Source organism: Somniosus microcephalus, chromosome 6 (assembly GCF_052327205.1).
Source record: "Somniosus microcephalus isolate GS21.2 chromosome 6, FLI_Smic_1.0, whole genome shotgun sequence".
NCBI lineage: Eukaryota > Metazoa > Chordata > Chondrichthyes > Squaliformes > Somniosidae > Somniosus > Somniosus microcephalus.
Window position 1 is genome coordinate 18,781,342 of NC_140992.1, and position 72,089 is coordinate 18,853,430.

Below are 72,089 nucleotides of genomic sequence, written 5' to 3' on the forward strand. Positions count from 1 at the left end.
TCCTGGAGTGGGCCTATGAACCCACAAACCTTCTGACTCAGAGGCGAATGGCCAGTTCATTTGATTTTGGCGGTGTTGATTGAGGGAGGAATGTTAGCCAGAACATCGGGAGAACTCCCTTGCTCTTCTTCATGTGCTGTGTGATCTTTGCTGTCCACCCGAGCTATCAGAACAAGAAAACGGGACCTCAGTTTAACGTCTCAGCTGACAGCTGGCGTCTCCAACAGTGCATAGAAACATAGGAATTACTCAACGAAAAAGACAGAGGTCCGTCTAGTTCATCTTCTACCATCCTGGTAGTCACATGATACAATGATAATGGAGTTGTTGACTAATCACAGCAATCAATCTCTATCAATGAGTCTTTAACAGACCCAGACATGAGGTGAGGAAAACCCCCAGTGGTGGAGAGCTTTGGAAACCATAGGTCCAAAGTCACCTCTTGCTCCCAATCACGCTGCACTCACCACATGTCATGTCTCAAATTATACATATGCTGTATCCCAAATTGTTATTTTCTGAATGAAATCTATCTGATTGGATGGATCAATACTGACCACTTCCACTGTCTCCCTAGGGAATGTGTTCCAGAGATTGACCACTCGCTCACCGAAATACTGTTTCCACAGATTAATTTTGAATTTACTCCCCTTCAAGTCCTCTGGTTCTACTGTTCTCGACAAGGTGAACCAGCTTGTCGTGGTCTACATTATCTAGTCCCTTTAGAATCCTAAAAACAGCAATCGCATCACTTCTCAACCTTCTCTTTTCCATTGAGAAAATATGAATTTGCATAATTGCTCCTCATAATCCACTCCATCCCCTTAATTATTCTGGTTGCTCCCTCAGTACTGCTCTGGAGTGTCTGTCTAGACAATGAGCTAAAACCTACAACCCACTGACCCAGGACACGTATGCCACCAACTGAGCAAAGCTGACACATTTCGAGACATCTTAGGAACTAACAGGTTTGGATACACGGCATACTTATCGCCGGCTTTGGTTTTATAAGAGGACTTTTATTCAAGGTTAATAGCCCCAGGCCAACAGAAACCTCATCAGCCCAACATTTTTAGAATTGGGACATGTCCAGTTGCGTACCAGGAAATTTCAATTGTTCTAAACCTGACTATGGGTTCACTGAGGGGTGCCTTATAACAGAAACTTTTGCTGCCATATTATCTCTTTCATTATAGCTTCCTATTTCCCTCTTTACTTGCTTCTGGCTTCTCTCTTTCTACTTAGCTGCAGCCTTGTCTACCTGACTCCAAGTTTATGATTCTTCCTCCCATCTTCTCTCCCTTTCTCATCTTTCTCTCGTTCACAGCTTGTGGTTCCTACTCTCAAATTTCTCTCTCGTTCCAAACTTTATGCATTTGTCTCAGGCTGTTTCACTGGTCACTGGTGTATCTATGTAATGCCCAGTATAGCTGTCTGTTCATCTCCTGAACGTTGTTTCTCCTTCTCCTCTTTGGTTTGGCCCGTGCACCATTCCCCCATCAATAATGCAGACGGCTAGTCTACTTCCAGGCCTCTGCAACACCAACTCTTGAACTCGGTGCAAGGAAGTGTGCAACAGCGTGGGAGGTTTAATCTGCCCACCTTCCCCCAGAAACCCGACCAGGACTTGTTTCAACAAGTGTTGGCAAGTGCGATGTTGGAATTCAATGCTTGGATTGGAACTGTGCTTGGATCAGGTACTGGGTTTAGCACTAATAGCTAACACAGATGTTTTGAATTGATTCTAGTAAAGGTTATTTGGTGATGTGTATGCAGATTGACAAGTTTTGACTAAGATACTTGCGCAACAATTAATTGTACAAAGAATGGAACATTTTTGTGGGATGGTAGGCCTTAGTTATAAAATAACCTGATTAAATTGTGGTGCTTGTAAAGGAGAAAGATTTCTTTCCTTCTTTATTTCCTTCTCTCTACTTTTTTTATTTGCTAATCTCCATTTTTTTTCTTTTCTCGTTACTTAATTTTTGTTTGTCTTCATTTTTTCTTTATCTCTTTCATTTCTTATTTCTCTCTTCCATTTCACAATATTGTTCTTTGTATATTGCTTTTCATTGCTGTTTGTTTCTTTCCTTTTTTCCTTTCTGTTTCATTGTCTCCATGGCCTCGCAGATTTGTCCATTGCCACTTTCGAGCTCTACCTTCACATCCTTTTGCTTCTGGCTTTCCCAGCTCCCATCCTGGTAACCTCCTTTTCTGACCCTTTTTGTCTCCCAGTTCTACCTAAATGAACTCCTAGTTGTGTCTTTCACTGCTGACGGCATCATTGCCACGGTCTCCTCTTTATGTGACCTCCCTATCATTCAGTTCTACTCCAAGGATCCCCTGGCTGTGTCCTCTATTTCCCATCTTTGTTATTTGCTATTTTCTAGTTTGCTCTCTGTGCCCAATAGATCTTGGCTTGGCTTCTTGAAGAGACAGACACACAGTGATGTTGCTATTGAGTCTCACAGTTTTAAAATAATGTGTTTATGGGATGTGGGCGTCGCTGGCAAGGCCAGCATTTATTGCCCATCCCTAATTGCCCTTGAGAAGGTGGTGGTGAACCGCCTTCTTGAACCGCTGCAGTCCGTGTGGTGAAGGTACTCGCACAGTGCTGTTAGGGAGGGAGTTCCAGGATTTTGACCCAGCGACGATGAAGGATCGGCGATATACTTCTAAGTCAGGATGGTGTGAGACTTGATGGGGAACTTGGAGATGGTGGTGTTCCCATGCGCCTGCTGCCCTTGTCCTTCTAGGTGGTAGTGGTCGCGGGTTTGGGAGATGCTGCCGAAGAAGCCTTGGCGAGTTGCTGCAGTGCATCTTGTAGATGGTACACACTGCAGCCACGGTGCGCCAGTGGTGGAGGGAGTGAATGTTTAAGGTGGTGGATGGGGTTTAGAATAACATTGTAAGATCTATAATTATAGATATAATCATAATGTAATTCATAGTATCATTATAGTATCACTGGCTGTTCGTGTCACATGATATGCTATATGTAAGGACTTTTGATATGGCACAATGATATCCCATCATGGTACAAAACACAACTATCACTAATTTTAGAAGAGCGTTACCTAATGATATTTATTGTTGTTAATGTAATTCAAAAAGGCGCAGGATGTATTGGGCAAACCAGATAATCGGTGCAAACTGGTTCTCTAGCTAGGAGGAGGAGCTGACAGGGCTGCAGTATCCTAAAGAGGGAAGAAGTTTGCAGTGAATTGATGCATTGCAATTTTAGTATCTCGCACTCAGGTCATGCATTGCATTACTCCACATTGCGTATCTGATACTAACACAGTCTGATCGACAGGCTATTTACAGAAGAAAAGAATCATAGAAACATAGAAACTTACGGCACAGAAGGAGGCCATTCGGCCCATCATGTCCATGCCGGCTGATAAAGAGCTATCCGGCCTAATCCCACTTTCCAGCTCTTGGTCCGTAGCCCTGTAGGTTACGGCACTACAAGTGCATATCCAAGTACAGGTAGACTACCCTTTATCCGGACTTCCGAAAACCGAAACCCTCTAAAAACCGAAGGTTTTTTCGTTCAGCGTAAGTCGTGCGTACGACGTACGCTGAACGAAAAAACCTTCGGTTTTTAGAGGGCTCCGGTTGCGGAAGTTCGGATAAAGGGTAAGTCGTGCGCACGACCCCCCGCCGACCCCCCCGCCGACCCTGCCAGCCCCGACAACCGCCGACCCCGCCAGCCCCGACAACCGCCGACCCCGCCAGCCCCGACAACCGCCGACCCCCCCGCGGACCCTGCCAGCCCCGACAACCGCCGACCCCGCCAGCCCCGACAACCGCGGACCCCCCCGCGGACCCCACCAGCCCCGACAACCGCCGACCCCCCCCCGCGTACCCCGCCGGCCCCGACCGACTTACGCTGAGCGTCAGCGTAAGTCGTGCGCACGACCCCCCGCCGACCCCCCCGCGGACCCCCGCCGACCCACCTTCCGAAATCCGAAATTCTCCTTTATCCGAAACTCGGCTGGTCCCGAGGTTTTCGGATAAAGGATAGTCTACCTGTACTTTCTAAATGCGATGAGGTTTCTGCCTCTACCACCCTTTCAGGCAGTGAGTTCCAGACCCCCACCACCCTCTGGGTGAAAATGTTTTTCCTGAATTCCCCTCTAATCCTTCTACCAATTACTTTAAATCTATGCCCCTTGGTAAATGACCTCTCTGCTAAGGGAAATAGGTCCTTCCTATCCACTCTATCTAGACCCCTCATAATTGTAGACACCTCAATACATATATAAAAGGGAAGGCTTATCTAAATGAAGAAATCTGTAGAAACCTATTCGCACCGGCTGTGCTGTGAGGGCTCTTTGAATACATCTGAGCAGTTCTGAACTACATGGATATATTTTCAACTTCCCACCCGGGCGTGAAATAGACATTTACGGGCAATAGCCATCCGTTAGAGACAAAGCAGCCAATATGCAACGCTAGTTTTATGGACGCACAGCGAGTTGAAACTCTACTCCCATGCGTCCCAGGCTCTTATTTTCAATGATACTGAACCAAGTCTACTTGGTCAACGTCCTAATCAAGCCGTCCTGTATTATGTAATGTTTCTAGTCATTAAACACACATCATAGGGGGGCATTGCTGTGCAGTAGCAGACTCAACAACCACAAAGTTTACAAGACTGCAACCACTCATAAATGACTAAAATTACCTAATAACAGCCTCATCAAAAGGCTCTAAAGCTTTGTACATAAAATAATGGATACCAGGAGTATTCTATCGGCGATAATCTGAGTAAAGAGTTCAGACGGTTTCACAGAAAATAATGGATACTCGGGAGTGATTTTTACAAGACTCATCAGAAAACCGCCAGTCTTCAAAAATGACCAATCAGCAATAAGCAGTTAGCAAAAGCTACCAATAAAAAGAACAACCAATGAGACTGCTCCAAATATTTTTTCCAAATTCCTTTTGGCTGCTCATTAAGCGGAGAAATTTAGTCCTGTTAATAAGGTTTGTAACTTGACAAAAATATTACAAGCCAGTGACTAAACTTACCTGGAGTGTCAGCTGTGGCTCAGTGGGTAGCGCCCTCGCCTCTGAGTCAGAAGGTTGTGGGTTCAAGTCCCACTCCAGGGACTTGAACACATAAAGCTAGGCTGACACTCCAGTGCAGTGCTGAGGGAGTGCTGCATTGCCGGAGGTGCCGTCTTTCGGATGAGATGTTAAACCGAGGCCCCGTCTGCTCTCTCAGGTGGGTGTAAAAGATCCCATGGCACTATTTCGAAGAAGAGCAGGGGAGTTATCCCCAGTATCCTGGCCAATATCTATCCCTCAATCAACATAACAAAAACAGATTATCTGGTCATTATCACATTGCTGTTTGTGGGAGCTTGCTGTGCACAAATTGGCTGCCGTGTTTCCTACATTACAACAATGACTACACTGCAAAAGTACTTAATTAGCTGTAAAGTGCTTTGAGACGTCCGGTGGTTGTGAAAGGCGCTATATAAATGCAAGTCTTTCCTTCTTTATATAATAGTCTTCTGTGTGTATGAAATTTGTCCAACAAGGTTTACCTTTGGAGAGCTCTGCGCCTTTCTGAGAAGCCTGGGGATTGAGTTCGCGAGAATTCTGATTTCTGAGGAGACACATCAAGGCAGCAGAATGGAATTGTGCCTAGAACTTCCAGATTGCGTTATGGCTACAGTATCTACAAAACTGGGCATTCACAGAATGTGCCAGGCCTTGTTGTTTAGAAACCCATCTCCATGCCCAATGATGGAAAAGTATTGGAAATACAAAGCCAGGTTTCGAAGATAAAAATGAATTTATTTCTTGTACCAACACATCAAAGCAACATAAAGCAGGAACTTCTGAGCATTTCCTGAGGTAATATTTGACAGGAAAAATTATGTAAGTAATGCCACAGGAGATCCATTGGTTCTAAACAGATTCCTTTTACTTTTTATCAAAGTTATCAATAAACTTATTTTTAAGGGAGTGTGCTGTGAAGTCAAGGGCACGAGTTGGGTGTGAGGCAGCGATAACGGAAGAGCTGGGGTTGAGGCAAGGAAAGCACCTGGAGGAAGAGAAGCAGGAGAGTCTTGTTACTACTGTACAGGGCGTCGGTGAGACCACACCTGGAGTACTGCGTACAGTTTTGGTCTCCTTATTTAAGGAGGCAGTTCAGAGAAGGTTCACTAGGTTGATTCCTGAGAAGAGGGGGTTGTCTTATGAGGAAAGGTTGAGCAGGTTGGGTCTATACTCATTGGAGTTTAGAAGAATTAGAGGTGATCTTATTGAAAAATATAAGATTCTGAGGGGGCTTGATGGGGTGGATGCAGAGAGGATGTTTCCCCTCGTGGGGAAATCTAGAACTAGGAGGCATAGTTTCAGAATAAGGAGTCACCCATTTAAGGCGGAGATTTTTTATTTTTTATTAGTTTATGGGATGTGGGCGTCGCTGGCAAGACCAGCATTTATTGCCCATCCTTAGTTGCCCTTGAGAAGGTGGTGGTGAGCCGCCTTCTTGAACCGCTGCAGTCTGTGCGGTGAAGATACTCCCACAGTGCTGTTAGGGAGGGAGTTCCAGGATTTTGACCCAGCGACGATAAAGGAACGGCGATATACAGTACTTCTAAATCAGGATGGTGTGTGACTTGGAGGGGAACTTGGAGGTGGTGGTGTTCCCACGCGCCTGCTGTCCTTGTCCTTCTAGGTGGAAGAGGTCACGGGTTTGGGAGGTGCTGTCAAAGAAGCCTTGGCGAGTTGCTGCAGTGCATCTTGTAGATGGTACACACTGCAGCCACGGTGTGCCGGTGGTGGAGGGAGTGAATGTTTAAGGTGATGGATGGGGTGCCAATCAAGCGGGCTGCTTTGCCCTGGATGGTGTCGAGCTTCTTGAGTGTTGTTGGAGCTGCACTCATCCAGGCAAGTGGAGAGTATTCCATCACACTCCTTACTTGTGCCTTGTAGATGGTGGAAAGGCTTTGGGGAGTCAGGAGGTGAGACACTCACTGCAGAATACCTAGCCTCTGACCTGCTCGTGTTGCCACAGTATTTATGCGCTGGTCCAGTTAAGTTGCTGGTTAATGGTGACCACCAGGATGTTGATAGTGGGGGATTCAGCGATGGTAATGCCATTGAATATCAAGGGGAGGTGGTTAGACTCTCGTTTGTTGGAGATAGTCATTGCCTGGCACTTCTGTGGCACGAATGTTAACTGCCACTAATCAGCCCAAGCCTGAACGTCATCCAGGCCTTGTTGCATGCGGGCATGGACTGCTTCATTATCTGAGGAGTTGTGAATGGTGCTGAACACTGTGCAGTCATCAGCGAACATCCCCATTTCTGACCTTATGTTGGAGGGAAGGTCATTGATGAAGCAGCTGAAGATGGTTGGGCCCAGGACACTGCCCTGAGGAACTCCTGGAGCGTGAATCTTTGGAATTCTCTATCACAGAGGGCTGTGGAGGCTGGGTCATTGAATCTATTCAAGGTGGAGATAGACAGATTTTTGAAATATAGGGGAGTCAAGAGTTATGGGGAGCGGGCAGGAAAGTGGCGTGGAGGCCAAGATCAGATCCGCCATGATCTTATTGAATGGCGGAGCGGGCTCGAGGGGCCGAATGGCCTACTCCTGCTCCTATTTCTTATGTTCTTATGAGAGAGGTTAAGAATGACAGCAGATTGAACAGGTCCCGTGAAACACATCAGTTACAGTTACGCCCCTGCTGATGTCAAGCTGAAGCAGTATCAGATTAAGTCCTTGAGGTGGTCTGACATGATGTTCAGATATAATTCACGCAACGTTACACCAAAGTAGAACTACACAGATCATGTCGATGGCTGCATTTATATCACAACTGTCGCACTCAGACTGGTATCTGTAAACAGCAACATACAAGTGATAGATCTGAGTTATGCTGCCGACTGCATTTCACACTGAGCTTAATAATAATGTGCTTGCATGAATGTATAGAGCTCTGCTCCCCAAGCAGCTAATTTCAATGCTAGGTGAGAGAGGTCAGGTGGGAACATCCACTTTCGCCTAATATTAAAAACATTTAACAACAAGTTCGTAAAATTTCCAGGAGGTCTAGCGGGCTGGGCATTTTTAAGTGCAAGTTTGTACCAAATTGGAGTTATACTGCACTCAGTCTGAAGTCTAAGGGAGTATTTACATTACCCACAACACACTGAGAGCGAATCGCTCACACGTTTGTGTAAAGTCTGTGGGTTGTTTAGTTAATTAATACACAGACTCCAAGAGTAACTTAAAACAGGACTTTACTATTCGAAGGTCAGGGCGAATCTGCCCAATAACTCCTGGCACAACACTTATATACTGGTGTGGTCACCGTCGGTATTACCGTATACAGAAGCCAAACAAAGTAGTGCCACACCTAAAATAGTTCTCTTAAAGGTGAACGGTTACATACAATAGTTCTCTTAAAGGTAGACGGGTACATACACTACAATCCTCCCTTTTTAGTTTACAACATACTTATTCCCCATTAAACATAACATATAATCAACTTCATGTAAAACAATTCACAGATATAGTCTCTGCGGGAAACAGTTCACAGATTCAGTCTCTGCGGGAACAGTTCACAGATTCAGTCTCTGGTCTTGACTCGGTCCAAACAACATCTCTGTGGGGTAGCCGGTTCACATTTCTAGCGTGACTCATCCAATAGTCTTTCCCTTGGCTTAACAGCTTGAACTTCCATCCTGCTGAACCAGCAGTGCTGACTTTTACAAACAGCTGGACTGCCTTGGTAATTTTTCCTACTTTCCAACTGATTTGGCCCCCTTCGTGGGCCCACGTGCATGATCTGATAGAAGTGATAATGATTTAGATGGTTATCGTCTTCTGCTTCATCTTTTTCTTTTCTGCTTCTTGGAGACTCTCGGGGCTCCCTTATCCGCTGCCAGCTGTAGCGCCACCATCTCCCTATGTTCCTTAGACTTTAAGTGCTTCATCCTGATTTCTCATCTATGGATGGAACTTCTACCGATGAGTCTGTCTTGGCCTTGAGCTCATCAAGAATTTCCTGCAGCCTTTGGACTTCTTGCTCATGTTCAACCTTCAGTTGCTCATATGCTTCCACTGAAACTAGCTTTTCGGAGGTTGCCGAGTTAACCCCTTCCAGAATTGTAGCCTGGGCCTGTTCATACTGTTCTTTCAACTTCTCACACTCTGCTTGTAAGGAGTCGTAGAGAAGAACTGGAATAAAATCCTGGCTTCCTGAAGATTCCTCTTCATTTGCTTCTTCCTGCAAATATTCTAACTCCTGAACAGCATAAGGGAGATGTGATCGGTAATTGGTCACGATGGCTCTATGGTCGCTCTCTGCTTGAGCTAGCTGCTTCTGTTGTCTTTCCAGATTCTCCCATTCGGTGTCATAGAACTTTTTCATTGTTTTCATCTCTTGTACGAGACGGTAACTCAATTGTTCTAATTGTTGTCGTAATTTGAAATAAGTTTGAGTCTGAGCTCGGTGTTCTTCCGTCGTGGATATGTCCGTAACTTGAACAGGCTCAGAATTTTCTGTCAAACTAGGTTGTCGTTGTCCGGTGGAGTTCTGCTCTGAAACTTTGTTCTTCTCTGGAGCATAAGCCTTTATGCATGCCTTCGTTTTCCCAACCTTCGTCGGCAAGTCCATTTCAGCCTTGTCTTTCATATTTGGGTTGGTCTTATCGTCATCCGTTTCAGAATCTGAGCTGATTGTCTGCACCGAGTCCTCACTCGTTATGGCTTTTAGATAGTGCCATTCCATGTCTATTTTCTTGATCCACTCCCGTCCTAGAAGTGGTGGTCCTCCCTCATGTAGTACGTATAAGTTCATTCTTGGGTGTTCTTTACCCCTATCTCTCACTTTGACTCTTATCTTTCCCATGGGGTATACTTTATGCCCCGTGTATGTCTGCAATACGAACTTGGTATCTCTTAAGGGTATATGTGAGAATAACCGGTGGTAATCCCTTCGATTTATGACTGATAGAGCTGATCCAGTGTCCAACTCCATTTTCACTTGGATTCCAGCTATTTTTAGCATGACCCAGATAGTTTGTAGGTCAGCTTCCTTACTCACATTGTGAATTCTCAGACTACCCAGCTCCTGGCCGTTTGGGTCTGAGTCTGAATTCTGTTCGTCTGAACTCTTCTCAGCCACCTTGTGTACCTTGTTGTACTTTTCCTGTGATGGCTTCCTTTGGTTGTTGGTCCTTTGGTTGTTGGTCTTCTTCCCTGACCGGCATACCTTAGCTATGTGACCCAGTTTGCCACATTTCCTACATTCCTGGTTCTTAAACCAGCATTGGTTCTGGTCGTGTGTTGTCTTCCCACAACGATAGCATTTTGTTGTTGTCGAGGTAATTTGATCCACACTTAGTGCTGCTGTCTTTAGCTGCATTTCCGCAGTTCCCTTCGCTGCGGCTTCGTGCGATGCTGCAATAAGGACAGCCCTGTCAAGTGTAAGGTCGTTCTCTTCGAGTAGTCGCTTTTGCGTTCCTTCCTTTGCCAACCCGCACACGAACTTGTCTCGCAATGCCTCTGTCAGATTCCCTCCAAACTGGCAGTATTTCGCTAGTCTACGCAGTTCGACCAAGTATTCTGCGTTGCTTTCGTCTTTCCGTTGCGTTCTCGCATAGAATTTGAATCGTTCCGCCAACATCAACGGTGTGGGGTTCAAGTGATCCTTCAGAACAGCCACAATATCATCGAAAGTCTGATCCGCCGGTTTAGCTGGTGATAGTAGATGCTTCAAGAGCCCGTATGTCTTCGCGCCCATCGAGTTTAGCAAGGTTATAGCTTTGTCATCTTCTTCTATTTTATTGGCCTCACAATAGATCTCGATGCATTCCACGTACGTGGCCCAGTCTTCTACCTCGGCATTAAAATCGTTGATGTTACCATGCTTAGGCATCTTCCTCTCTTTCTGATAACACCCCGAATTATTTCTTTAACTTATTTTTTTTTCTCTCTAAGATGGCGGTTTTCCCACGAAAATGGCGGTTTCCCGCGCTTATCTTCTCTCCCCGCCCACTTCAATGGCGGTTTCCCGCTTCTGTCTTCTTCCCCGCCTAATGGCGGCTTCCCGCGTTTCTTCCCTAGTGGGAGGGGTACACTTTCCCCCACAGGCGACGGCCGCTGGCTTTCAGATTCACAGCCTGCGCGTCGGCTTCAGTTCCCCTTGCTCGGGCTCGGTCTCTCTCCCGCTCTCTCGGCTCTACCGGCGCTGGGTACACCCCGTTGACGGAGAACAGTTTCAGCCGCTGGACTGGCTCTCGCGCAGTCTCCCTTGGTCGGCTCTGCCTCTCCCGCTCGCTCGGCTCTACCGGCGCTGGGTACACCCCGTTGACGGAGAACAGTTTCAGCCGCTGGACTGGCTCTCGCGCAGTCTCCCTTGGTCGGCTCTGCCTCTCCCGCTCGCTCGGCTCCCAAACGCCTCTCCCAGCCGTCTCGCAGTCCGGTGCTTCCCTCCCTGGCTGCGGCTAAGTTTTTATATCTTCCCGCGCCTACGCTCCCGGTCGCAGCGCTTCGTGGCTTCGGTCGCTGCCCGGCCTTTTTCGCCGGTCGCGGTCTAGCTGTCTCACGACGCCGTTGCGTCCCCAGCCTGTCTGTACCGTGGCTTCCTTGCTCCACGCTGCCCCAGTCTCAGCGCCTCTGGGCCCGACTTCTGTCCGGCTCCTTTCCCCCTCGACCGTGGTCGAGTGCACCGCCCTTATCCTCCGGTTATTCTTTTTACTTTTCCCTTACTCACAGTCACCGTGGCCGCCTTGCTTCTCGTGCTGATCGGCTCACTCCTCACCGTGGCAGAAGGGACAGTCAGTGCCTGTTGCTGATGGAAGTCTTTGTCTCTGAATTCTTCCTCCTTTCCAGCTCTGCAGACTCGAGTTTTCTCCCAGCAGAATGACGAGGGCGGTTGCCTCTTCTCGACGCTCGTTAACTGCTTCGGAATTATTGTTGCCGCAGGGTACGATCGGACTCGTCGCCACTGTAAAGTCTGTGGGTTGTTTAGTTAATTAATACACAGACTCCAAGAGTAACTTAAAACAGGACTTTACTATTCGAAGGTCAGGGCGAATCGGCCCAATAACTCCTGGCACAACACTTATATACTGGTGTGGTCACCGTCGGTATTACCGTATACAGAAGCCAAACAAAGTAGTGCCACACCTAAAATAGTTCTCTTAAAGGTGAACGGTTACATACAATAGTTCTCTTAAAGGTAGACGGGTACATACACTACAGTTTGCGGCTGCAGGGAGTTTCACTTTCCAGATCACAGTGGGATGGGGTGTCACATCACCGATCTGACTGAGTGTTTACCCACAGACCTCAACACCTCAGTATCTCAGCAAGATGGAAACTGCTTTGCAGTAAGCTACAGTTGATGTGTAAATAAACAGCAAGCAGAGAGAGACTATCTCCTCAAGGTGCTCTCATATCCCTTGCAAACAGCAACTCACTCCAGTTATGCCATAGCTTTTATGTCAATGCACATCGCTTCACAGCAATGCGAAGGTGGCAGTATAAATACAGCCACTGAAAACCCGGAAACTGTCTCTCATTAATGCAAACCATATACTACAACAGGTCTGCTGCTGTCTCAGATAGCCTGCATGGCCCCTGTAGACACACAACCCCAGAGACCCTGCGGCAGATGCCTCCAATCGGAAAAAAATCTACGAACTTACCCGAGGGCTCCTGAGGTGCACACACTTCCACTCCCGTGCCTCTCCAAACTCGAAACGCACAGGGCCCACGTATCCCAGGGGTGCATGCAGTTCGCAAGCATCCCTGGGATCATGTGGGCCAGGCCAGCCAATAGCAGAAGGAAATCTCCCTTCATACTTTTGACAGATAGACCTGTCAAATATATGAATGGAGATCACCCCAAAAACACAGTAAAACATTAAATACATTTTTTTTTAAAAACATCACGTTTTTAAAATGAGTTAAAATTACAATAAATTAAATATTTAAAACAAAAATTTAATTTTTTGAAAAAAATAATTAAAGTTTTTTACTGGGCTAAAAATAAACTTACCTTTTGTAAAAGTATTTTTAAATTATAAATGATTGAAAAAAAAATTTATTTTACTTTTTTCAACTCTTATGCTGGTAAAAGCATGTCTTACACCTGCTTTCACCAGGCGTAAGATTTCTAAGGGTTTTCTGCGGGCGGAGGTTCTCCAGAAAGCGGAACTCTCCCCCCGCAGAGGCTCTTCTCCAGGGTAGGCAGAGGATCTGTCAAGAGCATTCTTGACAGATCAGGAATACCGGTTTTCAGCGCATGTGCTGTGCATGCCTGAAACTGGCATTTCCGATGTCCCTACGGGTGTGTACACAGCCCGTACACACCCGTAAGCATCAGAATATACAGCACAGAAGGAGGCCATTTGGCCCATCATACCTCTGTCGGCTCTTTGAAAGAGCTATCCAATTAGTCCCACTCCCCCACTCTTTCCCCACAACCCTGCATTTCTTTTTCCTTTGAGTATGCCCAATTGTCTTTACTGTGTCAGTAGGTAGCACTCTCACCTCTGAGTCAGGAGGTTGTGGGTTCAAGCTCCACTCCTGAGACTTGAGCACAAAATCTAGGCTGACACTGCAATGCAATACTGAGGAAGTGCTGCACGGTCAGAGGTGCCATCTTTTAGAGGAGATGTTAAACTGAGGCCCTGTCTGTCCTCTCAGCTGGATGTAAAAGATCCCATGGCACTATTTCGTAGAAGAGTAGAGGAGTCCTGGCCAATATTTATCCCTCAATCAACATCACAAAAAAAAAAGATTATCTGGCTGTTATCTCATTGCTGTTTGTGGGAGTTTGCTGTGCACAAATGGCTGCTGTGTTTCCCACATTACAACAGTGAGTACACTTCCAAAAGTAAGCCATTGGCTGTAAAGCACTTTGGGACATCCTGAGGTCATGAAAGGCGCTATATAAATGCAAGTCTTTCTTTTGAATGTTTTCTATTGAATCTGCTTCCACTACCTTTTCAGGCATGAAAATACTGGCCAATATGATGATGCAAATGTCATTACTTTTGCCCTCAAACTCTAGCCTAATACACTGGTTTTATTCGTAGCTTAAAAAAAGCCCAGAACAACCACACATGTTTTGTATTTGTTAAGTGCTTTAAATGTCCATTGTGGTTCTTTGCAAGTCTCCTTGTTATTTAAAGGATTACTCAAACCTATGCAGTGTTTACAATATAAAACTGTACTCCAGTGCTCTTCCTAGCAGACACTCGCGTCACCACAGTGACATTAAAGAACCATTGAGCCTCGGTATTAGCTTTGCCTCTTGAAGCGATCATTTCCAGATGTGTTATACGACCTCTGCAGTGCAGCTCTTGGCAGTGATGCTATAAGGAGCGAAGCACATAATAAATTCAGTGTCACATCTTTACACGTTGCACTCTTTGAGAATTCCTCTCTATAATAACGATACTGTAGTACAGCCATGATCATGTTAGTGGCATCGTTAACTGATTAGTGGCATCTTATAATTGTTTTGTGGACAGAATCCTGGAATGCAGCAACAGCAACTCGTATTTATATAGCGCCTTTAACGTAGTAAAATCCCCAAGGCGCTTCACAGGAGCGTTATCAAACAAAACCTGACACCGAGTCACATAAGGAGATATTAGGGCAGATGACAGAAGTTTGGTCAAAGAGGTAGTTTTTAAGGAGCGTCTTAAAGGAGGGAAGAGAGGTAGAGAGGCGGAGAGGTTTAGGCAGGGAATTCCAGAGCTTAGGGCCCAGGCAGCTGAAGGCACGGCCGCCAATGGTGGAGCGATTATAATTGGGGATGCTCAAGAGGCCTGAATTAGAGGAGCGCAGATACCTCGGATGGTTGTGGGGCTGGAGGAGATTAAAGAAAGACTTGCATTTCTATAGCGCCTTTCACGACCACCAGACATCCCAAAGTGCTTTACAGCCAATGAAGTACTTTTTGAATTGTAGTCACTGTTGTAATGTGGGAAACGCGGCAGTCAATTTGCACACAGCAAGGTCCCACAAACAGCAATGTGATAATGACCAGATAATCTGTTTTTGTTATGTTGATTGAGGGATAAATATTGGCCAGGGATATCTTCCCTGCTCTTCTTCGAAATAGTGCCATGGGATCTTTTACGTCCACCTGAGAGAGCAGACAGGGCCTCGGTTTAACGTCTTATCCGAAAGACGGCATCTCCGACAGTGCAGCACTCCCTCAGCACTGCACTGGAGTGTCAGCCTAGCTTTATGTGCTCAAGTCCCTGGAGTGGGACTGTGAACCCACAACCTTCTGATTCAGAGGCGAGTGCGCTGCCCACTGAGCCACAGCTGACACTGAGATAGAGAGGGATGAGGCCATGGAGGAATTTGAAAACAAGGATGAGAATTTTAAAATACATTTAAAATAAATTTTAAATGCAGGTAAAAACATTGGTTAAAGTCCCGTTTAATAAAAAGAGAATTTGATCAGTTCAGTCACTATAAACCATAGCCCTGATTGTGAAAAGAGCGAATCACAGATTGCATCTCCAAAAACACCAGTCAAAATCTGGAATGTGGTGTAATCAAAGACGGAATATGACAGATTCGGTCACTATAACCTGATAGCCTGAATTACAAGCGGATGGAATCAGGAATATGATCTCCAAAACACCAGTTAATATAAATCCCGTATAATTAATATGGGATTTTACTTATTCGGTCTCAGTAAATCAGTAGCTCCACATTTAATGCTCAGCAAAGGCGAGTACAGACAGAATATTATCACCTGGGAATTGCGTTTGGGATAAAGAACTGAAAAAAGAGCAATGGAAAGAACTGTCATTAAAATCAATGACATGGCAGTGAAAGTGTGTGTGAGAGAGAGTGTGTGAGAGTGTGTGTGTGAGAGTGACAGTGAGTGAGCCTGTGTGAGAGTGTGTGAGAGTGAGAGTGTGTGAGAGCCTGTGTGAGAGTGTGTGTGTGAGAGTGAGAGTGTGTGAGAGTGAGAGTGTGAGAGTGTGTGAGAGTGAGTGTGTGAGAGTGAGAGTGTGTGAGAGTGAGAGTGTGTGAGAGTGTGTGTGTGAGAGTGAGAGTGTGTGAGAGTGAGAGTGTGTGAGAGCCTGTGTGAGAGTGTGCGTGTGAGAGTGAGAGTGTGTGAGAGTGTGTGAGAGTGAGAGTGTGTGAGAGTGAGAGTGTGTGAGAGTGAGAGTGTGTGAGAGTGAGAGTTTGTGAGAGCCTGTGTGAGAGTGTGTGAGAGTGACTGTGTGTGAGAGAGTGTGTGAGAGTGAGAGTGTGAGAGACTGAGAGTGTGTGAGAGTGAGTGTGTGTGAGAGAGAGAGTGTGAGAGAGTGAGAGTGTGAGAGAGTGAGAGTGTGAGAGAGTGAGAGTGTGAGAGAGAGAGTGTGTGAGAGTGAGAGTGTGTGAGAGTGAGTGAGAGTGAGTGTGTGTGCGAGAGAGAGTGTGTGAGAGTGAGAGTGTGAGAGAGTGAGAGTGTGTGAGAGTGTGAGAGTGAGTGTGTGTGCGAGAGAGAGTGTGTGAGAGTGAGAGTGTGAGAGAGTGAGAGTGTGTGAGAGTGTGTGTGTGAGAGTGAGAGTGTGTGAGAGTGAGAGTGTGTGAGAGCCTGTGTGAGAGTGAGAGTGTGTGAGAGCCTGTGTGAGAGTGTGTGAGAGCCTGTGTGAGAGTGAGAGTGTGTGAGAGCCTGTGTGAGAGTGTGTGTGTGAGAGTGAGAGTGTGTGAGAGTGAGAGTGTGTGAGAGCCTGTGTGAGAGTGAGAGTGTGTGAGAGTGAGAGTGTGTGAGAGCCTGTGTGAGAGTGTGTGTGTGAGAGTGAGTGTGTGTGCGAGAGAGAGTGTGTGAGAGTGAGAGTGTGAGAGAGTGAGAGTGTGTGAGAGTGTGTGTGTGAGAGTGAGAGTGTGTGAGAGTGAGAGTGTGTGAGAGCCTGTGTGAGAGTGTGTGAGAGTGAGAGTGTGTGAGAGCCTGTGTGAGAGTGTGTGAGAGTGAGTGTGTGAGAGTGAGAGTGTGTGAGAGTGTGTGAGAGTGAGAGTGTGTGAGAGTGAGAGTGTGTGAGAGCCTGTGTGAGAGTGAGAGTGTGTGAGAGCCTGTGTGAGAGTGTGTGTGTGAGAGTGAGAGTGTGTGAGAGTGAGAGTGTGTGAGAGCCTGTGTGAGAGTGAGAGTGTGTGAGAGTGAGAGTGTGTGAGAGCCTGTGTGAGAGTGTGTGTGTGAGAGTGAGAGTGTGTGAGAGTGAGAGTGTGTGAGGGCCTGTGTGAGAGTGTGTGAGAGTGAGAGTGTGTGAGAGTGTGTGTGTGAGAGTGAGAGTGTGTGAGAGTGAGAGTGTGTGAGAGCCTGTGTGAGAGTGTGTGAGAGTGAGAGTGTGTGAGAGCCTGTGTGAGAGTGTGTGAGAGTGAGTGTGTGAGAGTGAGAGTGTGTGAGAGTGAGAGTGTGTGAGAGTGAGAGTGTGTGAGAGCCTGTGTGAGAGTGAGAGTGTGTGAGAGCCTGTGTGAGAGTGTGTGTGTGAGAGTGAGAGTGTGTGAGAGTGAGAGTGTGTGAGAGCCTGTGTGAGAGTGAGAGTGTGTGAGAGTGAGAGTGTGTGAGAGCCTGTGTGAGAGTGTGTGTGTGAGAGTGAGAGTGTGTGAGAGTGAGAGTGTGTGAGGGCCTGTGTGAGAGTGTGTGAGAGTGAGAGTGTGTGAGAGTGAGAGTGTGTGAGAGCCTGTGTGAGAGTGTGTGAGAGTGAGAGTGTGTGAGAGCCTGTGTGAGAGTGTGTGTGTGAGAGTGAGAGTGTGTGAGAGTGAGAGTGTGAGAGCCTGTGTGAGAGTGAGAGTGTGTGAGAGTGAGAGTGTGTGAGAGCCTGTGTGAGAGTGAGAGTGTGTGAGAGTGAGAGTGTGTGAGAGCCTGTGTGAGAGTGTGTGTGAGAGTGAGAGTGTGTGAGAGTGAGTGAGAGCCTGTGTGAGAGTGAGTGTGTGAGAGTGAGAGTGTGTGAGAGCCTGTGTGAGAGTGTGTGTGTGTGAGTGAGAGAGACAGTGTGTGTATGTATGTGTGTGTGAGAGACAGTGTGTGTGAGACTGTGTGAGTGTGTGAGTGTGAGAGTGTGTGAGAAAGTGTGTGAGTGAGTGTGTGTGTGTGTGTGAGACAGTGTGTGTGTGAGAGGGGTGTGTCTGAGTGTGTTTGTGTTTGACAGAGAGGGGGGTGCAGCGTATACTTTAACAGCTGTCTGCCAAAGAAACATTAGCAACAAACACTGTTCAAGTAGCTAAAGTAGAGGAAGTCCCAATAAGCAGGAGAGGGTATAGGTTAGAAGCTCACATGAGAAACGAGGGGAGTGTAAACGGCGCGCTATGTGAGGGCGTCCAGATCATTTCGGATAATTAAATCCTAATGAACTTCAGCAATCCCCGAGCAGTCACAGGATCACTGGGAAACTTCAGGAAGATTTTCAGGGAAAGTGGGGGGGGGGGCGGGAGACTGGTGCAATTAACCGGACCAGTTCAGGGGTAGAGATGGGAAGAGAGGTTTGGTACCTTATTGGTGTGAGTCGGAGTTTGCCGTGAGCTGCTATGAAACAAGGAATACCCTCCCCTCTCTCTATCTCACACAGTGCGGATTCAGTACTGCAATGGGGGGGAGGGACCAGCTGTCTGCAACTCTGCGCAGCACCAGACCTCTCCAAACAGACTAAAGCCTGAAACAGACCCTGACTGACTCCTTCCTTTTGAAATAAGAAGGGGTTTGGGGCCAACAGGTGGATCTGGGCGATGCGGGTTTGCATTGATTGAGAACTGTGAAATCCTGGAGCCTCCCGTGCACCGGATCGCAGGAAGCTGGAAGTGCAGGTAACCTTAGCTGTTGCTCTCGTTCCTAGTTTGCAGTTTATCGTGTGCTTATTTTACAATTTGCTGCAATGTGTTACGCTCAAATAGATCTGCTCCGAGAAATAGAAAGTACTGAAACCACTGTAAACTCAACAGGAAGTCCTTGTCAGAAAAAAAGTCAGTCAACAGGGAATGAACACTGAGTTAACATTCGGGGCTGGCGGTATGTGTGTGTCTGAGTTCTGGGGGCTAGATTCCAGATATATCGACTGGATCACGGGAGAGGGCTTTGAAGGGCTGGTGGTAAGGGCTTGTCTGTCATTGAATTCATTGCACCTATCGTCTTCTCATTGAGTGGGGAAGTCAAAATCCAGCTATCACTCAGCACTGTAAGCACAGAGCCGCCTCCCCTGGAGCTCCAGAGGGCTCCAGCTGGGATCTGCATGGAAACTGTGGGAATATTACGCCCGAAATCCCACCCACTGCAGGAGCAATAATAAATGCAATCGTTACCAGGCAAGTCGCTCTCTCCCTCTTCATTGCATAACTTTTTTCAAGGGGTGGGGGGATGTCCATTCATGAGCGGTCGAAGAAAAGGTTTCACAGATGAACTATCTCGCCTCTGTGCAGGAAGAAAGGGAGAAATCATACAAAGTTGTCGCTGTACTTTGAGGATCGGATGAGAAGTTCACTGCAAGTTTCCATCGTGTTTTGATTTTTTTTGGGTGGGTGGGTGGGGGGGGGGGGGGTCGTAAACTTGATATTGAGAGGAGCTGTTCCACTCCTCGGCTGCAGAGCGAGTCTGACGTGTAACCTGGCAGTGACAGCAACTTGTGTTCGCGATTGGAATTCGGGACCGAGTCAGGAGGCGACAGAGGTGCGGCGATCTGTACCTTGTCCGCGTTATCTGGCAGGACAGCTTAGGACCGACTGGAAAAAAATAAAGCCAGGGACAGACGTTGTAGAACCTGCATTTATACATTGGCTAACGCACACATACAATGGATTACTTTTAAACTCAATAGACCACAAACCTACTATGCACCGTATAGTACACACACATGATATATATATTAAAATGCACGCTTTTATTGACATAATATAAACATTTTAATTTATATATATGTGTATATTATAATGCACTTTAATTTATATATGTATATTATAATGCACTGTTTAATTTATAGATATGTGTATATTATAATGCATTGTTTAATTTATATATATATATGTGTATTATAATGCACTGTTTATTTATATATATGTGCATATTATAATGCTCGGTTTTATTGCTATTTATATATTCTGCACATGCAGCAATGCAAACATTTGTAAATGTATTCTTTAATTGTTAATACTAAGCGTTAATGCTCCAAAGTACTTTTTTTCACCCCTCAGACCATTTTCAGTCTCCGGTCCGCTTGCAGGAAATTTGATCTGTTTGCGGCATGTAACGAATTCCTGAAGGGTGATCTCCCGAGGTGCTGCAAGAGGATGAATGCGGTCAGCCGAGGGGGCCTGTCTCACTTCTCCTTGCGCTGGAGCCTGCTGGGGGTCTTGGCCGCTTTCGCCTGGTGCTGGCGCGTCTGCCTCGCTTGCCCCAAACCATGTGCCTGCTACGTGCCCACCGAGGTCCACTGCACCTTCCGATACCTCAGCGCCGTCCCGGAGAGCATCCAAGCTCACGTGGAGCGGATCAATTTGGGGTTAGTGTAATCATCTTGCCTTCGAAATGCTTGGGATTGCTCGGCTTATGACATGATACTTAAAGAGTCCCGTTTCCTTCCAGTTACAATAACCTGATGAAATTAACAAGCGACAATTTCGCCGGGTTGAAAAGTCTCGAATTGTTGATGCTGCACAGCAATAAGATCCAAGAAATACCAGACAAAGCATTTAAAGATCTACAGTCTCTGCAGGTAAGAGCTACCAAGGTCAGCTGGAAGAGTGTGTTTTTCTTTCATTCATTCTAGGGAAGTGGGCATAGTTGGCAAGGCTGGTCTTCATTGTCCATCCCTGAGAAGGTGATGATGGGCCGCCGCCTTCTTGAACTGCTGCAGTTGGATAGGGAGTTCAAGGATTTTTAACCCAGCGATGATGAAGGGAAAGCAATGTATGTCTCAAGTGAGAATGGTGTGTCACTTGGATGGAAGCTTGGAGGTGATGGTGTTCCCATGCACCTATTGCCCTTGTCCTTCTAGCTGGTAGACGTCGCGGGTTTGGGAGGTGCTGTCAAAGAAGCCTTGATGAATTGCTGCAGTGTTTTGAGCTGTAAGCTCTGTTCTTCATCACAGTGGCAGTGTCACACGACACAATGGAAGGTGTCCTCAGTGTCAAGGTGGGACTTGGTCTCCACAAGGACATGTTTTTCTTTCTCGTGGTTTGATATCGCAGTGGGGTACCACAGTGATCGGTGCTAGGACCCCAGCTATTCACAATATATATTAATGATCTAGATGAAGGAACTAGATGTAATATCTCCAAGTTTGCAGATGACACAAAGCTGGGTGTGTGTGTGCGCTGTGAGGAGGATGCAGAGAAACTCCAGTATGATTTGGACAGGTTGGGTGATTATACTGCATTTGCCATGCATCTGCCCAATGTGGGTAAATGTGAGTTTATCCACTTTGGTGGCAAAAACAGGAAGACAGATTATTATCTGAACGGCAATAGATTGGGAAATGGGGAAGTGCAATGAGACCTGGGTGTCCTTGTGCACCAGTCACTGAAGGTAAGCATGCAGGTGCAACAGGCGGTTAAGAAGGCAAATGGTATGTTGGCCTTCATAGCGAGAGGATTTGAGTACAGGAGCAAAGATGTCTTGCTGCAGTTGTACAGGGCCTTGGTGAGACCACACCTTGAGTATTGTGTGCAGTTTTGGTCGCCTTATCTGAGGAAGGATGTTCTTGCCATGGAGAGAGTGCAGCGAAGATTCACCAGACTGATACCTGGGATGGCAGGAATGACGTATGAGGAGAGATTGGGTCAATTAGGCTTATATTCGCTAGAGTTTAGAAGAATGAGAGGGGATCTCATTGAAACTTATAAAATTCTAACAGGACTGGACAGACTAGATGCAGGAAGGATGTTCCCGATGGCCGGGGAGTCCAGAACCTGGGGTCACAGTCTAAGGATAAGAGGTAAGCCATTTAGGACTGAGATGAGGAGGAATTTCTTCACCCAGAGAGTGGTGAACCTGTGGAATTCTCTGCCACAGAGGGCAATTGAGGCCAATTCATTAAATATATTCAAGAAGGAGTTGGATATATTTCTTGAGGCTAAACGGATCAAGGGATATGGGGAGAAAGTAGGGACAGGGTACTGAATTTGGATGATCAGCCATGATCTCATTGAATGGTGGAGCAGGCTCAAGGGGCCGAATGGCCTACTCCTGCTCCTATCTTCTATGTTTCTGATACAAGTGAGTTGCATGGTAACTTCAGAGGTCAGTTAAGAATCGAGCATGTTGGTGTAGGACTGGAATCACATATAGGCCAGCAGGATAAGGATGGCATTCTTCCTTCCCTAAGGAACATTAGTGAACTAGTTGTGTTTTTACCACTACCCAACATGGTCAGTTTCACCGATACCAGCTTTTTTTCCTTATTTCAAGAGTTTATTAAAAAATTCCAGATTCTCAAACTGCCATGATGTGATTGGTGCTCACATTCTCTGGATTATTAGTCTAGGCCTCTGGATTAGTAGTCCAGTAACTTTACTACACTACTATACCCTGATAAAGGTGTAGCAACACTATTCATTACAAATTTCCTAGTGGTAAGTGGAGAAATCAAGGTCAATAGCTATTTAAAAATAATTTCTGATCAGATTAGCTGTTTTTGCAATGTGCCAGGTTAGTATTCTACTGCAGATGACACAAAATCTGGAAGTATAGTGAACAGTGAGGAGGATAGTGATAGACTTCAAGAGGACATAGACAGGCTGGTGGAATGGGCAGACACGTGGCAAATGAAGTTTAATGTAGAAAAGTGCGAAGTGATACATTTTGGTAGAAAGAATGAGAAGAGGCAATATAAACTAAAGGGTACAATCCTAAAGGGGGTGCATGAACAGAGAGACCTGGGGGTATATGTGCACAAATTGTTGAAGGCGGCAGGGCAGGTTGAGAAAGTGGTTAAAAAAGTATACGGGATCCTGGGCTTCATAAATAGAGGCATAGAGTACAAAAGCAAGGAAGTTATGATGTAGCTTTATAAAACACTGGTTCAGCCTCAACTGGAGTATTGTGTCCAATTCTGGGCACCGCACTTTAGGAAGGATGTGAAGGCCGTAGAGAGGGTGCAGAAAAGATTTACGAGAATGGTTCCAAGGATGAGGGACTTCAGTTACGTGGATAGACTGGAAACACTGGGGTTGTTCTCCTTAGAGGCCTGTTGGCCTTGCCCCTTCCTATCTCTGTAATCTCCTTCAGCCCCAGAAACCCCCGAGATATCTGCGCTCCTCTAATTCTGCCCTCTTGAGGATCCCTGATTATAATCGCTCAACCTTTGGTGGCCGTGCCTTCAGCTGCCTAGGCCCTAAGCTCTGGAATTTCTTCCTAAACCTCTCCGCCTCTCTATCTCTCTTTCCTCATTTAAGACGCTCCTTAAAATCTACCTCCTTGACCAAGCTTTTGGTCACCTGCTCCTAATTTATCCTTGTGTGGATCGGTGTCAAATTTTTTGTCTTAAAATAGTCCTGTGCAGCGCCTTGGGATGTTTTACTACGTTAAAGGTGCTTTATAAATGCAAGTTGTTGTCGTTGTTAGAGCAGAGAAGGTTGAGAGGAGATTTTCATGAGGGGTCTAGACAGAGTAGATAGGGAGAAACTGTTCCCATTGGCGGAAAGGTCGAGAACCAGAGGACACAGATTTAAGGTGATTGGCAGAAGAAGCAAAGGCGACATGAGGAAAAACTTTTTTATGCAGCGAGTATTTATGATCTGGAATTCACTCCCTGAAAGGGTGGTGGAGGTAGATTCAATCATGGCTTTCCAAAGGGAACTGGATAAGTACCCGAAGGAAAAAAAATTGCAGGGCTACGGGGAAAGGGCGGGGGAGTGGGACTAACTGAAGTGCTCTTGCAGAGAGCCGGCACGGGCTCGAGGGGCCGAATGGCCTCCTACTGTGCTGTAACCGTTCTATGATTCTACAATAATTGTGTGAATGAACACTTTAATGTATTTTTCAGTGACAGACCTGGATGAATTGTGCATTTGGTGAACAATACTCAGAGCTATTTATTTCATTTGTATTGTCCTTATGGAGATTTAACACAGAGAGGAGAAGAAATGTTTTTACATAGAGGGTTCAATCACAATCACAGAATCACAATCACAGGAACCCCACAGTGCAGATAGAGGCCATTTCGGCCCATCGAGCCTGCACCGACACATATCCCACCCGATCCCTGTAACCCCCACATATCCCACCCTATCCCCGTAACCCCACGTATTTAATCCCCCTAACACTAAGGGTCAATTTATCATAGCCAATCAACCTAACCCGCACATCTTTGGACTGTGGGAGGAAACCGGAGCACCCGGAGGAAACCCACGCAAACACGGGGAGAATGTGCAAACTCCACACAGACAGTCACCCGAGGCCGGATTCGAACCCGGGTCCCTGGTGTATGAGGTTGCAGAATGTATCGGCAGAGTTAGTGATTGAAGCAGAGATCAGTTCAACATTTGAGATTAGGTTAGGTAGATAGAGGGGAGTTGAGGAGAAATTTTTTCACCCAGAGGGTGGTGGAGGTCTGGAACTCACTGCCTGAAAGGGTGGTAGAGGCAGAAACACTAATCGCATTAAAAAGGACTTGGATGTACACTTGAAGTGCCGTAACCTACAGGGCTACGGACCAAAGGCTGGAAAGTGGGATTAGTCTGGATAGCTCTTTTTTGGCCAGCACACACACGATGGGCTGAATGGCCTCCTTCTGTGCTGTAAACGTCTACGATTCTATGAGATGATTCATGGAAAGGGGATGAAGGAATATGCAGGGTGGACACATGGGATTAGGATTACTGCTGGGGATGAACACCTATATGGGCTGGAAAACTGCTTTTTTCCAGTTCTGACGAAGGGTCTTCGACCTGAAACGTTAATTCTGTTTCTCTCTCCACGGATCCTGCCTGGCCTGCTGAGTTTTTCCAGCATTTTCTGTTGTTATTTCGGATTTCCAGCATCCACAGTGTTTTGCTATTGTACCAATATGGGCTGGTTGGGCCCAACAGCCTTGTTTCTGCATTGGTAATTTCTATGTGATTCTTTTTAACATGTAATTATTGGTCAGTGTCATCCCACACCTTGAAACAGAAGTGTCCAGTCACATGCTAGGGCACTGTAAACCAATCAGCATCTATTGATATAATATTATGGTCTCCACCCAATCACACAGTCACTCATTTTCAGCACTTGAGCTCAACGTGTCAGAGCCCTCTGGGCAATTTATTTCCTGTCCTAGTAGACTGAATGCATTCATTCAATACAGCGATTACTACAGCAGAAACTAAAATGTAGCTATAAGTAGATTCCTATTAGCTGTATAACTTTAACAGGTATCTAAGGAGCTGTATTTGTCACCGTTGCGCCGTTGCTTGTAGACACCATGGGATGGGCTGTAACAACTTTATCTGTTGACTTTAAAGGTTCTGAAGATGAGCTACAACAAGGTTAAAGCATTGAATCGTGAGACTTTCCACGGCCTTCGCAACCTGGTGCGGTTACACATGGACCACAACAGCATTGAATTCATTAACCCCGAAGCATTCTACGGGCTCACTTCATTGAAACTGCTCCACTTGGAGGGAAACATGCTTCAGGAACTGCACAGAGATACATTTGTTACTTTTCGCTTCAGCCAGATCTTCAAAATGTCTTCAATAAAGCACATTTATCTGTCAGATAACGCTCTAACGTCCATCCCTAGTGATCTGCTGTCTTACATCCCGGAAATTGAAAGCATCTACCTGCATGGAAACAGATGGTTTTGTGACTGTAACTTGAGGTGGTTAGCTGAACTCAATGAAAGACTGCCAGGTATAGTCAGTCATTTATCTATCTTGTTGTTATTTCCAGTATTTACTAGCTGACTACCACTGCCCTGCTCACTCAGATAATGCCTGTTCGTAAGAACTGGATCCTTGTGCCATGTTAGGCACAATAGGGTAGAAATTCATCTCGGACATGTGCGCAAAGCGGGTGGCAGTTATACGCCCCGCCCGATATAGAAACATAGAAAAATAGGAGCAGGAGTAGGCCATTCGGCCCTTCGAGCCTGCTCCGCCATTCAATATGATCATGGCTGATCCTCTATCTCAATACCGTATTCCCGCTCTCTCCCCATACCCCTTGATGCCTTTTGTGTCTAGAAATCTATCTATCTCCTTCTTAAATATATTCAGTTTATTTATTTATTTCCATTGGGGCGTTTAACAGGCGGCCCATGCGATACCACCTGATGTAAGAAAACTACTAGGCACTTGGTCTAAGCGTTAAACAAAGCTTTAATCAACTGTTTTACAACATGGAGGTCTAGTTGTGTCCTTCACTAGTTCCTGTTAAGAATGTCCTGCGCAAGCTGGGCCCGTGCCCGAGTATTTATACTCTCCCTGGACAGCGCCACCCGTAGGCTGCTCAGTATTATTTCATAAGTCTTTCTTTCATGAATGACTGACTCATGTCACCACCTGATTTACATTACCGCCCAAGACGAATATCTAGCCCAATGTATTATTCTCTACCGAAGTGGAGCTGGGCTTATCTGCCCTGTCATTTTCAAGGCCATCAAATCTAATTGCCATAATAAGTAAGTGCAACCTAAGGTCAATCAGAGTTGAATTGCTTCTTTTTAGTGGTGAGGGACGATTGAAGATTAGAAGGTGTTTGTCAGTTTCAGCTCCAGGTCAGGGAAACCAGCCTGAAATGAGTGTGTTTCTTTTCTATATAAACTTTGAAGCATGATCTCTGAAGTGCAACCAACAGCCTCAAAGTTTATACCTTACTTAATTTGCTGTGGCATTGGCCATAGGCAAAATGCTGGGTCACTGTTAGCAAAGTGGGAGTCGGAAAAAGTAAAATAAAGATATAAAGTTCATTAGCATTGCATATATTATTATAGGAGTATACACTCTGCCCATAAGGCAACAAGAGGGCACATCAGCAAACAGAGTTCTGTGGATAAATAGAGAAATTAAAATTGAACTGGTCTTCTGAGTGGGAGACAGGGGAAGGATCTGGGGATACAGGCTACATTTTCCAATTGCTGGGATCCAGCAAGGGCCACAGGCTTGCATATGGGAGTGGGAGGTGGGCAAACTGACCCAGGCTGTAGGCTGGCATAGGTGAATGGTAGGCAACCGTGCAAGGGAAAAAAGCACCATAGTATCACCCTCCTTGGACACACTGGAAGGACTGCAAAATAAGTATCATTATAAGTATATAAACTTCAGCAGGTTAAACCATGTCCCCATGTGTGACACCCAGACATGGCATTATCTTCCTGTAAACATATACATAAAATGCTTAATATATTACACATAGAAAGGTAATGTTGAATTAAATTTCAAGCCTTATGTGTAAAGGTCAAGTGACAAGAATTTATGTCTTTTTTAGTAAAATGTTCCTTACCTATTTTCCCAACTGTTATCTTTAAATATATCTTCACAATTGTAAAACAAGACACATTTTTATGAGGAAGAAAGCTTATGTTCTGTGTTGTTTGGAGGAACCTCCTAACTGATTCCTATTGATAATTATTTAGTTTTGCCGTTGAAAGTATAACATAATTGTGGATTGCCCAAACTAGTCTATGCACGTCTCGAAAGGCTGTAGCTATACTGCCAATTTCACATTTAGTGCAAAGTGGTTTTGGGAGTGCATTGAGCCAAAGGTGGCAGTTTAATTTGGGAGACTGCAAAGTGCACTAAAGAGGTGTCAGACTCCCTCCCATATTGCTTTGAGTATTTGTGAAAAGCAGTCGAACTCCAGTCCCAGATGTGTGTTTTTTCTCCATGAGGTTCCAGTTAAACAATGGGTTGAATAAATGTCAGCATGGTTGATGCGCTATCAATTACTCATAAAAGACTGAGAGTTAGAAGAGTAACTAAAGGCTTTTATTAACAACAGAATGGAGGTCTGCCTCGAGTGGTCGACCGGTCCAGGATACCAAGGGCTGGGGAGCAGTCACCTTTATACTAGGACCTGTGGGAGGAGTCAGCCGAGGCATGTCCAGGCATGTACACAGTGGAATACAAACAGGACAAACAGGAATACAAACAGTGGTTTACCACATTCACCCCTTGTTTAAAATTGAGTCCGGCGGGGTGAAGTGTATTAAAAGTTAGCGTATTGGAGTCTCTCCGGAGGTCTTGTCTGCCGCTGTGATCGGCGTGGCGACGGCAGGGGTAGTGAAGCTTCCGGCGTCGAGTCCAGCGTAGGCTGTGGCACAGGCGTGTCGTCCTCGTAGATGTCGAGCGGGTCGCGGGGCCCAGGCCTGCCGTCTGCTGGGGCTGGATATCGGATCGTGGGGGGGGGTGGTAGTGGGTAGTGGGTTACTGTGGTCCCCGAGGGTGCAAGGTCTCTTATGGAGACTGTGTCCTCCCGCCCGTCCGGGTATGCGATGTAAGCATACTGGGGGTTGGCGTGGAGGAGGTCGACCCTCTCGACCAGGGGGTCCGTTTTATGGGTCCTCACGTGTCTTCTCAGTAGGACCGGCCCTGGGGACGTCAGCCATGGCGGTAGCGATGTCCCTGATGTGGACTTCCTTGGGAAGACAAACATTTTCTCATGAGGGGTGGCGTTAGTGGCAGTGCAGAGCAGTGACCGAATAGAGTGGAGCGCATCGGGGAGCACATCCTGCCAGCGGGAGGTTGGAAGGCCCCTAGACTTTAAGGCTAGTAGGACGGCCTTCCAAACTGTCGCATTTTCTCTTTCCACCTGTCCGTTCCCCCGGGGGTTGTAACTGGTGGTCCTGCTTGTGGCAATACCCCTAGTTAGCAGCTACTGACGGAGTTCGTCGCTCATAAACGATGAGCCCCGGTCGCTATGGATATAGCTGGGGAAGCCGAACAGGGTGAAGAGGTTGTTCAGACATTTAATGACCGTGGCACTGGTCATGTCCGGGCAGGGGAAGGCGAACGGGAAACGGGAGTACTCATCAATAATATTGAGGAAGTACACATTGCGGTCGGAGGAGGGGAGAGGCCCTTTAAAATCAACGCTCAGGCGCTCGAAGGGGCGAGTGGCTTTTATCAGGTGGGCCCTGTCTGGTCTATAAAAGTGTGGTTTGCACTCAGTGCAGACTTGGCAGTTCCTGGTCATGGTCCTGACCTCCTCAATAGAGTAAGGCAGGTTGCGGGCCTTGATGAGGTGGAAGAACCTGGTGACCCCCGGGTGGCAGAGGTCATTGTGGAGGACCCGTAGTCTATCGATCTGCGCGCTGGCGCAGGTGCCACGCGATAGCGCATCCGGGGGTTCATTTAGCTTCCCGGGCCGGTACAAGATCTCGTAGTTGTAGGTGGAAAGTTCGATTCTCCACCTCAAGATCTTGTCATTTTTGATTTTGCCCCTCTGCTTGTTGTTAAACATAAAAGCAACTGAACGCTGGTCAGTGAGCAGGGTAAATCGTTTTCCGGCCAGGTAGTGCCTCCAATGACGCACAGCCTCCACAATCGCCTGGGCCTCCTTCTCAACAGCGGAGTGTCTGGTCTCCGGGCCTTGGAGGGTTCGTGAAAAGAAGGCCACGGGTCTCCCCGCCTGATTGAGGGTAGCGGCCAGGGCAAAGTCGGACGTGTCGCTTTCCACCTGGAAGGGGATGGATTCGTCCACTGCGTGCATGGTGGCTTTGGCAATGTCCTCCTTGATACGGTGGAAGGCTAAGCGGGCCTCTGCCGTCAAGGGAAAAGAGGTGGACTTGATCAGCGGACGGGCCTTGTCCGCATAGTAGGGGACCCACTGGGCGTAATAGGAGAAAAACCCTAGGCACCTCTTCAGGGCCTTGAGGCAGTGGGGCAGTGGAAGTTCCATAAGGGGACGCATCCGGTCGGGGTCGGGGCCGATGACTCCGTGTTCCACAACACAGCCAAGGATGGCGAGGCGGTTTGTGCGGAATATGCACTTCTCCTTGTTATATGTCAGGTTTAGGAGTTGGGCGGTGCGGAGGAATTTTTCGAGGTTTGCGTCATGGTCCTGCAAGTCACGGCCGCAGATGGTCACATTGTCCAGATATGGGAAAGTGGCCTGCAACGCATTTTGATCTACCATCCGGTCCATCTCCCTTTGGAAGATGGAGACCCCGTTGGTGACGCCAAAGGGAACCCTAAGGAAGTGATAGAGGCGGCCGTTTGCCTCAAAGGCAGTGTACTGGCGGTCCTCAGGGCGGATGGGGAGCTGGTGGTACGCTGATTTCAGGTCAATGGTCGAGAAGACGCGGTACTGCGCGATCTGGTTGACCATATCAGCTATACGGGGGAGTGGGTAGGCGTCCAGCAGGGTGTAGCGATTTATTGTCTGGCTGTAGTCGATGACCAGGCGCTGCTTCTCGCTGGTCTTAACGACCACAACCTGGGCTCGCCAGGGGCTGGTGCTGCCCTCAATAATCCCTTCTTTCAGGAGCCGCTCCACTTCGGTTTTAATGAAAACCCTGTCCCCGGCACTGTATCGCCTGCTCTTTGTGGCGATGGGCTTACAGTCGGGGGTGAGGTTAGCAAACAGTGGTGGGGGGGTGACTCTGAGTGTGGAGAGGTTGCACCTGGTGCGCGGCGGGCAATTTGGAAGCTGCTGGCTGCGGACTGTGAGTGGGGGTAGGGGTCCACCGTACGCCATCGTAACACTTTTAAGGTGGCACTGAAAATCTAACCCCAGCAGGACGGCAGCGCAGAGGTCAGGCAGGACCAGAAGTTTAAAATGATCGTACACGGTCCCGTCTACTACGAGTGTCACCACGCAGTAGCCGCCGATGTCCGCCGACTGGGACTCGGAGGCCATAGAAATCCGCTGTTGCGCAGGCAGGACTGGGAGAGAGCAACGCCGCACCGTGTCGGGGTGGATGAAGCTCTCCGTGCTCCCAGAGTTAAAAAGGCAGATTGTATCGTGACCATTTACCTTAATGTCCATTGTGGAACTGGCCAGTTGGTGCGGTCTCGCTTGGTCCAGTGTAACGGATGCCAGCGTAGGGGTCGGTGTGTCGCTGCGGGTATCAGATGAGGCGGTGTCGGGGGCCTGCTGCGTCCCGGCTGTCGTCCAAGATGGCAGCGTCCATGATCCCCATGTGGCTGGAGGCGTCCAAAATGGCTGCTGTACCGGTGATTCGCACACGGCCGGGGAGGTCCAAAATGGAGGCCCGCATGGCCCACACGCGGCGCTGCTGGGGTTCGGGGTGGCTTTGGCCCTGCAGACGCTAGCGTAGTGTCCCTTCTTCCCGCAGCACGAGCAGATCGCGTTTTTCGCCGGGCAGCGCGCTCTGGGGTGTTTTGCCTGGCTACAGAAGTAGCATTTCTGGCCTTGGGGCACTGCTGTCTGGCCTTGGGACACTGCTGCGGTAGTTGGGCCGTTGTTGGGGTGTGGCTGGGGTGGCACGGCGCTATGAGGCGGTCCTACCGTGTCCCAGGCTGTCATTCCCCGCGGCGTCCACGGTGCAGAGGAGTAGGCATCCATGCCCTGGTAGGCTGCATCCAACGATAGTGCAAGTTCAGAGGCCTTGTTGAGGTCGAGGTTACTCTGCTCCAACAGTCGCTGTCGTGTGTAATTGGATCTGTGGCCCGCTACAAAAGCGTCCCGGATAAGTTCCTCTGTGTACACGGCGGCCTTTACATCCTTACAACCACAGGCCCGGCCAAGCACAGACAGTGCCTGAAGGTATTCCACGGTCGATTCCCCAGGTTGTTGTTTACGACTCCCCAGGAGGTGCCTGGCGTACACTTCGTTCACTGGGCGCGTGTACTGGTCCTTGAGGAGCTTGATAGCATCCGCGTACGAGGTCGCGTCTTGGATGACCGAGTACACTCGGTGGTTCACTTTGGAGGTCAGGACATCCAGTTTGTCCTCGTCCGATTTGATTGCTTCGGAGGCGGTCAGGAATTTTTCGAAACACTTAAGCCAGTGAGTAAACTTGGTGGATGAGTCCGCCTCCCGATGATCTAAGTCCAGGCATGCTGGTGTGAGGATCTTCTCCATTATAAAAATGTTGTTAATAAAATTGATGCGCTATCAATTACTCATAAAAGACTGAGAGTTAGAAGAGTAACTAAAGGCTTTTATTAACAACAGAATGGAGGTCTGCCTCGAGTGGTCGACCGGTCCAGGATACCAAGGGCTGGGGAGCAGTCACCTTTATACTAGGACCTGTGGGAGGAGTCAGCCGAGGCATGTCCAGGCATGTACACAGTGGAATACAAACAGGACAAACAGGAATACAAACAGTGGTTTACCACAATGGTACTTTGGCAGAAACTACAGTCAAGCAGGCAAGAACTTACAGAAAAAAATAAAAGGAATTTGAGAGACCATTGACCTCGCCTTAGTATTACACATCTCAATCCAACACCTTCCCGTTTAGTAAAATTTCAATTCCCAATAAAATGTATGAGAACATACACTGCACAGATAATTAATTTCTAGTTCTTGGCTTAAAAATGAATTGAGAAAAGACTTCAGGGAAATCCTGTTTTTTTAACTGCTTGTAAACTGAAATGTGAGTTTCCCAGAATAATACTACAGATTTGTTTTTCCCCCAGGAGTAATCAAATGCAAACGAGACCGGAACTATCCCAACGGTCAGATTTGCCCCCTGTGCGCGACTCCAAGCGTCTCTCGGGGCAAGGATATTTTACAGTTGCCTCCCTCGGTGTTTGCGTGCACACCGCCGACGATCCAGTCCCCGCTGAAACTCAGGAACAGCACTCTGCAAGAGGAGGGCGACTACGCGGCCATTAATGCCAAAGACTTTGTGGCACCCTTGGGCCAGATGAGTTTGAACATGAGCGACCAATCTGGGAATGGGTGCGAAATAACCTGCAATGTTCAAAGACCCGTGAGAACGCCAGGGGTGGCCCTGGATCAAAAAGAAGACTACGTGCTGCTAAACACTTCTCTGGCGACCTTCCTGGTGTGCTACGTTGACTATGAGCAGCTCCAACGCTTGTGGGGGATCTTGGCACTGTACACTGACTCGCCTCTGAAACTTGAGAGGGAGGCCCTGCTGACTAAAGCGCCGTACATGAGCTATCTTTACAAACAGCCGCCAGCCACCGACCTGCACATGTTCATGGGTATCGAGGTGCAGATCAGGGCAGATCCCGCTTGGCTGATGCAGAGTGAGGTCACCCTGCAGATGGACAGGAGCCGGACCACCCTCAACGTTCTGCAGATCAAGTACCTCATAGATGTTCAGGTCACCTTGCAAGACTTGGAAGCTAAACCTGGGAAAAATAGCTGGGTGATGATAAAGAAAGTAGACAATGCGAGAACGGAACACTTTGTGGTCGTAGGTGGGCGAGTGGAGTTGGAGTGCCAAGCCTTTGGTGACCCCAAGCCCGTCACTGAATGGATACTTCCAGATGGCAGCAAAGTCCGAGCGCCATACCACAGTGAGGATAGCCGCATTTCAATCAGTGCAGATGGCAAATTCATATTAAGGGTGGCTGACCTCTATGACACTGGCATCTATCACTGCCTGGGGACCAATTACCAAGATGCCGATATGCTGAGCTTCAGGGTTACCATTCTGGACCCCAATGTTGCAGAGAACGATATAAATGGACCTTACATTTCTAAATCTGGTGGCGACTCAATACATCTCCCATGCCAAGCAACTGCAATCCCAAATGCGTCTATTAGTTGGGTTCTCCCTGACCATAGAGTATTACAACGCACGGCCGGGAATAAGGAGATAACCCCAAATGGGACTTTAAGGATACAAAGACTGACAGCTAGAGACAGTGGCTATTACAGGTGTCTGGCTACAAACCGTTATGGGATTGATATCCTGGCGTTACAGGTAACGGTTACCGGCTCCAGAATTTCATCCGAGAAAGAAAATACAGAAAATAACGATGCAGCAGAGGAAGACTTTGGGTCAGGGAAGAGTGAGGAAGACTTGCTGGAGTCTGAAGATTTGAAAAAGAAACACAGTCACTTATCTTCTGAGAATACATCAGAAGATAAGACATACCATTCTAGGGCCAGCAGTTCACAGTCCAAATCTCAACCAACGACAACCACGGCAGTGGCAGTAACAGCCAGGAGGAGAATTAATGGCGGTGGTGTCAAAGCACGGTGGTGGTCCAACCGTAGAACATTGAAACAGCCCAGAAGGCGGGTAGACCCCCAACGTTGGGCGGAGTATCTGGCAAAGGCCAGAAAGAACGTCTTAACAAAAACTGCAACAGGTAAGATCACAGTTAAACCTCAAACAACAGGTCCGTCTTTCGTTGACGGGGGAGAATCATCAGGGGACGACCTGGGAGTCGCAGCAGAAGAAGAGTTTATACTGGTAACTACCAGACAGCCTACAGGCATTTCAGTCACTCGGTTATCTCCTGTCACTGAGAAGTCAATAGCAATGGTTCCTCGGCCGAGGGTGGTTCTTGTGGTCCCACAATCTCCAGTGCAATTTCACACCACAGAACCAGACACAAAGGATGCAGCACCCCCAATTCGAAAGGTGCCTGCAGATTCCAATCTGTTCCCAAAGGTAACAGAGTCCATTTACAAAAAGGAACCTGTAAGAGTCATACCCCAAATGACAACTGCAACTCCCCATGTATCTAAATCGACCGAGGCAAATGCAGAAATGCAGGTGGCATATTCTGGTGACACTCATTACATGCCAACTCCCACGCCAACTGTATTAATCATAGACACTCCAAAGGAAGATAAGTCATCAATAGAGTATACAACAGAAAAGACTGACCCTGTAGCAGTCTTTCAAAGTGAGACTTTAAGGATACATGACTACCACACTCACATTATGACCATTACCACGGCCAAAGATGATGGGAATCAAATGCTATTTAAAACCACTCAGAAAATCACAACTCCAAGGTCCTCCTCCATGTCCACGATCCTTACTCAGCAGATTCACATCATAAGAGAAGCCATTACCGATGCCCCAGTTTCCCAACCACGGTTCTTCGGTAGGAGAAGAAAGTTCCCCTATAAACGTCGCTTCGGTAGGCCAGGCTTAAGGAGACACAGGTACAAGATTGTGAGACCCGGGCAGAGAAGGCCCCCTTGGTCTAAAGATAGAACAGCAGCGCCCACGTCGACGTCGACACATTCAAGAGCTTCCAGCCTAAATCATACATCCTCTGTCACCGAGGTCCCACCAGGACCTCCACGTCCACTACCAGCGCCAAATGGAACAAGTACTGAGGCTACACAAACATATGGCCAGCAATCTGGAGATCCAGGTGCCCGTGAAACTACAATCGAACGCATCAGGATTCCTCTGAAGGAGGGTGTGCAAAAAGTAAATATTCCAGAGGTGACAACGACCCATTCAAAGGAGCTTTCACAATGGGTGACCAGGCCTGATATCAGAGCACGAACACCTGATATCAGAGCACAACTCCCTGAGACTACTGCAATCGTCAGAACGACTTCCACCACACATGCTACCAAGAGACCTGCAGAAATACCACCTCCTGTTGGTTTCCCCTCTACAATTACTGTAACTACTGCCCAGCCTACCACAAGGTCCTCCAAGATTGTTCGTGGGAAGATCCCTTGGAATAGGCTTTTTGGAGTAAGCAATCAGAAGGATGTTCTTAGAAGGCTTTGGAAACCCAGGACTACAACTGCTGCTCCCAGAGAGTCCATCATTGTCACAAAGCCTACTCCTCACAGTGTGAGGACCTCACCGGCAACACGAGAGCTGATTAAGCCCCCTTTCTCCACTGCAAGCCCCTATAGCTCCAAAATAAAGTCAACAACAAGGCCCCCCATTGTTCCTGTCCATCCACCCACAGCCACAAGCCTCCCAACAACGGTTGCTACCATTCCCTTCATTGCAGAGACCGTATCCACCACATCAACCACTGCCCAGACAACACGTGCGATGCGTAGAATGGCATTCCGTCGCAGGAGACCGGGCAAGCCTGGCAGTAGAACAAGAAGCCGTGTGCCATCATCAGGGGCAACCGCGGGTTGGAATCGCTTGGCAGTGTCAGCAGCTGAAAGTAGGAAGGCACGTCCGACAAAAAGTAGGATCGTATCACCTCCACCCATCAGAATAACCACCAGAGCACCTCGCCCCATTGCCATTTCAGCTAGCACTACCATTGCTAGTGGACAATCAAACAAGCATTTTCTAAACTTGGCTGTGGTGAGTCCAGCTACACCCACGAGTCAGTATATTTCTAAGATTTTACATCTACCCAGCAACAGCCTTACCACCCAACCAGCTGCTACCACACTAGCAACAACCAGTCCAATAATCCTAACCTCGCTGACTTCCAAAACCACATCAAGGGGCACCGTAACCACAATGCTTCCACTATCTACGGCCACAAAGGCAACTAGGCTGCCTACCATCAGAAAGGAAATTCATCCCACCAAAATGACAACGGTACCCCCTGCTACCAAAACAACCAGGGCGACCACAACCATGGCACCAGCCACTCAATCAAGCGTGCATTCCACAACTATGGCTGCAACCTCCGCCCGGCTACTGACCACCGCCAAATCTACCTCCAAGCCTGTCCCCAGATTCCGTGTCACCTTACACAAGTTTACCATGACCACGCCACCCAGACACGCACCAACTCTACTCCCAACTTCCAGGGTGGATCAACCACTTTGGCAGAATCCACAGACTGAAGCCATAAGCACCATACGGACAGTTAGCGTGACCGAATGGCAAAGCCGGCTGAGTTTCACAGAGGGGCTGACTGAATACAGGGCGGCGACACCCAAGTTAGACATTGATCTCGAAAACACCATAGACAACGAAGATGGCAAGGATGACTTTTCCAACGAGTCTGACCCTTCATCATCCAACGCTATCGCTGTGGACCCCATGGCAGGAAACCGGCCCTCCAAACCCAAGTTGACTGGTGGGAACACCGCCAGTTTCACCATCCTGGCAGATTCGGATGCGTTTATACCGTGTGAGGCAACTGGAAATCCGCCTCCCATCATAAGCTGGACCAAAATCTCAACAGGTAAGTGTTGCCAAATTGCTTATTGACTTAGAGATGCTCCTTAGAAGTTTTCAATATTTGAATTATCAGGGTACTCAGTCACTCTCTCATTAACTCATTCACTCTCTCCCTCATTCATTCACTCATTCATTCATTCCCTCACTCATTCACTCACTCATTCATTCACCCATCCATTCACTCATTCATTCACCCATCCATTCATTCATTCACTCACTCATTTACCCATTCATTCCCTCACTCATTCACTCACTCACTTATTCATTCATTCACCCATCCATTCACTCATTCATTCATCCATCCATTTACTCATTCATTAACTCATTCATTCATTCACTCACTCATTTACCCATCCATTCGCTCACTCACTCACTCATTCATGTATTCATACATTACTTTAGCTTCAATCATGTCTTAGGGCAGTTATAATGCCACTTGAGGGAAGCTGTTGAAATGTGGCAGACAGTGTAACTGTGGTCAGGGATCACCTCGGGATCCAATGGTTTGAGAACCCCTGGGAAAGACCTTGTCACGTCCTTTGGGACTGATGCTACCTGAAGTATAGCTTCTGTGACCAACTAAACTGGCTTTAAAAAGTGCACAGCAGCTCCTTTTGTTCCTTCTAGTCCACTACTACTTTCTCGTGACCATGGGCACTGCCAGCTGTGAACCATTCTCTCCAACTATCGGTTTCACACACGTGGTACGATATAAACCAGCCTCAAGCAAGCTTACAACTGATCCACCTGAACATGTAGCCGTATATCCACAACTCATTGTGGCAGGATTTTAATGTGAATCCATGTCTGCACACTACTGGAAACCGTAGAAGATTTCCTTACCGCCCCCATATGGTGTTCTTAGCATATGAGCAACACTGGCAAAGGCACTGCTCATACTTAGTTGTTCAGAGGGCTTCAACAGTCAACCACGTAGCGTGGGGCTGGAGTCACATGTAGGTCAAGCCAGGTAGGGGTGATAGATCACTTCTCTGAAGGGCACTTGTGAACCAATTGGGGTTTTGTGATAATGTAATCATTTTCCTGGTACCAGTCCAAAAATTACCTGATTTATTGAACTCAGTTGCCCTAATTTGCTTTGGTGGGTTGTTCTCATAGTAACATAACCACAAGCCCACCTTACTCTTCTTGCCTGGATGTGTTCAGTAGATGAGGATCAGCTGTAGCTGTGCTGAGCATTAAATGAATGTCTTTAGGTTCCACGATTCCCTTTGATATTCTGTGGCTTTTACTTCACACAATTGTAATTTTAAATTTAACATCTTCACTCACCCAACTTTTTTCTTGTTTACACACTGTCCACATATTTGACATTTTAAGGAACACAAATAGTTTCCAAAGCACCTGGAAGTTGTGTTAATCGAAGTATAATTTGTTATTCAGTTGCACAATTTACATAATACTGTATTAAGTTGTATATTTTATATAGCACAGTATTAAGTTCTAACTTTTACATAATACAGTATTAAGTTGTACCTTTTATATAATACAGTATTTAATTACTGTGATACCGTATTGAAGGCTAATTTGTTTGAAATCAATCTTTGATTCTTGTTGTAGGTGCAACAGTCACAGCTAAAGCCAAGCGTGGCAATAAATTTGAGGTCTTTCCAAACGGCACACTGTCCATTCAGAAGATCACAGTTCAGGACCGCGGACAGTACCTTTGCACAGCAGAGAACCAGCACGGCTCGGAACAACTTCTAGTCACTCTGTCCGTGGTGGCTCAGCCTTCCAAGATATTAGAGCCTCGAATGAAGGACATCACGGTCCACTCTGGGTACCCGGTGGAGATGAAGTGCAGATCTGAGGGCAGGCCCGCTCCAACCATCTCCTGGATTCTTTCCAACAGGACCTTGGTGAGAACCAGCAGCCCATTCAACGGGAGGGTCTCGGTGCGGACTGATGGCACCCTCAGAATTAAAGCGGTAACCGTGTACGATCGAGGGAATTACAGGTGTGTGGCCAGTAACCCGGCCGGGATTGACACGGTCACGGTGAGGATGCAGGTGGTCGCTCAGCCCCCGACCATTCTGGAGGAGAAGCGGCAGAGTATCGCAGGGCAAGTTGGGCAGAACCTCAGGCTGCCCTGCACTGCTGTGGGGACACCTCAACCCACCATCCGCTGGATGCTCTTCGATGGCACCGAAATCAAACCTTTGCAGTTCGTCAACACAAAACTCTTTGTCTTTACCAACGGGACGCTTTACGTCAAATCCCTAACTCCGTCTGACAGTGGGAATTATGAATGTATAGCTACAAGTTCCAGTGGATCTGAGAGGAGGGTTGTAAGTTTGATGGTGGAACACAAGCAGGAGATCCCCAAGATTGTTGCCGCTTCTTCGAGCAAGACCAAAGTGAACTATGGAGATAAGCTGCAACTCCACTGCTCGGCCACGGGAGATCCCAAACCCAAAATCATTTGGAGATTACCTTCCAAGTTAGTTGTGGATCAGTGGCACCGGTAAGACGTCCTCTTTATTTTATTTCCTTGGCTGACTTGCAGCCGACACTGTCCTTGGTATTCCCCTTGCTGCAATTGTAACCTAACTCGTCGGGCGGGAATCCCACGGGATCGGGTGGAACGCAGATTTTACACTCCGCCCAATATTGCTCTCCACTTACTTCGCTGAAGAGTAAAATTGGGTGGGGTGTAGAACCAGTGTTGTACCCGAGCCCACCAGTTTCCCGATGGGTGTGTTAAGTTAAACTTGCCACCAGTTCATTCATTCTTTGTCACACATTCCTTCCACCCCACCTCAAGCTAACTTGAGCAGCGGTGAATGCAAAACAGACAATAGGTACGATTTTGAAAGTCCTACGTAGAATAGTTGCTCCGTGAACCATAAGGAGGTGAACACGGAAAATGTTGGAAAACACTCAGCAGGTCAGGCAGCATCTGTGGAGAGAGAAACAGAGTTAACGTTTCAGGTCAATGACCTTTCGGGCCTCTGACAAAAGGTCATCGACCTGAAACGTTAACTCTGTTTCTCTCTCCGCAGATGCTACCTGACCTGCTGTGTATTGCCAGCATGTGCTGTTTTTATTTCAGATTCCCAGCATCTGCAGTATTTTGCTTTTGTATGAGGTGAATACGCTCTTACTAAGAAATACTTCAAGAGTCAATGACAAATTTCAGGCCGGGTTTGTAGATAGCCATGTTACTTAAGGGATTTATTGTCAGTTATTGGAGTTAGAAAGAGTAAAAGATTAAAAAAAAGAAATCTAGTTACAATAAGAGTTTGCGTCCACACATTGTCCCTAATCCAGTCCATCCATTGCATATTTTTTTGCTTGATATTCCTTCACTGAAATTTCCTCCCTATACCACTCCACCTCTGTTTTCTTCTTTAAGACCCTTCTTAAATCCCACCCCCTCCTAATATCGCCTTGGTTTCGATGCCTATTCTTTTCTGTGCCTCAGTGAAGCACCTTGGGATGTTTTTCTACGTGAAAGGTGCGGTATCAATGCAAGTTGTTGCTGCTGGTGTTCACAGAATCACAGAAACCCCACAGTGCAGATAGAGGCCATTTCGGCCCATCGAGCCTGCACCGACACATATCCCACCCGATCCCCGTAACCCCTACACCAACACATATCCCACCCTATCCCTGTAACCCCACGTATTTAATCCCCCTAACACTAAGGGTCAATTTATCATAGCCAATCAACCTAACCTGCACATCTTTGGACTGTGGGAGGAAACCGGAGCACCCGGAGAAAACCCACGCAAACACGGGGAGAATGTGCAAACTCCACACAGACAGTCGCCCGAGGCCGGATTCGAACCCGGGTCTCTGGTGCTGTGAGGCAACAGTGCTAACCACTATGCCACCGTGTTGTTGGCAGATGCGCAAGGCTTTACATTTCTGAGTCTTAAATTTCATTTGTCTGCCCAGTATTGTAGCCAATCTAAATCCTTCTACAAATCTTTAGCTGTATACCTTTGTCTCTGCCACTCCCTCTATTTGGTGTCTAGAAAGTTTGTGATAAAATAATAGAAAGGAAGGAAGGAAGGAAGATAAGAACATAAGAACATAAGAAACAGGAGCAGGAGTAGGCCATACGGCCCCTCGGGCCTGCTCCGCCATTTAATAGGATCATGGCTGATCCGAATCTAGACTCACGTCCACTTCCCTGCCCTCTCCCCATAACCCCTAATTCCCTTATCTGCTAGGAAACTGTCTATCTCTGTTTTAAATGTATTTAATGTTGCAGCTTCCACAGCTCTCTGGGGTAGCAAATTCCATAGATTCACTACCCTCTGAGTGAAGAAGTTTCTCCTCATCTCAGTTTTGAAAGGGCAGCCCCTTATTCTAAGATTATGCCCCCTAGTTCTAGTCTCATCCATCAGTGGAAACATCCTTACCGCATCCACCCGATCAAGCCCCCTCACAATCTTATATGTTTCGATAAGATCGCCTCTCATTCTTCTGAACTCCAATGAGTAGAGGCCCAACCTACTCAACCTTTCCTCATACGTCAACCCCCTCATCTTCGAAGTCAACCGAGTGAACCTTCTCTGAACCGCCTCGAGAGCAAGTATATCTTTTCTTAAATATGGAAACCAAAACTGCACGCAGTATTCCAGGTGTGGCCTCACCAATACCCTGTATAACGGCAGCAAGACTTCCCTGTTTTTATACTCCATCCCCCTTGTAATAAAAGCCAAGATTCCATTGGCCTTCCTGATCACCTGCTGCACCTGCATACTAACTTTTTGTGTTTCATGTACCAGGACCCCCAGATCCCTTTGTACTGTAGCACTTTGCAGTTTCTTTCCATTTAGATAATAACTTGCTCTTTGATTTTTTCTGCCAAAGTGCATAACCTCACACTTTCCAATATTATATTCCATCTGCCAAATCTCTGCCCACTCACTTAGCCTGTCTATGTCCTTTTGCAGGTTTTTTATGTCCTCCTCACTCACTGCTTTCCCTCCCATCTTTGTATCGTCGGCAAACTTGGATATGTTGCATTCGGTCCCTTCCTCCAAATCGTTAATATAGATTGTAAAGAGTTGGGGTCCCAGCACTGACCCCTGCGGAACACCACTAGTTACTGATTGCCAGCCCAAGAATGAACCATTTATCCCAACTCTCTGTTTTCTGTTAGATAGTCAATCTTCCACCCATGCCAGTATATTACCCCCAAACCCATGATTTTTTATCTTGATCAGTAATCTTTTGTGTGGAACCTTGTCAAATGCCTTTTGGAAGTCTAAATACACTACGTCCACTGGTTCACCTTTATCCACCCTGTATGTTACATCCTCAAAGAATTCGAGCAAATTTGTCAAACATGACTTCCCCTTCATAAAACCATGCTGACTCTGTCCTATTAAATTATGTTTATCCAAATGCTCTGTTACTGTTTCCTTAATAATGGACTCCAACATTTTGCCAACCGCAGATGTTAGGCTAACTGGTCTATAGTTTCCAGCTTTTTGTCTACTTCCCTCCTTAAATAAGGGTGTTACATTAGCAGTTTTCCAATCTGCCAGGACCTTTCCTGAGTCCAGGGAGTTTTGGAAAATAATCACCAATGCATCCACAATCCCTACTGCCACTTCTCTCAAGACTCTAGGATGTAGGCCATCAGGTCCGGGGGATTTATCCGCCTTAAGTCCCATTATTTTACCGAGTACCATCTCCTTAGTGATTTTAATCGTGTTTAGCTCCTCCCCCCCCCATTGCCCCCTGTTTGTCCAGTGTTGGGATATTTTTAGTGTCCTCTACTGTAAAGACTGATACAAAATATTTGTTCAGCGTCTTTGCCATCTCCATGTTCCCCACCACTAGTTTCCTGGTCCCATCCTCTAAGGGACCAACGTTCACTTTAGCCACCCTTTTTCTTTTTATATAGCTGTAGAAACTCTTGCTATCTGTTTTTATATTTTTTGCTAGTTTACTTTCATAATCTATCTTTCCTTTCTTAATTAATCTTTTATTTATTGTTTACTGGCTTTTAAATGCTTCCCAATCTTCTATCCTCCCACTAGATTTGGCTACTTTATATGCCCTTGTTTTCAGTCGGATACTATCCTTTATTACTTTACTAAGCCACGGATGGCTGTCTTTTCTTTTACTCCCCTTTTTCCTCAGTGGAATATATTTATCTTGAAAGATGTGAAATATCTCCTTGAATGTAGACCACTGCTCTTGTACCGTCTTATACTTTAATCTGTTTTCCCAGTCCACTTTAGTCAATTCTACTCTCATATCTTCATAGTCTCCTTTATTTAAGCTCAGTACGCTGGTTTGAGATCCAACTCTCTCACCCTCAAACTGAATTTGGAATTCAACCATATTATGGTCACTCATTCCAAGGGGATCCTTTACTAGGACATTTTTTATTAATCCTGTCTCATTACACAGGACCAGATCTAAGATTGCCTGCCCCCGGTTGGTTCAGTTACATACTGCTCAAGGAACCCATCCCTAATACACTCTATGAACTCTTCCTCAAGGCTGCCATGCCCAATTTGATTAGTCCAGTCAATATGAAAGTTAAAATCCCCCATGATTATAGCTGTTCCCTTATTACAACCCCCAACTATTTCCTGATTTATACTCCGACCAACAGAGTTGCAACTGTTAGGAGGCCTATAGACTATGCCCACTAGTGACTTTTTCCCCTTATTATTCCTTATCTCCACCCAAACTGTTTCACTATCCTGATCCTTTGACCCAATATCATTTCTGACTATTGCAGTGATTCCATCCTTTATTAACATAGCAACCCCACCTCCCTTTCCTTCCTGTCTGTCCTTCCTAATTGTCAAATACCCTTGTATGTTTAGTTCCCAGTCATGGTCATCTTGCAGCCATGTTTCCGTAATGGCCACCAGATCATACCCATGTGTATTTATTTGTACTGTCAACTTGTCTATTTTGTTACGAATGCTGAGTGCATTCAGATAAAGAACTTTCAAATATGTTTTCTGACAATTTATTCCTGCTTTTACCCCTTTTACTACTTTACCTTTATCGTTATACATTCTGTCCCTTCCTGACACGCTCTGGTTTTTAATTCCCCCACTGCTACCTTGCTCTATTGCCTTCTCCACTGTCATTTTTATTTTTCGCTCTCTTAAAACCTTCCCCCACTAATTAGTTTAAAGCCCTCTCAACAGCCCTAGTTATTCAATTCGCCAGGATTCTAGTCCCAGCACTGGCCAAGTGAAGTCCGTCCCAACGGAACAGCTCTCTCCTGTCCCAGTACTGATGCCAGTGTCCCAAGAAGCAAAACCCATGTCTCCCACACCAGTCTTTGAGCCACGCATTTAACTCTCTGATTTTATTTACCCTAGCCAAATTTGCACGTGGCTCAGGTAGTAATCCAGAGATTATTACCCTTGTAGTTCTGCTTTTTAATTTGGCCCCTAGCTGCTCAAACTCCCTCAGCAGAACCTCTTTCCTTGTCCTATCTATGTCGTTGGTACCAACATGGACCACGACAACGGGATCCTCCCCCTCCCACTCCAAATTTCTCTCCAGCCCAGAGGAGATGTCCTTAACCCTGGCACCGGGCAGGCAACACAGCCTTCGGGACTCTCGCTCTCGGCTGCAAAGAACCTAACGATACTATCCCCTACCACTACAACATTTCTTTTAACTCCCCCCACTTGAATGGCCCCCCGCTCCATGGTGCTGTGGCCAGGTTGCTCATCCTCCCCGCAGTCCCCGTTCCCATCCTCACAGGGAGTAAGAGCCTCAAACCTGTTGGACAAGAGCAAGGGCTGCGGCTCCTCCAACACTACCTCCTGGATCCCCGTACCTGCCTCACTTCTAGTCACACCATCCTGTCCCTGGCCATGGACTACATCTGAATTAATTAATCTAATTGGTGTGACTACCTTGTGATACACAGAGTCCAGGTAACTCTCCCCCTCCCTGATGTGTCTCAGTGTCTGAAGCTCGGACTCCAGCTCTTCAACACGGTGCCAGAATTCCTCGAGCAGCCAACACTTACTGCAAATGTGGTCACCGTGAGCATCAATGGTGTCCACCAGCTCCCACATATTGCAGCAGCAACACATCACCTGCTCTCCCATTCTATGTAATTAATTAAATTTATTAATATTATTTTTAAATACCCTCTGCCCCGATTCTAGATGATGAATATCACACCTTAGAAACTATAAACCACAGAGTTTAACTTTAAAAAGAGAGAAATACTCACCAACCAATCACTTACCTGCTTTCTGGTGACGTCACACTTCGATTATTTTTTACCTCTCTCCTTCCCTCTGAGTTCCGAGTTCGGAGATTAGTACGCCTTACCTGGTCTCTGGGAGCCTTTTATAGCCCCACACTGCCGCTCGAGTTTCCCGCCGACGCTCTGAGGCCTTACCTGGTCTCTGGGAGCCTTTTATAGCCCCACACTGCCGCTCGAGTTTCCCGCCGACGCTCTGAGGCCTTACCTGGTCTCTGGGAGCCTTTTATAGCCCCACACTGCCGCTCGAGTTTCCCGCCGACGCTCTGAGGCCTTACCTGGTCTCTGGGAGCCTTTTATAGCCCCGCTCTGCCGCTCGAGTTTCCCGCCGACGCTCTGAGGCCTTACCTGGTCTCTGGGAGCCTTTTATAGCCCCGCTCTGCCGCTCAAGTTTCCCGCCGACGCTAGGAAGGAAAGAAGACTTGCATTTCTATAGCGCCTTTCACACCTCAGAGCATCCCAAAGCACTTTACAGCCAATGAAGTACTTTTCTTGTGCAATCACTGTTGTAATGTAGGAAATGCAGCAGCCAATTTTCACACAGGAAGCTCCCACAAACAACAATGTGATAGTGACCAGATAATCTGCTTTTAGTGATGTTCGTTGAGGGATAAATATTAGCCAGGATGCCGGGGAGAACTCCCCTGCTCTTCTTCGAAATAGTGCCATGGGATCTTTTACATCCGCCTAAGAAGGCAGATGGGGCCTCAGTTTAAAGTCTCTTCCAAAAGACGGCACCTCCGACAGTGCTGCACTCCCTCAGTACTGCACTGGAGTGCCAGCCTAGGTTTTTGTGCTCATGTCTCTGGAGTGGGACTTGACCCCACAACTTTCTGACTCAGAGGTGAGAGTGCTACCCACTTACATGACATCCATTAAGACATTTCCGAAAGAGATGATAAGGAACTACATAAATTCAAGCCATTCATTCATTCTTCAATTATCATCAGTTGAACAAAACATGGGAATGTACTATTGCTGAAATTAAAAAAAAACTATGTTACAACGAGATCACCAGTGCATGAATTGATCATTTGGTAAACTTGATTTCCGTGAGAATTTGTCTGTCACAGATGTTTAAATACTAACATCTGAATACCATCGGAACTCTCTCTCTCGAGCTACAGTCAGATCTAACACAGTGTCAAAGGACTTGGCCTTTCACTGTCCCGGCATTGCAAAGGAGTGAACTGGCATTGATGTGGGGAATTTCAGAAAATGACTCATGGGAGATTTTGTAGAACTAGAGGCAAACACAAAAAAATGTTGGACGTTAAATTTGAATTAAGTGACAATTTGCAAAAAGTGAGACAACGGTGTTTGAAAGGAGCACTATCTGGTTTACAATGCAGAAAATTACTGCTGGCAATATGAGTAGGGAACATGGAACACATTCATATATATTCCCCTGTCTGCCAGTTTAATCCAGGTGTTTTTGTAAGCAGGTTAAGGTCACCGTATTGGACAGAGCAGAGCCACACAAACATATTGAGTGTGTGCCTGCTAATATAGTCAAGAGGAATTCCTAGGCTGTGATGTAAAGACACTGTCCACTTGGTAATAATTGCAGCAACAACTGGCAAGTCTACCACAATCCTTTCAATCATGCTACTTTTGCATTTTAACTGCAATCGCTATATGCGTCGTGGCTCAGTGGGTAGCACCCTCGTCTCTGAGTCAGAAGGTTGTAGGTACAAGACTCCAGAGACTTGAGTAAAAAAAATCTAGGCTGACACTCCCAGTGCAGTGCTGAGGGAGTGCTGCTCCGCCAGAAGTGCCGTCTTTCGGATGAGACGTTAAACCGAGGCCCCGTATACCCCCTCAGGTGGACATAAAAGATCCTATGGCGCTATTTCGAAGAAGTGCAGGGGAGTTTATCCCCAGTGCCTTGGCCAATATTTATCACTCAATCAACATCACTAAAACAGATTATCTGGTCATTATCACATTGCTGTTTGTGGGAGCTTGCTGTGTGTAAATTGGTTGCTGCATTTCCTACATTACAACAGTGACCCACACTTCAAAAAGTACTTCATTGGCTGTAAAGCGCTTTGGGACGTCCGGTGGTCATGAAAGGCGCTATATAAATGCAAGTCTTTTCTTTTTAATGGAAGCTCCTACATAAAAATGGTTCCGTTAAGCAATGCAGCACATTGTTGCTGCCAGGAATTGTGCTGAGTGCTAAGTTTGCAGGTTGATTCTTGGGACTTCATACAAAGCGAGTTCTTGATCACAGCCAGACCATTCTCCTATGAAGGCTGGATACGTCTCGAGAGAGAGAGAGAGAGAGGAAAACACAAATCAAATGGCAAGCTGCCCTGAGCTACTTTTGCACATCTAGCAGCGGGATCAGGAATGGCTGCTCGCAGAAAGCTGTGAGCAGGTCGCCTGTTTGCCCCCTTGCCTTCGGTGTGCGTGTGAGAGAGGGGGAGGTGGAGCGGGAGTGATCCTTAAAGGCAGAAATAAATCCCCTGTTTAAAAAAATCTTAAGAGTAGGGCCTCATGAGAAGGAGTTATTGTTTGCTGATGTCTCGCATACTTCGGACGTGATAACGCGTTACTGTTGGTTATGGCGAAGGCTGTTGGGAGCGGTTATCAAAACTCTTCACATCTCCTTTCTCTCCCCAGCAAGCCCCCATTTCAAATTTATGCAACTTCCCTAAGCCTTGCCTGCCAAAGGCCTCCCAGTGTTAATGATTCTTGCAATGAATGTCAAGATGATTTAAATTGATGAGGTCATAAAGTGTTAGCTACAGTGTGTACTTTCAGGCAATTAATCAGCGACAGCAGCAAGGGTGACTTTGTTGTGTGAGGGCCTGTTAGGGGTCTTAGTCAAATATACACAGAGGCATAAATTTGCCAGTATCTGACAGCTATAGGATGGAGACAGTTACCAGGGTGACTCATTTCCAGCTTTAGAATTACTGAAATTGTCAAGTAATAAGATATATATTCAATTTGGCACTTTAGGCATCAGTCAAACTATGTATACTTTAACACACCAGAGCACAAGTTGTAGACGAGGTACCTTTATCTACAGCTCAATGTTTTCAAGGGGAGACTGGATAGGCACTCGAGGGAAATAAACTTGCAGGGTTACGGGGATAGAGCGGGGAGGAATGGGACTGACTGGATCGCTCCACAGAGAGCCGGCACGGACTCGATGGGCTGCATGGCCTCCTTCTGTGCCGTTATGACTCTATGGGGGAGAAATTCGGTATCGCCCTGTTTGGGGCGCAATTATCAGCCGGGCACAAAGTTTAGCGCCTGGCGCTAATTATTGCCTCCGACTGCAAATTTGGCTTCTATTGCCCCTGGAGATGATTGGAGCGCTAAATCAGGTGCTACACACCTCTCTTAAGGTGCTAACGCCGAGGAGCGAGGTGCTACCTCAGAGCGCTGGCGAAGCTCAGGTGATGTCAGTCAGCAATAGAACACAGACAACAGAAAATGCTGGAAAAACTCAGCAGGCCAGGCAACATCTGTGGAGAGAGTCCTGACAAAGGGTTTCGACCTGAAATGTTGACTATTTCTCTCTCCATGGATGTTGCCTGGCCTGCTGAGTTTTTCCAGCATTTTCTGTTGTTATTTTGGATTTCCAGCATCCACAATATTTTGCTATGTAACACAGACACACTGGTGCTGGCCAGTTCTTAAAGGGGAGGGTTGATCTTGCTCTCCATCCACACCCTGCTCATTGCAGCCTTGAATCTCAGCCTGGAGAGACCTGTACATCAAATCTGCTGGAAAGAACAATGGAGAGGCCCAGGGAAAGAGCTCAGAGTGCAGCCCCCATAGTCTCTTCTAAATTGGTGTAAGGAAGGTCAAATCAAAATGAACCTGCAAAGTGCTGCTCAGTACCCAAAACTCCTTCACACAGCATTGAATCTCTCCAGAAGTCTCTCTCTCTCTCTCAGAATATGTGGTGCAAAAATGTCACCAACAAAAAAAGGCAGGAAGCCTTTAAATAGCGCTCTCCCAGTCCCTTCCCGACTGCAAAACGCTCCCCTCAACCTGTCATTGCTAGCGGCAGGCAAGACGGGGCGCCACTCAATATCCGGTCCGGGGCGCTACCGGGGCGTCGCACGCTCGACTGACGTCACGATCTGCCAACGCTAACGGGAGGCACAAAGCAACCAAATTTTTCCCCCCCATGACTCTAGTGAATATTCGAACAAGAACAGCTTGGAAGACGTTTTAAAACAAAGGGTAAGTGCGGCCCCTAGTTTAATAACTGTGGCAGGAAATTGCAACAGTGCGTTATGAATTTGGAGCAGTGTGATAATGAGGTGTTGTTTCATCTCATTCATTGGTTTGTGAGCTCCAGTGAATATTGGACAGATTAGGATGGCTGATCCATTTTTTTTTAAATATGTCCCTCTGCCAAAGCATCGGATGGCCTGTCCATCTCATCCAGTAGTTTCGGAAATGCAACACACACACACACACACACCAGATGCAGTTTAATGTGGATAAGTGTGAAGTGATGCACTTTGAGAGAATCAACACAGAGAGGCAGTATAATCTAAATGGCACTATTTTGAAGAGCAGAGGGACCTGGGGCTGCATCTTCACAAGTCTTTGAAGTTGATAACGCGGTTAAGAAAGCGTATGGGATGCTTGGCTTTGTAAATAGGGGCATTGAATACAAAGATAAGAAAGTCATGCTAAACCTTTATAAATGGCTGGTTCGGCCCTCAGCTGGAGTACAGTGTTCAATTCTGGGCACCACACTTTAGGAAGAGTGCACTAGCTGAAAGGGCGGTGGAATCAGACGCCACAGGAACTTCCAAAAGGCAGCTGGACATGTACTGGAGGAGGACTCATTTGCAGAGTTACGGGGACAAAGCTGGGGAGTGGGACTAAATTGGACAGCTCCGGCACAGAGCCGGCACAGGCACGACAGGCCGAATGGCCTCCTTCTGTGCTGTAAGATTCAATGCGTACCAAGCTTAAAAAAAAATAATTGTGGTAAACAGACGCTGGAGAAACGCATTAAGCCTGATTTTTTTTAATATATTGGTAATGGGATATCCAGTTCATACTTGTGAGCCAAATAAACATGGCAACATACTTTCTTATCTGGTATCCCACTTAGAACATGTATCGTTTTTATAAAGAATTTCTTAGTGATAGTTTGTTCTCACTCTTGTAAACAACATGCATCAGCTGAGCGTTTCCAGGTCACAATTTAAATCGTCCTGGAGCGGTGTTGAAGTTCTCTCTAGTCTTCCACTACGCCACCCCTTGATCGTAACTTTGGCAGAGTGGCTCCTAACCCATCAGTAGAGTTTTTTCCATTTTCTTTCACAATTTTTCCCCCAACTAAAACTGCCCCGTAATTCGCCGCAAATTGGCGTTTCCTCTCCTAGTGAGGATGGTTAGTGTGGGAAATGGGGAAATCCCTACACTGGTGCAGGAGGAGGCGCTCTTCACAGTTTGGAGGCCAAGGCACATTGCGGAACAGAGTCTTCTTCTTAGGCAGTGCCTCGGAACCGAGGACGACTTGCTTCCACATTAAAAATGAGTTCGCAGGTGACTGATGAGTCCAATGCGGGACCTACAGTCTCTGTCACAGGTGGGGCAGACGGTGGGTGGGTGGGGTGCTTGGGTTGACATGCGCTCCTTGCGCTTGGCTTCCGCTTGCTCCCAGCAAAGAGACTCGAGGTGTTCGGCACTTTCCCGGATGCTTCTTTGTGCGGTCTTGGGCCAGGGATTCCCAGGTGTTGGTGGGGATGTTACACTTTTTCAAGGAGGCTTTGAGGGTGTCCTTGAAGCGTTTCCTCTGCCCACCTGGGGCTATCTTGCCGTGCCGGAGCTCCGAGCGCTTATTTTGGGAGTCTCGTATCGGGCATGCGGACAATGTGACCTGTCCATCGGAGCTGATCGAGCGTGGTCAAAGCTTCGATGCTAGCCTGAGCAAGAACACGGACATTGGTGCGCCTATCCTGCCAATGGATTTGCAGGATCTTGCGGAGGCAGCGTTGGTGGTATCTCTCCAGTGCTTTGAGGTACCTGCTGTACATGGTCCATGTCTCTGAGGCATACAGCAGGGCGGGTATCACTGCTGCTCTGTAGACCATGAGCTTAGTGCCGGGTTGGAGGTCCTGGTCTTCAAACACTCTCTTCCTCAGGCGACCAAAGGCTGCACTGGCACACTGAAGGCGGTGTTGGACTTCGTCTTCGACATCTGCCCTTGTTGACAGTAGGCTCCCGAGGTATGGAAAGTGGTCCACGTTGTCCAAGGCCTCGTCATGGATTTTGATAATCGGGGGGCAGTACTGTGTGGCGGGCACAGGTTGGTAGAGGACCTTTGTCTTACGGATGTTTAGTGTAATGCCTATGCTCCTGTACGCTTCGGTGAAGGTGTTGACAATAGTTTGGAGTTCGACCTCCGAGTGAGCGCAGACACAAGCGTCGTCTGCATACTGTAACTCGACAACAGTGGGACCTTCACTCACACGCGGCCTACGATGGCAGTGGATGCCCAAAGTAGAAACATATTCTAAATACAAAAGGCAAAATACTGCGGCAATCTGAACTATAAACAGCAAATGCTGGAAATACTCAATGGGTCAGGCAGCATCTGACCTGCTGAGTATCTCCAGCATTTTCTGTTTAGAAACATATTCTATTCCCCTGCTCTGACATTACTCACCATGATGAGCGTCAACAAAATGTTTAAACTTCACCAAAAATTGAAAATCCTTTATATCAGTAACTGGATAGTAAGCAAGTGCTTTTCTCTCTGTTGTATATTTAGAGAAAATAATCATTAAGCAATTCTACTATTTTCCCTCCATCTACAGTTGTTCCAATGCTTTAGAGTTCCAGGGGGGTAAATTGGCTCACGCACCCTTTGGGGCGATAACTTTGCTATTCTTAGCGCCCCGAAAATGTTAGCGCTCCCGTGCCTGAAATTCAATGGTAGCGCCCCAAGCAGGAGGCGGGGCGCTACTGGGCGCGCTCCCCCACCCCCTTGGGGCGCTCCCATGGAATATCGCGGCACTACGTGCAATAGTGTCACGTGCGCCGGCACATCGCGCCGCGGTACTGCAGGCCTCCCGCCCCTGATTAAAGGGGAGGGGACTAGCGCAGGGCACACCGGGGCCCAGGGGAGTGGGGTGCTGGGAAAAGAGCCCGGCACTCATGAGGAGCGCCGGGCTGACCGATCGCGGCCGGCGCCCCGCAGTAAGAAGCCAGAGAGGGCAGGTGCTGGCAGGCGGCCCAAAAAAAATGGCCGCCCGGCACCTGCCCTTTAATTATCGCCGCCCCGGCCGCAAAGACACCACCCTGACCCTGTGAGACATAGCGTCCGGCGATAGGTTAGGAGGCGCATGTCAAGTTTGCGGCCGGGGCGCTGCGCATGGCGATGACGTCATCACTGGAGGTGCAGCGCCGCGGCATGCTACCGCCGCGGCTAACCTCCCGCTAAATATCACGGGATGTGTGAGCGGCACCGTGCCCAGGCGCTAGTTGCTTTGCGCCCCAAGGGGGCACTAACAGGAGGCACAAAGCAACCGAATCTCCCCCCCCCACTAATCTCTAACTATTATGATACTGAAACCATGTTTTTTTATTATATTTAATGGACTAGATTTTTTGTCTAGTCAGTGAGAAAAAAAATCAACATTCTTTGCTATGTTCAAGTCTTTCCACCTTATCTCTGTAACCTCCTCCAGCCCTACAACCTTCCGAGATCTCTAATTCTGGCCTCATGTGCAGCAGTGCCTTCAGCTGCCTAGCCCCATGCCATGAAATTCCCTCCCTAAACCTCTCTGCCTCTGTTCCTTTAAGCCGCTACTTAAAACCTACCTCTTTGACCCAAGCACTTGCTCACCTGTCCGAATGTCTCCTTAAGTGACTCGGTTTCACATTGTGTCTGATTACTCTCCTGTGCAGCGCCTTGGGATGTTTTACTCCATGAAAGGCGCTATATAAATACACGTTGTTGTTCAGGTTTCTTTTACAAAGTTTATTTTTGCATTTTCCCCTCCAAAGTTCTCCCCTCCCCTTTTTTTCATGCAGGCTTCGATTAGATTCTTTTTCTTTCCTTGTTTCCAATTTTAGTTTATGACGGAAAGGATAAGGGGTAAGCCATTTAGGACAGAGATGAGGAGGAACCAGGGGTCACAGTCTAAGGATAAGGGGTAAGCCATTTAGGGCAGAGATGAGGAGGAACCAGGGGTCACAGTCTAAGGATAAGGGGTAAGCCATTTAGGGCAGAGATGAGGAGGAATTTCTTCGCCCAGAGAGTGGTGAACCTGTGGAATTCTCTACCACAGAAGGCAGTAGAGGCCAATTCATTAAATATATTCAAGAAGGAGATGGATATATTTTTTTAAGGCTAAAGGGATCAAGGGATATGGGGAGAAGGCAGGGACAGGGGACTGAATTTGGATGATCAGCCATGATCTCATTAAATGGCGGAGCAGGCTCGAGGGGCCGAATGGCCTACTCCTGCTCCTATCTTCTATGTTTCTATGTTTCTCTGAAAAATTCTCGATTTTTCCTTTCAGAACGGCAAGCCGTGTGCTGGTGTTGCCCAACGGGACCTTATCAATCGAATCCATCACGGAGAGGGACGCAGGGGACTACGTGTGCGTCGCCCGAAACAAGGTTGGGGACGACTTGATGTCGCTGAAAATCGACGTGTCCATGAAGCCGGCACTGATTGAACACAAGCAATCCGTTCACAAGCACGTTTCGTACGGAGGTGATCTTCAAGTGGACTGCAAGGCTTCCGGATCTCCCAAGCCCGAGATCTCCTGGAGCTTGCCCGACGGGACAATGGTCAACAACGTGTTGCAGGCCGACGACAGCGGCACCAGGACTCGCAGGTACGTCGTGTTTGGCAACGGGACTCTCTACTACAATAAAGTGGGGATGGCCGAGGAAGGGGACTATACGTGTTATGCACAAAACACCCTGGGCAAGGACGAGATGAAAGTTCGTGTGACGGTCGTGACAGCGGCGCCGCGTATAAAGAAACCGTACAAGGCATTCCTGAAGGTAAAAATCGGAGACTTTGCAATGTTTGACTGCCAGGCTGTGGGAAAGCCATTGCCAAAGATATTATGGATGCTGCCGACAAATGAAATAATATCATTCTCCAAGAATCGCTATCACTTGCATTCCAATGGTTCCTTGTTAATCAAAAACGCCCGGCCCTCCGACACTGGGGAGTACATGTGCATTGCTCGCAACCCTGGTGGCGATGACACAGATCTCTTCCATCTGGACGTAGCCTCAATACCACCGCTCATAAACGGTTTGTACAGGAATAAGACGGTCATCAAGGATTTCGCGGTGAGGCACACGCGGAAACAGATTGACTGTCGGGCCGAGGGGATGCCCAGACCTCACATCATGTGGATTATGCCGGATAACATTTTACTAAACGCCCCCTACTATGGCAGCAGGATTGTGGTCCACTTGAATGGCACTTTGGAAATCCGCAACGTAAGGGCTTCTGACAAAGCCGAGTTCATCTGTGTGGCCCGCAACACTGCCGGGGAAGCCATTTTGGTAGTCAACCTAGAGGTCACCCAAATGCTGAGGAGGCCCATGTTCAAGAATCCATTCAATCAGAAAATTATTGCAAACGGCGAGTCAACCGCCGTCCTGAACTGCTCAGCTGATGGCTACCCACCTCCACAGATTATCTGGGTTCTTCCCAATGGGACACGGTTCACTGCCAGGCACAAGACGGCCCGCTACCAAACAGGAAGCAACGGCACCTTTCTTATTCACAAGCCGACCACGGCGGATGCAGGCAAGTACCGATGTGCGGCTCGGAATAAAATCGGGTACATCGAGAAACTAATCATCTTGGAGGTTGGCCAGAAACCCATCATACGCCCTCAGCCATTAGGATTAGTACGAAGTATGAGTGGAGATGCTTTGCATCTTCATTGCTCTGCCAGTGGCAATCCAATGCCAAAAATTGTATGGACCGTACCAAGTGGCTATGTCCTCGATCGGCCTCAGATCAATGCAAGGTATATCCTGTTTGAAAATGGGACTTTGATCATTAGGGAAACGAGTGTACGTGATAGAGGCAATTATATTTGCAAAGCGCACAATAATGCCGGTGACGCCTCCATAATAATACCGGTGGTCATCATAGCCTACTCGCCTCGTATAACCAACGGACCTCCCAAATCTGTTCACGCAATGGCTGGCTCACCCGTTCAACTCAACTGCATGGCGATTGGAATTCCCAAGCCAGAAATCGTGTGGGAACTGCCTAACCACAAGGTGCTTTCAACGTACGCCAAGGGGCGGCCCACCGGAAGCGAGCTCCTGCACCCGCAGGGGACATTGGTCATTCAACGGCTAACTGCTCAGGATTCAGGGATGTACAAGTGCACAGCCAAGAGCCAGCTGGGCAGTGACTCCCGAGTAACATATATTCAGGTCGTCTGAAGCGACTGCTCTTCATAAAATGAAGTCTTGCATTCATCTATTCTTATATTCATTTTTGAATATATATATATATATATATACATTTTTTACAGAGATTAATATTAACCTTCTGTGTTGAAAATAAAATCTATGGGCTGATTCATTCCAGCCACGGAGGAAATATTTTATTTCCCGGATGATTAAAAGAAATAAATGCAATTTTAAGCTAACCCTGCTGTCAGTAAACTGACAGGATCGGGGGCAACGCTGGTTTTACAGCTCGCCCATTGAAGTCAACGAAGGGCAATATTGGGCGGGGAGTTAAACCGGCGCTCCACCCTATCCCGTCGTGTTCCACCCAGTGTGTTAGGTTAAAATTAACCCCCCCCCCCCCCCATACAGACTGGACAGAGAGAACACTCTTCATATTATCAAATGTAACAACAGCTTATAAAGGCACGGCAGGGTTGGTTGCCAACACGTGAAAACCTCGGATCGGTTCCTCACCGCGTTTTTGTTTCGCTGTCTGAAAAAGCACCAAGTTTCTAAGTTGTAGAGCGTGGTGAAAATCGTGTACTGGAATATTTCACGTAATAATTTATTCTGTGCTTCTTTGACATTTGACATTGAGCTCTTGCCCTGCATAAAAGCTCTGTCCAATTGGTGTAAGAGATGTGGCAAAGTTCACCACCAGTAGAACATGCGAGATGTTAACACCCTCCTAATAGCTTTTACATGCAGGAAGAAAGAATTCGCACTGTGACCCGCTGTCTAAGTATTCATCTGCTTTTTTTTTTGCATAGCCCCTTGCTTTATCCCCATCATTTAACATCTAACGTTGCGAGTCAAGGATTACCAAAGGTCAGATGTAATATAATTGCTCTTTACTTTCAATTTTTGAAAAAAGATAATAAAAGTTTTTTTTAAATAACGACATGTTATTTGGTGCTGTGATTACATGCAGGACACATACTGCATCGATTTGGGGCTTATGTTACCGGTGACTGCTTTCTCTATCTGGATTCTCAGCCCTTGCTTCTCTCCGAGTGCGCACTTTCCCTAAAAGCTTCTGTGAAGCATTCCCAGCACGGACATGAAGGGCCGAATGGCCTCCTTCTGTGCCGTAAACTTCTATGATTCTAGGATAAAGTGGGACTTTCTTCACCAGCCAACACATTGGCATCATGCACTGATAGATCAAGTGCATCACAAGATTTTTTTTTTCTGTGTTTATTTAGCTTCCAGCTATGTAAGCAAGGCACATTTTATTTGATACAGGGTTTGATGTCTCTCATCACACTGCGGTGCTATAAATTGCAGCAAAGTATAAAATGTATGGTTGTCATGCTAATTTCAAAATGGCACCACTATTCAAAATGGTGGCACGTTCATATTTGGATAGTGGAAGGAAAGACATCCAAAATTATTTATGGATGGCGGATTAATAAGTGGCCCCTCCTACCCAATATTTCTGAAGATTTATATTTAATACAAGCAAATGCTAATGATGCGGGGAGATCCAGGTGAAAACAATCACACCCTGCCAAACACAATGGCCCGTAATTTCCGACAGGAGGCTTCCTGCGTGCAGATGCCTCCTATCGGAAAATAATCTACGAACTTACCTGCGGGCTCCCAAGGTGCGGACACTTCCGCTCCTGGGCCTCTCCACAGTCGAAATGCGCACAGGGCCAGGTATCCCCAGGGGCGCAAGCGGTTCGCAAGCGTCCCTGGGAATCACGTGGGCCATGGGGAGCCAACAGGAGAAGGAAATCTCCCTTCATACTTTTGATAGACCTGTCAAATACATGAATGGAGATCACCCCAAAAAGACACTAAAACCATTAAATAATTTTTTAAAAAACCATCACGTTTTTAAAATGAGTTAAAATTACATTAAATTAAATATTTTAAACAAACATTTAATTTTTTGAAAAAAGTAATTAAAGTTTTTTACGGGGCTAAAAATAAACTTAGCTTTTTTAAAATTATTTTTTAATTAAAAATGAGTGAAAAAGAATTTTTTTAAAAACTTTTACCAGGCGTATGATTTCTAAGGGTTTTCAGCGGGCGGAGGTTCTGCAGAAAGCGGAACTCTCCCCCCCCGCAGAGGCCCTTCTCCAGGGCAGGCGTCCGATCTGTCTAGAGCGTTTTGGACAGATCGGAAATGGCCGTTTTTTCAGCGCCGCATGCCTGAAGCCAGCATTTCCCGAGGTCCCTACGAGTGTGTACACAGCCCATACCCACCCGTAGGCATCGGGAAATACGGGCCAATGAATATGATCACGGTGAGCCTCCTGTACCCTTCTGGTACCTTCGAGACGCTCAGTGGAGTGACGATGGGTGTAAGTCACTCAAACCAAGGTACTGGCTGCAATCCTCCTCCCACAGTCTGCCAGTTTCCGGGTGGGACTTGGGGGGGAGGAAGAGGAGAATGAAGAAGCGTTCTGCTGTGTGCTGCCCGTCTTCCCGCCGATTGGATTTCCTGCTGGAAGTGATGGGCAGCCTTGCCCGTGTAGTTAAGTGTTGAAAAAACATCATTCAACATATTTTCTGTAATTTGACCCATAGCAACGCTAACAAGAGCGACACCTTTTTGTCCCTGGTATTGAGCATTGCTGTGGCAGCAAATCCTAGAATCTTATAGCACAGAAGGAGGCCATTTCAGCCCGTCGTGCCTGTACTGGCTCTTTGAAAGAGCTGTCGTGCTTAGTCCCACCCCCCCGCTTTTTGTCCCTGTAAGTTCCTCAACTTCAAGCACCCGTCCAACTCCCTTTTAAAGTTATTTATGGAATCAGCTTTTCAGGTAGAGATTTCCAGATCCCGACAACTCTGAGTGAAAAAAATCTCTCCTCATCGCCCCTCTAGATGTTCTGCCAATGATTTTGAATCTATGACCTTTGGCTATTGACAGTCGCCGACTCTCACTGGGCTACAGTTGCACAGGCACAGACTCTCACTGGTTGCCGTGAGGGGAATGAACATTTTTTTTTAATTCAAGAAAGCTTGAGTACAGAGTGATCGACTGCGCAGGCCATGGTGCCATTTTATAAACAGCTTTATTGACAGCTTGGAGGCCGATCAGAGAAAATCCCCAACCCCACCGCTAGAGTGACACCTTTTTGTCCCTGGTATTGAGCATTGCTGTGGCAGCAAATCATAGAATCTTATAGCACAGAAGGAGGCCATTCGGCCCGTCGTGCCTGTACTGGCTCTTTGAAAGAGCAGTTGTGTTTAGTCCCACACCCCCGCTTTTTGTCCCTGTAAGTTCCTCAACCTCAAGCACCCATCCAACTCCCTTTTAAAGTTATTTATGGAATCAGCTTTTCAGGTAGAGATTTTCCAGATCCCGACAACTCTCTTTACTTGTCCTATTACCATCTCGTCTCTTGCCTTGAATATCTCTTAATGTCTCCTCACCCCTCCCAGACCTTCCCTTTTGTTCTTTCATCCCCTCCCCCATTTCCCAACTTGCGGTCTCATTTCCTGCTTTTTTTTTCTCAGTCCTGACGAAGGGTTTCGACCTGAAACGTTGACTCGGTTTCTCTCTCCACAGATGTTGCCCTGGCCTGCTGAGTTTTTTTCCAGCGTTTTCTGTTGTTATTTCGGATTTCCAGCATCCGCAGTATTTTGCTATCGCACTAGTGGGACTCCTCAGCAGGGGCCAGGGAACCTGCCCGAAGTATTTTACGTGTATAGAAGTGGGGCAGAGTCATTCCGTCAGCTGTTTTTAACCTTGGTTTTGTATCCTGTACTATGGACTTTTAAGCCTTCGCTTTTCATTTAATACACAGCCCACTTACTGCTGCTTCCTATTTCTTGCATATTCTCTTCCGATTCATTGCCAACACCTTGTTTCTGATTTATTTCACCGCTGCCAGCAAATTCTCCCTCTGAAGAATCTGACACTAAATCAGATCCCTAAGTCAGACTTGCAGACCCGAAAGTCATTCCTGTGAAAGTCAAATCTCAGGTACCTATTATCTAGAGCAATCCACACCAATCCACATTTTTATAGCTTCATTTCATTTTCAGCTCACCGTACAATATTTATACAATAAGGCATCTTATTAATGTACTTCGAGAGTGGAATTCCCTCCGAGAGTTACACAGGAATGTACAGAAACACCACTGCGGCCCATCTGGATAGCTCTATTTTTGAATATTAAGGGAATCAAGGGCTATGGGGATAATGCAGGAAAGTGGAGATGAAGTAGAAGATCAGCCATGATCTTATTGAATGGCTGAGCAGGCTCGAGGGGCGGTATGGCCCACTCCTGCTCCTATTTCTTATGTTCTATAGAGTTAATGGTATCGCATAGAATGATAAAGCACAGAAGGAGGCCATTCCCACAGTGCTGACTTTGTCGCAGTAGTTTGGTACAACGGAGTGGCTTGCTAGGCCATTTCAGAGGGGCAGTTAAGCGTCAACCACATTACCGTGGGTCTGGAGTCACATATAGGCCAGACCGGGTAAGGGCGGCAGATTTCCTTCCCTAAAGGACATCAGTGAACCAGATGGGTTTGTACAACAATCCGTTGTTTCATGGTCACCATCACTGATACTAGTTTTTTTATTGCAGATTTAGTTAATTAACTGAATTTAAATTCCCCAGCTGCCGTGGTGGGATTTGAACTCATCCTCTCCGGATTATTAGTCCAGGCCTCTGGATTACTAGCTCAGTGACATAACCACTATGCTTACCGAGACACTGAGTCCACCGTGTAGGTGTCAGAGACCGTGACCTCAGCAAAGACCCGTGTGTGGGGATTCCTTCCCTCGGGAAAGGCCTGACCTCTGACCTGTGTCCGCTCCTGCAATCAAAGCTGCAGCAAAGAGGCAACAACTAAACCTCACTCTCCATGGAATGACGACGGTACTAAACTTTTATGCAACTGGCCCCTTTCACACAACAGATGTTTTCTTTAAGACTGATTCTGCATGTTTACATCCAGCAGAGTCGTACAATAGCAGTTAGACAGGCATCAAATACATTTTTCTCAGGGTTACGGCATCCACCAAGTACAAAGCACCATTACTGAACTCACATCACCAGCAACTTACCTCAATGCTCTTCTTGCCAATAGTAAATGTTACTGTTCACTAGACCCTAGCGAAGGTGGGCAGTCACAGGGAGAAAATCAGCCAAAGAACCGCTCATTTTACAGGCAGTGTTCATGGAGCACATACATAGAAGATAGGAGCAGGAGTAGGCCATTCGGCCCCTCGAGCCTGCTCCTTAATTTAATGAGATCATGGCTGATCATCCAAATTCAGTACCCTGTCCCTGCTTTCTCCCCATATCCCTTGATCCTTTTAGCCTTAGGAAATATATTTAACTCCTTCTTGAATATATTTAATGAATTGGCCTCAACTGCCTTTTGTGGTAGAGAATTCCACAGGTTCACCACTCTCTGGGTGAAGAAATTCCTCCTCATCTCTGTGCTAAATGGCTTACCCCTTGACTGTGACCCCTGGTTCTGGACTCCCCCACCATCAGGAACATCCTTCCTGCATCTAGTCTGTCTAGTCCTGTTAGAATTTTATAAGTTTCAATGAGATCCCCTCTCATTCTTCTAAACTCCAGCGAATATAAGCCTAATCGACTCAATCTCTCTTCATACGTCATTCCTGCCACCCCAGGTATCAGTCGGGTGAATCTTCGCTGCACTCCCTCCATGGCAGGAACATCCTTCCTCAGATAAGGCGACCAAAACTGCACACAATACTCAAGGTGTGGTCTCACCAAGGCCCTGTACAACTGCAGCAAGACATACCTTGATACAATCAAAGATTCTGGAAATCTGGGACTCTCTTCCCCCCAAAAAAAGCTGTTGAGGCTGGGGGGGGAGGGGAGTCAACTGAAAATTTCAAAACTGAGGTTGATAGATTTTTGTTAGGTGAGGGTATTAAGGGATATGGAACCAAATGGAGTTAAGACACAGGTCAGCCAGGCTTTAATTGAATAAGAACATAAGAAATAGGAGCAGGAGTAGGCCATGTAGGAACAGGCTCGAGGGGCTGAATGGCCTGCTCCTGTTCCTATTCCACAACTGTTCAAATGGGAAAGCACACTGCGCAGCAGGCTTCTCCGGGAGACAAGGGCTACTAGCTCAAAATTGAACTGCTGACATCGTTGTGGAACACCAGCAGCTCTCGTTCTAGAGGTAGGAATATAACATATTTGGACTATTTAAACATTTCCAATGGTTGGACCATGGCGGGTGCCTTGCAGTATGAGCCAGGACAAGTGGTCAAATTAGAAGCGATCTGTTGTATGCTGCACAATATCGTCATTGAAAGAGGCGCTCGCATGCTTGGCAAAGGCCGCAGCAAGACTAGGCACAGGAAGAGGAGGAGGAGGAGGAAATTAATTCCTGCCACAGTGGACCAGGCATCGTTAGAGTCACAAAATGAGAAAATGAGGCCCATTTCCCACAGAGGTCGAGCCCATGATTCTTTCTGCCCACAGAGGCACACAAATCGTTAATTTATAAACCTACATTTCTTAGGCAGGTCTTTCATTTACTAATAGAATAAGGGTGTATTGTGACCATAAAAATAAAGACTTGCATTTATATAGCGCCTTTCACGATCACCGGACGTCCCAAAGTGCTTTACAGCCAATGAAGTACTTTATGTTTTGAAGTGTAGTCATTGTTGTAATGTAGGAAACATGGCAGCCAATTTGCACACAGCAAGGTCCCACAAATAGCAATTTGATAATGTCTAGCTAACCTGTTTCAGTGATGTTGGTTGAGTGATAGAAACAATCTTGTTTTCCCATTTGAACGGTTGTGGAATAGGAACAGGGAGAACTCCTCTGCTCTTCTTTGAATTTTTTTTTTTATTATTCGTTTTATGGGATGTGGGCGTCACTGGCAAGGCCAGCATTTATTACCCACCCCTAATAGTGCCACGGGATCTTTTACATCCACCTGAGAGCAGATGGGGCCTCGGTTTTAACGTCTCATCCGAAAGTCGGTACCTCCGACAGTGCAGCACTCCCTCAGCACCGCACTGGAGTGTCAGCCTAGATTTCTGTGCTCAAAAGCCTCTGGAGTGGGCCTTGAACCCACAACCTTCCGACTCAGAGGTGAGAGTGCTACCCACTGAGCCACGGCTGACACATGGTGATAAACTGATTTGCCAGGAATCTCCTGGGGGTGGGTGGGAAGACGTTGTTCCCCCGATTGGCCGCTGTAACTTTGGCAGAAACCCCAGACAGGCGCATTGGTTTACGCCGAGGTAACAGCGACTGACCCGGGAGAAGAGCCGAGGAAATTCCTGCCGAGAAATACAATGCTTACAAATTGTTTCTCTCTCAGCGAGAGTACATGATTAGCTTTACCACGATGCACCCTTCGTGCTGGCCCTTTGCGCCACGTGTACTGTGCAGCTGTTGGTACTCGTCTATGTGATTCCTTAGTGGAGGCAGTAAAGTCAGTGGATTCCTGAGAGGGCCGCTTGCCCCTCTCCCTTGACGCGATGCCAGGAATAGCCTGCCCTATTCCGACACTGCTTGCTGCAGCCTCTCCTGGTCACTTGCTCTGGGGCAGCTGCTGTTTAGACAATGACGTTGACTACACGCCATGAAACGTGATCTCAAGAGATGTAGGGGCAGTTTGAGAGAGTTGTGCGTCTGAGGTTTCCCCTGCGGAAGCCATCGGTGGTGTACGTTGCCCAGTACCTGTCTGCGCCTGGCGACGACCCTTGCTGCACTCAGGTGGTGAATTGGGCAATGGTGTCCACAACTCCTGCCATCTCAGCGGCACCGTCTCATCCGCTGAAGCAAGAGATGTTCTTGTTCGTGGGCATCCCCAAGGGCAGAAGCAACCTAGCAGACACCTGGCCTCGCAGATTGCACCTGCAGGGGGTGAGGAGTCACTTGTCGTCGAGGCTAAATGAGGACAGCAGGGGGAGTCCAGAACCAGGGGTCACAGTCTAAGGATAAGGGGTAAGCCATTTAGGACTGAGATGACGAGGAATTTCTTCGCCCAGAGTGGTGAACCTGTGGAATTCTCTGCCACACAGGGCCGTTGAGGCCAATTCATTAAATATATTCAGGAAGGAGTTAGATATATTTCTTAAGGCTAAAGGGATCAAGGGATATGGGGAGAAGGCAGGGACAGGGTACTGATTTTGGATGATCAGCCATGATCTCATCAAATGGCGGAGCAGGCTCGAGGGGCCGAATGGCCTACTCCTGCTCCTATCTTCTATGTTTCTATGGATCAGACTCCGCTGAGGAAATTCCTACTCTGGGAGCTGGGTAGAGTGCTAGATAATGATTCTACTACCTGGTTCACCACTTCAGTAGATGAGAATCAACTGGAGTACAATGGTTTAATTATGATTAATGTCCCTAAACATTGGCCCTGAAATTGCAGTTTCAATTCCCTTTGAAATTCCCCGCAAGCTTGGGATTTCCACATGCACTTGCGCGAAATCCAGAGCTTGCAGCCTATCAACATATGCGTCGACAGGACGTCAGCGGGGGCCACGAAAAAACAATCGCTGGCAGAGTTGGGCTATTTGCCCACGTAAGTCTTACAGTTGATGCAAGCAGGCACAAGGCCTGTTTGCATCAGTGTAAGGGAATATATAAACCATGAATTAAATGTTTGTAATCCTAAATTTTGCACATACACTGTATTAAATGAGTTTATGCAAATATTGGCACGGATTACAGTTTTAATGAAGTATAAAATTATCAAAAAATTAAATTTTTATTCAGGTAGGTGGAATGAAGGTAATTAGGAATTAAATTCCAATTCTGTTAATTGTATAATTATTATATTTCAGGATTCCATTGCATCTCATTAGGGGATTCCCTTTGTAAATAATTGAAATCGAATTCTGCTTATTGATTGGAGGACCAAGCCCACGTGATCCCAGGTACACTTCTGCACCGCCTGCATCCCTGGGCCATTATGCTGCCCTCGCCTTGAGGCCTGAGACCGCACGTTTCCGTAGCCTGGCCGCCGGCAAGCATATGGTGACTAATAGCTTGGTCAACAAGGTGGGTTTTAAGGAAGATCTTAAAGGAGGAGAGGGAGGTGGAGAGACAGAGGGGCTTTAGGGAGGGAATTTCAGAGCTTAGAGCCCTAGATGGCTGAAGGCACGGCTGCCAATTATGTGATGAAGCTTCTGGAGAATGCACAAGAGGCCACAGTTGGAGGAATGCAAAGTTCTTAAATAGCTGTATGGCTAGAGAAGGTTACAGAGATTGGGAGGAGCGAGCCCATGAAGGGACTTAAACATAAGGATGAGTGCTTTAAATTTGAGGTATTGGGGGACCGAGAGCCAATATAGGTAGCAAGCATAATGGCCCAGAAATTCGGGTCTCCACGGGTGAATACACACGGGGTACTCACCCGTAGGCCTAATGGAAGTGCCGGTTTCGTGCATGCACTGTGCATGCGCGGGAAACCGGCACTTCTGTTCCCCTGAAAGGAGGGGTTAAGAGGTGGAACACGTGCGCGGGAGAGGCAGCGCGTGCGCATCGAACTTATGTTTTTTTTGCAGGTTTTCCCGGGAAGGTAAGTCTCCAGAAGTTAGACATGTAAAAATCAGTCACAAGACCTGCTTTTTACAAGGTAAGTGGTGAATTAATTAAAATTAAAACATTTTTTCCACAGGTTTATTATTTTTAAATACTTTAAAGAAAGGTAAGTTTATTTTTAGCCCCGTTAGAAAATTAAAAAAAATTCCAAAAATTTATATTGTTTAAAATAGTTATTTCATGTCATTTATAGTTTATTTTTAAAATGTGGTTTTTAAAAAAAATTATTTGAAGATTTAGTGATGTTTTGGGGCTTATAGTATTTATAGGTTTGACAGGTCTTCCTGTCAAACTTATGAATGAAGCATTCCCTGCTACCATTGGCTCACCATGGCCCAGCGAACTAACTGCGCCCCTGGGATACGCAAGCACTGCGCGCCAGCAGTTGGAGGAGGCCCAGGATCGGAATCCCACGCGGGCCCACAGCTCAACGGCCAGCGCGCTAGGTAAGTGCAGGTTGGGAGCTTGCACCCGCGGGAAGCCCCCGACCCAAATTTCTGGGCCATTATGTATACTTACACTGCTTCTCTGTGTCTACCCATGTGCTGTTCTTCCAGACTTGGGCTCCTCTGCCTTTGTGTTGGCCAACTCCCCCCAAGCCCTGCACTGCAAAGCGGCCCCACTTGCCTCCCAAAACGTGCTCCCACCTCCCAAATGATTGATGGGCCCCAGAAGGTAGAGGGTCATCAGTAAGAAAAGATTTTGTGTGGGGTTGGGGGAAGAGACAGGATAGAGAAAAAGTAAAATTAAAGTAAATATAAATTAAATAGGACAGATAGAGAATGGAAGGAATGTAGAGATGACAGAGCAAGCAGAATTCATGTTTAAGGTGTTTATCTTTAGTTAAAATTGTATCTTGTGTTTATTTCAGTGGGGTTGTTATTACAGTAATAGCTATTCCTGATGTTGGAGTAGTTTTATTGCCATAATATTAGTATTATAGGGTGTGAGTTGCAAATAAACAGCCAGTCCAGGAAGACAAGAATTTCCCTGGAGCTTTTTGAAGGTAGGATGCCTAAAATTGGACGGAATAAAATATGTTCCATTACATAAAGGGGTGCCCGAGGGATTGGCATTACATGGACTATTGTAAGTGGCAGCAAACTTCCATCACACATCATTATCTAAATATATTAAGAAATTTATTGGTTACTGGCATAAGCATTTCTTTGGCTCACAAAGTAATTGAAGGAAATGACAGCTCCCAATAATTGCCTAGCCTTGGCTAAGATATTAAGCACTACTGACTGGTGCAAGATCTGTGCATTGCAGTTTTGACCACGTTAGGGTCTGGAATAAAGCGGAGTAAACGTTCTGCCGCTGCAAACTTTCCAAAAGTGCCCCACGAGAGAAAAGGTGAGGCTTGCAGTCACATGACACCTTATCAAGGTGACAAACTATCTCCAAGTGCTTCACACAATAAGTTTCCTTTGGAGTTCAGTGACTGTTACGTTGGCAAACATGGCAGCGATGCGCCAAAATGGCAATGAGATGAATGACCTGGCAATTTGTTTTTGGTGGTACTGACTGATGGAAGCGGTTTGACCCGAACTCCCTGTTAGTGAACCTTTAACGACTACCATGAAAAGGTAGATGGGATCTTGGCTTAACATTTCCTCTAACAAGGCACCCCACTTACCTAAGCCAAGACAGGTTAGGCGCAGGTTGACAAACCCGAAGGCTTCGAGGCACTCTGGGCTGGATTTCGTCAATGGAGGCAACAGAGGCGGGACTGCTGCTTGTCGTGTCAATGTCCTGCCTCCATCCTCGCCTGACCATTCAGAGGGATTTTTCCTGGATTGAGCTTGTTAAGCCCGCCCAGCGGGCTCAGCAGGCCAAATAGGGAAGAAGTCACTTGTTACGTCCGTGTATAATGAGACACAGGCTGCGGAGAACGGTACAATAGATGTTTACTCAACGTGGCTCAGGCTGCAACTGATCTGTACAGATTACTACTCAGCGTTATATACAGGTGTGGTCACTGCCGGTACTACAGTATACATGAGCTGTAAAAAGTAGTTCCCCCCTTAAAGGTACATACATTACATCACTGACAGATCACGTCAACGTCAGACGTGCTATCTGTCAAGGCTTCTTCAAAGAAGAAATGGCAGAGTTTGACAGCTCTGTGAAGCTGTCAAACACTGACATTATTTGAGTTTGATTCGTTTTTGTGGTGAGGACTGAAAAAACATCGTAAAAAAGTAAATTTCAGATGTCTGATGGATCGGAGGGTCCATCAGCCATTACCTGAAATTGACGAGGTGGATGTCGGCTCTCCCGATCCAGCACGGCTAAAGGCTACAGAAGTAAAAAAAAGGTAAGTGAACACTTTTTTAAACTTATCACTCACCTTGCATACTTACCACTCTGCACTTGCACCCATCACTCACCTCTACACCTTACTTCCAGGTGCCTCCGACCACCGCAGACCTCCTCCATGTCTCCTCCAACCCGACGGGGTTCTCCGAGGTCGGGAAGCCTTCACCTGTGAAGGTAAAATGGCACTAATCCTTTTTTCTGCCTGTTAACTGGCAGTTAAAAGGATTAAAAGCCTTTCCCGTCTCCAGGAGACGGGACCCGAAGCTGCACATCTCCCCGCCTCCTGGCAAAAGGGCACAGAGGCGGGATGGGGGCGGGGTTTGCCACCTGCCCCCAATTTCTCTGATTTTACGTGTTGTCCCGCCTCCATGGGGCTTGGTAAATCGAGCCCCTAGTGTGCACAGCAGTCAGCAGCATTAACTATGATCTATTACCAAAGCAGAAGTATAGTTTTTTATTATCTTGAGAAACACGAGTAAAGCGCAGAGGCCTATGATGCAGGACATCAATAGATTGATGAGTTATAATAGGAAGTTTACCATAAACATTCACTCCCTCCACCACTGGTGTACTGTGGCTGCATTGTGTACCATCTACAGGATGCACTGCAGCAACTCGCCAAGGCTTCGACAGCACCTCCTAAACCCACGACCTAGGGCAAGGGCAGCAGGCGCATGGGAACACCACGTTCCCCTGCAAGTTCACCTCCAAGTCACACACCATCCTGACTCGGAAATATATCGTCGTTCCTTCATCGTCGCTGGGTCAAAATCCTGGAACTCGAAACCTAACAGCGCTGTGGGAGTACCATCACCACACGGACTGCAGCGGTTCAAGATGGCGACTCACCACCACCTCCTCGAGGGCAACTAGGGATGGGCAATAAATGCTGGCCTTGCCAGCGACGTCCATATCCCATGAATGAATTTAAAATAGTTGTTAGGTGATGCCAAAATTTGGTTTTGAAAGCCTCGAGATGGAAGGGGAGACTGCATGAAGTAAGGAGTTACACGGGTTTAAGTCCCTGTGATTGAGTTGAGACTGCATCTCATCATAGCAAGGATGCATGGTGAAGGAACCATGCAAACAGCTGTTAGTTAAAGTCAAAGCTTTAGTGATTCAGGGTTAGGCCTGAGACTGGATTAAAAAATTGGCTGAAGGGTAGAAAACCTAAAGGTACTATGTTAGAGGAGTTATGGTAGTGTGGGAGAGTGGGACGTACTCAATGTGGTGCCCCAGGGTGTGATGTTGGGACCACTACAGTTTCTAATTTACATAAATAACTTGGATTCAGAAGCCAGTGGTAAAATTTGCAGATAATATTAAACTAGGAAGCACTGGGGGATACGAGGAGGGACGGGGATACGAGGAGGGATGGAGGGATACGAGGAGGGACGGGGGGACACGAGGAGGGATGGGGGTATGAGGGGGGACACGAGGAGGGACGGGGGGACACGAGGAGGGACGGGGGGGACACGAGGAGGGACGGGGGGGACACGAGGAGGGACGGGGGCGATACGAGGAGGGACGGGGATACGAGGAGGGACGGGGATACGAGGAGGGACGGGGATACGAGGAGGGACGGGGATACGAGGAGGGACGGGGGGACACGAGGAGGCAGCTCAAAATTTGCAGATTGTGTTTGAGAAAATATGTAAGTGGACAGAAAAATGGCAGACGATATTTTGTGCAGACATAAGTAAAGTGCTGCATATAGAAAGAAAATAAAAACACACATACTCCGTGAATGGTGTTGAAATAGATAAAGATGTAGCCAAGAGAGAACCAGGAGTCTTAGTAGACTCAACAACTCAATGGCCTAGAAACTGGATTGCGTGGAACTGGGGAGCGATCCCAGAGAGTGGTGAACCTGTGGAATTCTCTACCACAGAAGGCAGTAGAGGCCAATTCATTAAATATATTCAAGAAGGAGTTGGATATATTTCTTAAGGCTAAAGGGATCAAGGGATATGGGGAGAAAGCAGGGACAGGGTACTGAATTTAGATGATCAGCCATGATCGCATTGAATGGCAGAGCAGGCTCGAGCGGCCGAATGGCCTACTCCTGCTCCTATCTTCTATGTTTCTATGAAGCGGAAGGAAAATGCAGGCCATTAAAGTGATACTTTGCTGAATAAATTCAATTACTTCTTTCTTTCCTTACATAGGAATTACTAGACAAAAAAATACCAAAGGTCCATCTAATTCGCCTTCTACCATCCTGGTGATCGCATGGTACGATAATGGAGTAGTCGACTAATTATAGCAATCGATCTCCATCAATGAGTCTACAAGAGACCCAGAAATGAGGCGAGGAAATAACCCAGTGGTGGAGGGCTTTGAGAACCATTGCTCCAGTCCAGTCACCTTGTTCCACCCAAGCACATACAACAACAAATTGCATTTATATAGCGCCTTTAACGTCATAAAACATCCCAAGGTGCTTCACAGGAGCCCAGTAAAACAAAATTTGACACCGAGCCACATAAGGAGATATTCGGGCAGATGACCAAAAGCTTGGTCACAGAGGTAGGTCTTAAGGAGCGTCTTGAAAAAAGCAAGGGAATACACAATGAATGGTAGGATCCTAGGAAGGACAGAGGATCAGAGGGACCTTGGTGTGCATGTACATAGATCCCTGAAGGCAGCAGGACAGGTAGATAAGGTGGTTAAAAAGGTATATGGGATACTTGCCTTCATTAGCCGAGGCATAGAATATAAGAGCAGGGAGGTTATGATGGAGCTGTACAAAACGCTAGTTAGGCCACAGCTGGAATACTGTCTGCAGGTCAATTATAAATTGACCTACTTGCGTGCGCACACAAACCCACCAGTAATTTGAGGCCGCATTTAACAGTTCAGGTAATGAGTCAGAGTGAAGAAAAGAGATGAGACAATGGTTCATGTTGCAATTACAGTCCCTCTTTAAACGAGTGTTACTCATTGTTTACACAATAAAACCAGGCTTTCAGTTCTCAGCAAGACCATAACCAGAGTAAAAACACATGACTTGCTAATGCATGAGCCAGAATTTTGTTTATGTTGAATTTGTTTTATTATATGAAGCTTCCTTGCTTTAGGTTAGGAGAAATCTCAGACTTGCCCATTAGCAGCTATACATTTTCTCCAACTTTACGCACTCCCAGCAGCTTGCCTCTGGCTGCATCCTATAAACATATCACTTGAAATAAAAGTCTGTTTTCGCATGCCCGCCACCGTTTCCCACTTTAGTGCCACATTTCGTGTCCCCTGCCAGCGGGCACACACCTGTGGCCGCAGTCATAGATTGTTGGTAAAAAAAAAGGGAGGACAGTAGGAGTGTGTGTGTGTGTGCGCTAGGCTGATGTAGCAGAGCCTGGTCTCCAATCGTCTTGGATTCCCTTGCCATTGGACCAAGGCCTTGCTCTGTCAAGCCCGTGTGGTAGCTGGTGTGCAATGGCCACCCCACGTTAAAATAATTCACACACAGGCATCTTCCACCCTTTAAAATGAAGTTCGGGACCTGGAATGTCAGGACCCTCATGGACAACCCCAACAGCGACAGAGACTGTAGGACCCGCATTGGACTCATCAGTCACCTGAGAACACATTTTTAGTGTGGAAGCAAGTCATCCTCGGTTCCGAGGGACTGCCGAAGAAGGAGGAGACTGTCTGCAGTTCTGGTCACCACACTATAGGAGGGATGTGATTGCATTGGAGAGGGTGCAGAGGATATTCACCAGGATGTTACCTGGCTGGAGCGCTTCAGCTATGAAAAGAGACTGGACAGGCTGGGGTTGTTTTCCTTAGAGCAGAGAAGGCTGAGGGGGGACCTGATTGAGGTGTACAAAATTATGAGGGGCATAGATAGGGTAGATAGAAAGGAACTTTTCCCCTTAGTAGAGGGGTCATTAACCAGGGGGCATAGTTTCAAGGTAAGGGGCAGGAGGTTTAGAGGGGATATGATGAAAAACTTTTTCACCCAGAGGGTGGTTGGAATCTGGAACTCACTGCCTGAAAGGGTGGTAGAGGCAGGAACCCTCAACATTCAAGAAGCATTTAGATGAGCACTTGAAACGCCATAGCATACAAGGCTACGGACCAAGTGCTGGAAAATGGGATTAGAATAGACAGGGCTTGACGGCCGGCGCGGACACAATGGGCCGAAGGGCCTCTTTCTGTGCTGTATAACTCTATGACTATGACTCTATGAAAGAGAGGTGGAGAGGTTTAGGGAGGGAGTCCCAGAGCTTAGGGCCCAGGCAGCCGAAGACACGGCCAGCAATGGTGGAGCGATGAAAATCAGGGATGATCAGCAGGCCAGAATTAGCGGAGAGCAGAGCTCTCGGAGAGTTGTGGGGCTGGAGGAGATCACAGAGATAGGGAGGGGCGAGGCCATGGAGGGATTTGAAAACAAGGATGAGAATTTTAAAATCGTACCCCATGTCACGTCTTATTTTTGGCCATGCCGTGCCATACCAGCAACGAGGAAACATACCAAATCACAAAACAAGAAACCGATGTTAATTGTTGGTTTATTAGATTTCAAGTTGCAACCGTCATCTTTATCCTTCACCGTAACTCATCGATCTGAATGTAACATATAAATACCAAACTTAACCACACACAACAGA

General features: G+C 47.0%; 2 protein-coding genes across 9 annotated transcripts in view; one reads left to right on the top strand and one right to left on the bottom strand.

Annotated features, from left to right (window-relative positions):
- Positions 1–18,470: 18,470 nt before the first annotated feature.
- Positions 18,471–56,520, top strand: igsf10 (immunoglobulin superfamily, member 10). The gene is made up of 7 exons (XM_085989792.1): positions 18,471–18,805; positions 20,183–20,490; positions 20,574–20,703; positions 25,433–25,823; positions 32,519–36,946; positions 38,524–39,427; positions 53,701–56,520. The coding sequence occupies exons 2-7, from the start codon at positions 20,279–20,281 to the stop codon at positions 55,607–55,609; spliced, it is 7,974 nt and encodes a 2,657-aa protein (XP_085845918.1). The 5' UTR covers positions 18,471–18,805; positions 20,183–20,278; the 3' UTR covers positions 55,610–56,520.
- A 15,453-nt stretch (positions 56,521–71,973) lies between these two features.
- LOC147115504 (mediator of RNA polymerase II transcription subunit 12-like protein) overlaps positions 71,974–72,089 on the bottom strand; it is a 637,745-nt gene continuing 637,629 nt past the window's right edge. For all 8 annotated transcript variants that reach the window (XM_085989804.1, XM_085989800.1, XM_085989802.1 and 5 more), the window contains one exon: positions 71,974–72,089. This exon is cut by the window's right edge and continues 747 nt beyond it. The gene's annotated coding sequence lies outside the window, so the exon portion shown is untranslated.

Excerpts from the sequence above, each read along its gene's own strand:
- igsf10 (XM_085989792.1), top strand. The coding sequence starts at position 20,279 with ATGAATGCGGTCAGCCGAGGGGGCCTGTCTCACTTCTCCTTGCGCTGG. Across the intron at positions 25,824-32,518 it reads ACTCAATGAAAGACTGCCAG|GAGTAATCAAATGCAAACGA; the intron begins GTATAGTCAGTC and ends TTTTTCCCCCAG. Across the intron at positions 39,428-53,700 it reads GTTGTGGATCAGTGGCACCG|AACGGCAAGCCGTGTGCTGG; the intron begins GTAAGACGTCCT and ends TTTTCCTTTCAG.